Source organism: Macadamia integrifolia, chromosome 12, assembly GCF_013358625.1.
Source record: "Macadamia integrifolia cultivar HAES 741 chromosome 12, SCU_Mint_v3, whole genome shotgun sequence".
NCBI classification, from domain to species: Eukaryota; Viridiplantae; Streptophyta; class Magnoliopsida; order Proteales; family Proteaceae; genus Macadamia; species Macadamia integrifolia.
The window spans coordinates 28,418,623-28,489,062 of NC_056568.1; the positions used below are offsets into that span (position 1 = coordinate 28,418,623).

General features: G+C 38.3%; 7 protein-coding genes and 1 pseudogene across 11 annotated transcripts in view; 2 read left to right on the forward strand and 6 right to left on the reverse strand.

The window, feature by feature from the left end:
- Nucleotides 1-5,757: 5,757 nt before the first annotated feature.
- On the forward strand, nt 5,758-10,499 carry LOC122057792 (serine/threonine-protein phosphatase PP1-like). Of its 3 annotated transcripts, none has more exons than XM_042620061.1 (5): nt 5,758-6,285; nt 6,362-6,669; nt 8,711-9,270; nt 9,540-9,773; nt 9,877-10,499. In XM_042620061.1, exons 2-5 carry the CDS (start codon nt 6,477-6,479, stop codon nt 9,910-9,912), a joined length of 1,023 nt encoding a protein of 340 aa, XP_042475995.1. In that variant the 5' UTR covers nt 5,758-6,285; nt 6,362-6,476; the 3' UTR covers nt 9,913-10,499. The 3 variants fall into 3 exon arrangements, with proteins under 3 accessions (XP_042475995.1, XP_042475996.1, XP_042475998.1); XM_042620062.1 differs by having other exon boundaries at nt 6,433-6,669; XM_042620064.1 differs by having other exon boundaries at nt 6,436-6,669.
- Nucleotides 10,500-13,586: 3,087 nt separating this feature from the next.
- Nucleotides 13,587-25,966, forward strand: LOC122057793 (U1 small nuclear ribonucleoprotein A). The gene is made up of 5 exons (XM_042620065.1): nt 13,587-13,776; nt 14,001-14,173; nt 14,439-14,532; nt 23,849-23,943; nt 25,435-25,966. The coding sequence occupies exons 1-5, from the start codon at nt 13,692-13,694 to the stop codon at nt 25,726-25,728; spliced, it is 741 nt and encodes a 246-aa protein (XP_042475999.1). The 5' UTR covers nt 13,587-13,691; the 3' UTR covers nt 25,729-25,966.
- Nucleotides 25,967-27,761: 1,795 nt separating this feature from the next.
- Nucleotides 27,762-32,053, reverse strand: LOC122057392. The gene is made up of 4 exons (XM_042619470.1): nt 31,830-32,053; nt 30,378-30,736; nt 29,733-30,067; nt 27,762-28,158 (listed from the first exon to the last, which is right to left on the reverse strand). Exons 1-4 carry the CDS (start codon nt 31,885-31,887, stop codon nt 28,044-28,046), a joined length of 867 nt encoding a protein of 288 aa, XP_042475404.1. The 5' UTR covers nt 31,888-32,053; the 3' UTR covers nt 27,762-28,043.
- Nucleotides 32,054-36,395: 4,342 nt separating this feature from the next.
- Nucleotides 36,396-37,845, reverse strand: LOC122057282 (dormancy-associated protein homolog 3-like). The gene is made up of 3 exons (XM_042619335.1): nt 37,648-37,845; nt 37,342-37,497; nt 36,396-37,010 (listed from the first exon to the last, which is right to left on the reverse strand). Exons 1-3 carry the CDS (start codon nt 37,760-37,762, stop codon nt 36,901-36,903), a joined length of 381 nt encoding a protein of 126 aa, XP_042475269.1. The 5' UTR covers nt 37,763-37,845; the 3' UTR covers nt 36,396-36,900.
- A 5,584-nt stretch (nt 37,846-43,429) lies between these two features.
- LOC122056913 (allantoate deiminase 1-like) lies at nt 43,430-44,302 on the reverse strand. The gene is made up of 4 exons (XM_042618882.1): nt 44,123-44,302; nt 43,837-43,929; nt 43,681-43,761; nt 43,430-43,624 (listed from the first exon to the last, which is right to left on the reverse strand). Exons 1-4 carry the CDS (start codon nt 44,300-44,302, stop codon nt 43,430-43,432), a joined length of 549 nt encoding a protein of 182 aa, XP_042474816.1.
- A 2,724-nt stretch (nt 44,303-47,026) lies between these two features.
- Nucleotides 47,027-48,317, reverse strand: LOC122058338 (50S ribosomal protein L18-like). Of its 2 annotated transcripts, none has more exons than XM_042620983.1 (2): nt 48,093-48,317; nt 47,027-47,502 (listed from the first exon to the last, which is right to left on the reverse strand). In XM_042620983.1, exon 2 carries the CDS (start codon nt 47,498-47,500, stop codon nt 47,156-47,158), a length of 345 nt encoding a protein of 114 aa, XP_042476917.1. In that variant the 5' UTR covers nt 47,501-47,502; nt 48,093-48,317; the 3' UTR covers nt 47,027-47,155. The 2 variants fall into 2 exon arrangements, with proteins under 2 accessions (XP_042476917.1, XP_042476918.1); XM_042620984.1 differs by lacking the exon at nt 48,093-48,317 and adding an exon at nt 47,908-48,059.
- A 198-nt stretch (nt 48,318-48,515) lies between these two features.
- LOC122057697 lies at nt 48,516-50,766 on the reverse strand (annotated as a pseudogene).
- An 11,103-nt stretch (nt 50,767-61,869) lies between these two features.
- LOC122058223 (gamma-tubulin complex component 4) overlaps nt 61,870-70,440 on the reverse strand; it is a 25,005-nt gene continuing 16,434 nt past the window's right edge. The window contains exons 10-16 of one of the 2 annotated variants that reach the window (XM_042620802.1): nt 69,181-69,236; nt 68,891-69,091; nt 68,496-68,721; nt 67,667-67,755; nt 65,897-66,050; nt 62,510-62,632; nt 61,870-62,373 (exon numbers count right to left, since the gene is read on the reverse strand). In XM_042620802.1, the coding sequence (XP_042476736.1) occupies nt 62,308-62,373; nt 62,510-62,632; nt 65,897-66,050; nt 67,667-67,755; nt 68,496-68,721; nt 68,891-69,091; nt 69,181-69,236 (915 nt within the window). In that variant the 3' untranslated portion in view covers nt 61,870-62,307. The remainder of the gene's footprint in view (nt 62,374-62,509; nt 62,633-65,896; nt 66,051-67,666; nt 67,756-68,495; nt 68,722-68,890; nt 69,092-69,180; nt 69,237-70,440) is intronic. The other variant, XM_042620803.1, reaches the window with a different exon arrangement.

Genomic DNA, 70,440 nt, shown 5'->3' on the forward strand with positions numbered 1-70,440 from the left:
TCCCACATGCTTAGCTGCATAGTAAATTTGCACAAAACATTAAAGGGTGGGGTGGAATCCACTAACCTAGGATAGCAAAATTGATGACATTTATCCAAAGGTGATGTTACCTAAGTTAAAGAAAATGACAATAACCTTAGAGGTTTCTAAGCCCAAAGGTGAGGAGATCTCGAAAGTTATTATTCTTTTCACAGTAAATGTGGATTTACAAGAGGACCATTGTATTTTTAGCCCAAAGGATAGGAATGTAATTACGATTGTTACTTTTGTATGATTTTATGTCCTAGTAACACATTTAAATGTATGTTCCTATACACAGATATATCTTCAATTTGGAAAACATGATAGGATTAAGTGAAATCCACCAAAGTGGTACATTCAATTCGATTGTGTCTTTCTCAATAGTAAAGATGGCATTTCCCAAAGGTGATGTCATTAAAGTTTGTATATTTCTTGACAGTAAAGATGACATTTTTTTTAAAGGTGATGTCATCACATGTTAGAAAATGACACTGACTTAGGAGTTCTTTTTCCTAAAGGTGATTGAATTTTTAAAAGTTGGTGTATTTTCACAGTTAATACAAGAAAAAAGAGGACCAGTGAATCCCTGTCATTAAGGATAGGGATACAGATTCAATTACAACTCTTAGTCACTGACAGGATGTTAGCATGCTTCTTACAAAGGATTTTCCAGTGGGAGTGTTCGAAGATCATGTTTCTAACATGAGTATTATTAAGTTTTAGAAGTGTTTGGTTAGTGGAAGCTTTGCTTCTTATTGATTAATTGTGTATATTTTGAAACTTTAGCTCGTGTGTTTCGAGGCACAGTTTGATCGATTACAATTATATTTTATAATTTATATTATGACAGATTAAAGGTGATTTACCACAACAAAAGTGATTTACCACAACAAAGGTTAATATCACAGTTAAAGACCTACATGGAATGATAACAGTGTTATTTGAGAATATGTTAATATTTTCATGTTAATATCCCACATAAATTCATGTTGAGAAATTTACTTATGTTTGTAATGACAGAAAGTTGTATGTCGTATATTGAGGTGTATCTTCTGCTGTTATTTGATGTGAGTGATTTTTCAACTGAATCACAGTAAGAGTGGTTAGTGTAATGAGATTATATGGCCACATCAATTTAAGATATATCCTTATAATTAATGTAACCCAAGTGGGTGAGAGTCGAGTTACACGAACCGGTTCGATCCACTCTCAAGTTTAGGGATATGCTGGCTCAACTCATTGTGGTTTAAGGTTTTGGGTGCAGAACAGTATTATATATATTAGGTTTTGGGTCTTTACAGTCATTATTCACTCTTCCCCACTTTACCACTAAAGTGAGAGAATCTAAGAAGTCTAAGGAGCTGTAGAAGATCCATAGGCAGGCCAAGAGAGAGAAAGTGGGAGTGACCAACATCAATCGTCTTCAGCATACTAGGTGAAAGGTACAAATCATCCATGTTTTGATTCAAACATTTGTTTTAATTTAATATCTTGTTCTAATTGTTTGTATAAGAATCAATTAGGTTATGATGTGAAACCCTAACTAAGATCTAATAGATCCATCTTGTTACTAAATGGGATGGTTATGTGAGCTGCTTTCGAGGATGGGCTTTGTCAAGGTTTTTTCAAGGTTCAAGAACAGAAGATCAATAAGGAATCAATTGGAATTGGAAACACTAAAACTTGTTTAAGATGAATATTTACTTATAAAATTTTCTTGCGTGGCCATTCTATTAGTAGTTAAGTCAATGAGAAGTCTGTGCGCTTAGAGGCATCTAGGGGGGAGGGCGTCAAATGAAGTCATAAACATTATATTAGAAAAAAATTCTAATACAAACAACATACAAAAGCAACACAACTATAAGATGAAACAAAACGGTTTCATACATAGGAGGACATTAATGTTATTTCATGTGAAGAAATTAATAGATAAACAAAAAAGAGCTAGCGCATCTTGTCCAACAACTCAAAGAACTTTTATTTTTATTTTTTAATTGGAGAAAAAGAATCATATTCGTTCGTGTTCTCGACATCCAGACACATGAGGTGGATTGTGAAAAAAACACTTCTATCCCCGACAGCGTATCCCATGTGTCTAGGCTTAAGCTCGCAAAAGCGGGTAGGATTTTTCACCCATTTTTTTCAATTATTATGAATGATGAATGATCTAATGAAATCAGCTATAACAGGTGATGGTAAGGATAACGATAAGATAGAAATGCTAGAATTTCTATTTACTTTTTGCAAGTGAATCTTTTGTTTAACATTGGAATCTATGGCACTGTTTGATAACGTTTCTACTGTTTCTATGTCTAGAAATAGTAGAAATGGCTTTTCACGTTTTCGAAAACAAAATCGGATTTTTTGGTGTTTAATAAACCTATTTTTCGAAACATTTTTTGCAGACCTAATGCCACCAATAAACCCAATAGTATCATCGGACGCCCAAAAGGGAGAGAGGGTTCGGTTGCTTTTTTTTAGGTTTAAATAGTTGAGAGATTTATCGAACACAACAGCACATTTTTTTTTCTCTGAAATTCGGACTTGTTTCATCAAAGTCGTTTCTAGAATAGTAAATATGCATAAATTTTGATTTACAATTATAGAAACGGGTGAAACGGAACAACTTTATCAAACGCTTTTTAGGTTGTTTCTTCAATTCTGGTAACAAGAAAACGCAGAAACATCTCATAAAAGGCAAAATTCTTGTCTTCCCAGTCTTTAATAGATTAATCTTCATCGCAATTCATGCATGTTTTTAAAAATATTTTTTGAAAAATGATTCGATGCATAAAATTACATAAGTGTGATGGTCCCACTCTCCCAATGGATGCCCAGATACTGAGGTTTCAAGATAATTGAATTTGGCTTTGGTATTTAGCAAATTATCGATTAATCCAGATGATTCCCCTTTTATCAAAAGGTGGAATTTTCTTATCAACTTCCACATTGGATAATCTTGATAGTACCCTTGAACATATTCTTAATGATCTTTCCCTTAAAATATTGATATACATGAAACTAATTCATTAATAGGTGATTGACACGTGGTTGTAGATTATTCTAAGATAGAAGTCGAATATTATTGTCATATTACTTGGAGACGGGTTTTGCATTACACAATAAACTTTGGCCTCTCATTGTCAAGGTAATTCTCGATGAGAACAAAGACGAGTTTTCACACCACTAATTGGGATTAATGTTACATCACTCCCTTTCCTATAAATGAGAAAGGTGGGGCATAAGATACATGATCCAATTTTTTTAATTACTTTCTCACATCTACTAATCCTAACATTTCTTATTGTTGTTGCAAAGAATAGTGACTTAGACATCGGAGAGTCTCCATCATAGTCAGCTCCAACATCTCTTTTGCCTCACCTTTGTCTCCTTGTTCTCAGGCGAACTCACTATAGGGTAGTACAATTTTTACCTCGACAACAAATATCATCTTAGTATAGTTGCTTACATACAAGACTGAATAGCCTTTCAATTTGCCCGATAAATCAATTGATGCTTTTCTTTATTCTTTTGCATTTCTTTTGGCCTTTCAAAAACCTTCAAATGGCTAGCTCTTCCTATCACGGTTCAAAATATTAACATCTTATCGGCCATATTAATACAATGGAGGATAAAATAGTAAAAAATCAAGGTATCATTAATTTGAGGAGTAAAACAGTCCAATCTGGCGCTGTACAATCAATCCGTATGGAGACCGACATCAAAAGAAGATTTTGAGTTCTAAATACACCTTTAGATGCAATTCAGACAGTCCATTGATACATGAGAACTTATTCTAAGTTCCATCAAACTAGAACATAAAAAAATGGCAGATTCAAGTGTTCAAAATCATAGGCGGTGAAGTACTGAGGTGCAGTGAGCATCCAATGGCTAAGATGCATAGCCGAACCCTCTCAACCATTGGATATTCACCGCATGTCACCACTCACTGCAAATAATTTGGACTAGATTCAAGTTGATTTAGCTTCTTTTTTTTTTTTTCCCCAATCCAATGCAATTCAATAATTTGATTTACTGCTAGACAAGCTACCTCGATTTTGAATCTGAAAAGATTTCAGATATCTGATTAAAATATGATATGATCCGTTTACAAATTAGGAGGGAAGATCTTGGAAGTAAGTTCAAGTACAAAATTATAACCATGAATACTCCAAATCAAGAATCAACCGATTCAATTCAAAGTCCAAACCCACCGAAAGCACAACTGGTGGAACTCAAAAATCCAACTTGAAAACTGATGGGTTCAAATTCATAAAGTCCACACATACTCCCTTTTGTTGACAGATTCAAAGAAAGAAGCAGCCCAAATGCCCAGTAGTGCTCTTGAGGCTTAGTGTACCGGACAAGCCCAAGCCATAAAGCCCATCCTAAAAGAAGGTTCCCGGGTCTGGCTCAAATGATAAAAATTGGCCAGCCCTATAATTATGGTAGAGGTTTCCCACTCATAACAATGTGAAGAGAGAGATTATCAGTGTGCACCTCATACTTCATTTAATTAAACGTATGTATTCTAAATTTCTAATACATATAAGTTTTGTGTTGTAGAAAAGTGAAATCTAATTAATACCCTTTTTTTTTTTAAGGACGATGTTCACTGCAAAGGAAGAAAGGGGGTGAAACAGGGAGCCTTTCATTCAATTTTCTCTTAGGGTTTTAACCCCTGTTCGAGTAGGTCAAAAAATTAGACCCATGGATCACACGAAGTAGGTCGAATGAAGCAAAAAAGGAGAAAAATGAGTCTAATGACGATCTCACCATCCACCTGTCGAAAGATATGTGCCAAGTAGTAAGAAAGTCACTACCACTCTCCGCCAAATCTCTTCATTGCAGACGATTTTGATCCTCTTTTAGGAGTGGGTATGAGGGGAAGTATTCTATTTTTATTTTTCCCATTGACTAATCACTATTCACTTATAAACATATGTATTCTAAATTTCTAGTACATATACTTTTGGGTGATCAATCATTATAAGCACATTGACTAACCTCCTCCAAAATTTCTTTTATATTCCCTCTTTTGAGAGTTGAGTCATTGATTCCCTTCGACGTCACTAAAATAAAGACTAAGATGTTGAATGCGTACCAAACACAGTCTAAAACTCAAGATAAGCGAAAGGGAGGTGGCTGCTCATGCTAAGGTTATAGTCACGGTTATTTCCACAAGAATTAATTGTTGTTGATACTAACATGGATCAATTGTATCAAGTTGTATAAATCCATCTCCCCCAAATTCCTCATATATTATCACTTTTGAGAGTTGAGGCATTGATTCCTTTTGACTCCAAATAAATAATAAGTCATTGAATGCAATATCAAACACAGTCTAAAACTCTATATAAATGGAAAGAAGGTTTCCTCAGCCAAATAGATATCGCCACTAGAATTGAACGCCGATATCAATATGAACCCATTGTATCAAGTTGTATCAATCCGATTCAGGCTGTTAGAGCTACTTCCGGAAATTGGAATAATCAATAAATATCAATCGTATTTCGGAATAGTCGATACTTGAAACACTATGCTGATCGATACAATGACCGGTATGGTTGTAACTTGTAACAGCTGATCTTACCGACACCATTGATATACCGATACGTAAAATCCATGCCTCACGTGGCTACTGTAAATGGAATTTCTCTCGGGAAATTTTTTTTGGATAAAATAAAGGGATAAGAAAAGTAAAATAAAGGGAAAAAATCTCTGTAAAATCTTTTCAAAAAACGCGGCTTTGCAGATTTCATTCGCACACGTACCTTAAACCTGGTCATGAGACTCTCGAGTCCGCCTCCCCAGGATGATCAAGAACTAGAAAGCTTCAAGGCATGAATCTTGCCTGAAAATCTATTACTCTACAAGGCCGGCAAGAATCGAGAGAGAGAGAGAGAGAGAGAGAGAGAATTGAAGGTTTCAAGTTTCAAGTTTCAACCACCGCTGCTCAGTCTTTGGAGGCTTTAAAGGCAGAGGCAATGCCCAGGTTCCCACCTCTGAATTCTGATTGAGAGAGGATAAGTGAAAGATTAGATTAGATTCCATTTCCACCACCGCCACCGCCGCCACCGCCACCGCCACCGCCACCGCCACCGCGAGAAGAGCAGGAGAGACGTGAAGATTGGAAGCATAATTTTATAATATTATTCAAAGTCGCGCATTTCGGCGTCATGGAAAATGACAGAGAGAAGGATGGATTAGCTCGTCTAGGTCTACAGGAGACCCGCGATCGTACGTAACATTGATTGAACAACGGTAGGAATTAATTCCCGAACAAACATCCATTTTTTCTGGAATTTGTTCCTTCATTTATCATTGACCTTTTTTGAAGCCCTCTCTCTGTACTTCTTCCTCATCAATCATCTCTATCTGTTGACGATAATTAACACAATCACTTCTAAGAAGAGGAAATCTGGTGGTTTCGTTTTCGACCTCCTTGATTTGTAATGATGATGACGATTGAGGGTGTGATGGACACGACGATTTTGGACGATATCATTCGGAGGCTTCTTGAGGGTAAAGGGGGAAAACAGGTTCAATTATCTGAGAGTGAGATCCGGCAGATCTGCGTCAACGCCAGACATGTCTTTCTTTCCCAGCCCACTCTCCTTCATCTCCACGCTCCCATCAAAATTTGTGGTTCGTCTTCCTTCTTCTTTTTATTATTGTTATCTCTGATAATTGATTTCTGCTATTTGATTTTGGATTCATGAATAATTTTCTTTAGAAGAAGACCAAGTGAAGAGAAGTAACACCCCCCCCCCTTCTATTTTTAGTGGTTCCTTAGTCTGTGATATTTTAATGAACGGAGAAATTGTCTTAGGCAGCGATGAGTATGTTCTCTCTGAACGAAGAAATGAACTGGATTGTCACCCATTACTCGGCTGTCCAGTATGTACATATGATATGTATTGTAGACCTAAGGTATTATGCCCTAGTAGGGGAGGGGGATGTTATTGGCGAATTTTCGAGGTGCACTGTTGCCATTTGTTCTTTGGAGAACTTTAACTTCATCTAGTAGAGATCTTGAATTTTTCAGAAAAAAAAAAAGAAAAAGAGATCTTGAATCACTACCGGCACACATTTCATTCTTCTAGTTCTGCATTTTTATATGTAGGGACAACAGCAGTTGAATGGCTAGCACTAAATTTGGATGTCGGTCTAATGACCTAGTTTTTGGGTTATTGAATCAGATGGATTTTGTCAAACAAAGAAGAATGTGTTTGTCTTAACATATGATGGCTGGGTTGGTTCTAAATTGATGATCAGGGCATTGATTATGAACTGAAGATGGGGTATTTCTTTGACACCTCATTCAATGTTGTGGGCCAAATGGGATGGGTTTTAACTTGATCTAATGCCTTAAATGGTTCTCCACCATGTAAACTTTTCATAGAAATCGTTTACATTGTTCAATCATTCTGTGATGAATGTTTTTCGAAATTTTCATTGTTACATGGGAGATGCCTGGAGTGGATTCTCTTCATTTGATATTGCCCTGTTTTCTGCTAATTAAGTTTCATTATGGTATCTCTTGCAGTTTCCTATTTTAGTTTTCTCCTCCACTCTCACTCTCTCTATCCTAATGAATCTGAAGATTACTTTCTACATTTAATCTTCCCCTCATCGTTTCTTCTTGCGATCCATCCTTGTCTAAAGGATAAAGAATCAATTCCAAGACTTGAGCTTTGTTCAGCATGGTGGAGGGGGCAAAAATTCAAGTCCTAATCAAATATAGTTATGAATTTCAGGAATGGAAAAGAGGGTTCAGGTGGTGGACAGGGGGAAATGTGGAAGTTTTGGACTTCAAATGTCTTTCATTTGATGGTTCCGACTGGAGTACTGAAAAGATTCCAAATTTCAGGCGTTATTGGCAAGACTTAAAAACATTCCATCAGGTCCATTGTTTATAAAATGAAGCCCCTTGAAGTCTTGAAAGAAGATATTTTCTCATCCCCGTCAGTACCGGAAATTCGGCTTGTCTAATTAGCTGACTAGCTAATCGTTTGAATATCTCTGCCTGTGTTTTGTCGTGTTGCCGATGTTTGTGAAGACAACTAGTGATTGTAGTGGGGTTCGTTCATTTTATTGTGCTTTTCTTGTTTTTTCTTGATAAAGACTGAAGATGTGCATCATGCCTCTACATGATGTGAGAAGATACTAGAAGACTGAAAAGTACTGCATAACTGGAAAAAAATCATAGAGGAATGGGGCATTGCTGTTTCATCCCCCTCCACGGCCCAAAAAAATGTCATTTTCTCCTTTTAGGTTCAAAAATCTGGGATAGAAATAAATCTCCCGAGGCTGAAGCCAAATTTCTTAACTGAAAAATTATGTATCAACCTAAAATACTACACAAAACTGTTGTGCCATTATTCCTTGGATAGTTTGATATGTTTTTTAATATTGTATTGAATTGCTCATGACAAACCTACATTATTTGACATGCATGGCTAACAGCAACCAGGAATCTACAACAACCAATCAATTGTGTACCTCCCCCACCCCCACACCCCCCAAAAAAAAGTTAAATCATGATTTTTGGCAGAGCAGATGCAAACATGGAGATGTAGAGGATATGCCTAACAGCAGCCACAATAGTTAATGCTCGTAGAATGCTAGATATGCACAAAGATGAGTGGTGTTCTTGATCTCTCTAATATTTTGGACTTCTTTACAGGTGATGTACATGGGCAGTACCAAGATCTTTTGAGATTGTTTGATTATGGTGGTTTCCCTCCCACTGCAAATTACCTTTTTCTTGGGGATTATGTTGATCGTGGCAAACAAAGCTTAGAGACTATATGCTTGCTTCTAGCCTACAAAGTGAGGTATCCTAACAATATCTTCCTTCTGAGGGGGAACCATGAAGATGCAAAAATTAATAGAATCTATGGTTTCTATGACGAGTGTAAAAGAAGGTTTAATGTCCGGCTGTGGAAGATTTTCATCGACTGCTTTAATTGTTTGCCTTTGGCCGCACTCGTTGATGAAAAGATACTTTGCATGCATGGTGGACTCTCTCCAGATTTGGATAATGTGAATCAAATAAATGACCTTGCAAGGCCTACTGAAATTCCAGATAACGGTCTACTTTGCGATTTGCTATGGTCTGATCCTGATTCCCAAATTGAGGGGTGGGCTGAGAGTGATCGAGGTGTGTCATGTACGTTTGGAGCTGATAGGGTTACTGAATTTTTGGAGAGGAATGATCTTGATCTCATATGTCGGGGCCACCAGGTTAGCGCACATCAACTCATCTTTTTAAATGGATGTGATAATATTATCTTGTAGTCATGCTTATTTTTTCATGGATCTTCTAGAAATTATAAACTTAATTCTGAGTCCCATTGCCCATCAGGAAACATATAGGGCACATATGGGGTTGTGGGCATCATTTTTAAAAAGGGACTGACTCCCCTTTTCATTTGGTTAATATTAACAATTTTAAAATTAATCTGCAGCCTTTTCAATTGGTTCATATAAACATTTTTAAAATTAATCTGCAGGTAGTGGAGGATGGGTACGAGTTTTTTGCGAAACGTAGATTAGTCACAATATTTTCAGCTCCAAACTATGGTGGGGAATTCGATAACGCAGGTGCTCTATTAAGTGTTGATGAAGCTCTTATGTGTTCTTTTGAAATTTTGAAACCTGTGGAAAACAAACCAGTTGAAACCAAACAAGTTGAACACAAACCAACTGAAGGCAGTTCTAATACATCAGGGTTGACTCTTAAGAAGGTATAATTTGATATCTTCCCTATGTGATTGATCAACATTTCCTATGTTGTGAGCTAAAGTGAAAGGGCTTTGTTCTCTTATATTGATTTGCATATTTTGACAGGTTCTCCTATCCACGGGCTCTTCTGGCTTTCGTTGAGCAGCTCATCAAAATCATAAAGGTTTGATATGTGACATATCTAGTGGCGTCCACTGATTTGGTTGTATTCAACAGATGCGTCTCGGGAGCTTGGTTTTGCTGTAGTTTGAAGTCTTTGGTTTTTTGATGGTTGGTATTAGTTTGGACAAACCTTGCTACCCAATCAGCATTAATCAAAAGCTCTCATGAAATCAAAGCTTGTTGATAATTCAAGCTTGCGTGAGAGTAATATCCGATCTGTAGATTAACTGGGCAAAATATCCTCTGTACAGGAACAGAGAGGGGTGTCACATTTGTGAAAATTTTGTTTCACAAGGTCTTTCTTCAATCAATGATCCGACATTGTATGTTGATAGCAGCTTGTACCGATGTGGAGAGAGAGTTGACTAAAGTTTGTTCATAAATTCATAATCCATGATGTGTGTTTCGTGTAAGGTGCCAGAAAATTTAATAGATGGATTGGTGGGTGTGGTTAAAAAGTAATACTTTCATCCTAAATATTTTGTGGTAAAGATGCTCTGGATATCATGGTGGATGGGTCCCTTTTGTTGCAAATTTTAAGCCATGGTATATGAACTATTGTTTTATTTTTTGGTGTGAATATTTTTGTGGAGAACTAAGGAGGCAGAAACTGCCCATTCCCACTTTTAGAGCAAGGGCCGCCTCTCTGTGTTAAGGGGAAATGTTTGTCCCAGGAACGTTTACAGCCTATTTGGCGACCTAGCATCTACGGTCTGGCACTGGTCTAAAGGTTTGGTGATGTTGCTTCTCTTGGACAGCTTCAGGAATTGATGAGTGGCATGGATGGATTACGCAAAGTGGGTCTATGTTAATAAGAATGGCTTTGAATGGAGTTGATTGGAGATAAAGATCCATGTAGCCGATCAAAACCTTGAATCGGGATCTGGATTGGTCGACTGGAATGCGTGAGATAACAAGTATAGTTATCAATAGAGTTGATTGGAACCATTTTCACCGAAAAAGATTGGAACCATTCATGGTAAGCAATTAGTAAAACAGAAATGTACAGCATCTTGGAAGGATTAAACTTGGTCTCAAAAACATGATGAAATATCAGCGAAGTATGGTTCATGGAAAAAGAGCCACTTCAACTTATTTCGTACCCATCTGGCGTCCCGTGGCTGTAGTGATATTTTTGGAGATTTATGCAAATTACAAAAATATTTTTTTTTCTCCACGGATTGGTCAGTCAAAGGCTAAACATTTCAAGCGCACCCGTGCTTTGATTGCTCTGTACACAAAAACATTGCTTCAACTTCTGATGTAAATAATTATATGGGAAAATTACAAGATCACCCACTTTTAGGTTTCATTTTGCAAAATTAATCAACTTGTGTTTCAGTTAACAAAAATACACAATATTAGGTTTGATTTTACAAAATTAACCAAAACATTGTTCCTCCTTCATTTATGCACTTTTTTGACCTTTTTACCCCTCCACCTTCCTTTTTTCGATCACCATGTCCACCGTTGCAATCCTCCTGCCCCACCAGCCCCCATCTCCACTGATCATCTCTGCAATCATCGCCGATCTGAACTACAAATCTCATGACTTGAAGCCCCTCAAAAACCTCCCCCAGCAACCTCTCTACCGCACTCTTCCTCCATCAAAAACCCTTTTGGCAATAAAAACCAGCAATGAAGAATGCACTTAGAGGGCTACAAATACACCGAATCCTGGCACCGTTGAGGCTAGCATTGCTACAACCAATAACAGAAGGGCTCGTGGCCGTTGCCTCCAACCCCCTCTTTCTTCCTCCACTTGGACAAGAACAAAAAAAAAAGAACTGAAAAAAAATAAATAAATAACGAGTTTGAGGGCCTGAAAGAGACAAAAGAGAATGGATTTGAAGGCTCTCATAAACCAACGTGTGATCTAGGGTTTTTGAGGTACCTAATTTTAATGTCTTCTCCGTTTTAACCATGGGTAGTTTTAGTAGATCAATCTATAGATGATTGTTTTTCTTCCTTCGCCATTATTGATCTCTTGAGATGCACAATGAGGACAAATATATAATTTTCTTCATGTTTGTTTCTCTCCTAAATAAGATACGAGATCATGAACTTGCAGCCCAAAAATTGTAAAGGAGATGGAGATGAGGCATACTTCTTGCGGAGGCTGATATTTTGAAGCAAAGGAAAATGGCTTGACATATTTTCTTCCTCATCATAGGACTCGTCCTTGAACTACTGAAAATTAGCCTCGAACTCGTCGTCTACTTCGGCAATCTCCAATTGCAAGGATGTGCTAGCCACGGGTTCTCATAGGTGTGGCAACACAGAGGAGGGTTGTTACAGTAAGCGGTGTGGGGGAGTTGGGAGCAGGGGAGCATGTGGGCCAAGGTTATAGGGGAAGGGAGAGAGAGGGTTGGTGATGAAGATGGTGGTGGTGGTGGTGATGTTAGTGGCGGTGCGGTAGCGGCAATAGTAGTGATATGTGGAAGACGAGGGGTAGGGTATACAAGGCTGGTAGAGGGAATTAAGGGCAAAATTGTCTAAGTATGTAAGAAAATGAAGGGAAATCACTATTTTGGCTAGTTTTGTAAACCTAAACTTGATTTTGTATATTTTTGTTATGTGAAACATAAGTTGGGTAATTTTGTAAAACGAAACCTAAAAGTGGGTAATGATGTAATTTTCCCTAATTATATTCCCTTTTAAGAAAATATTTTTCTTTTTCCATTAAAAAAAAAAAAAAAGAATTGATTAGAGACTAAGATTTGGTAACGGGATCTAGATCAAATCAGTCCCAACCAATTCTAATCTGATCCAGATTGAAATATCTTGGCCAGGAATGAGTCAGTATCAGCCCAAAGTTAACCTAACCCTAGATTTTGGAGTGGGATGAGGCTGAGTTGAATTAAATCTATTCATAATAACCAGTTTTGAGGGATCAACATGAGGGATCCATGGTTGTGCATGGCCTCCATTGTTGACGTGGTCTTATAATAGGGTCTTCTCTCACCATGGCCAAACACCATGAATCGAGATTTGGGTCAGGATCAGCTAGAGTTGGTGGAGATTTAATCCTAGAAAAATACCCCTTAAACCATAGTGTTCGTCGGCTCGACTAATCTTGACATGGATTGCTTGGATCATCCAATCGGTTGGATTTTTCAAACACTCCTCTACTAATAGTGACGATTAGAGATGTAAATGGACTGAATACGAATTAGATGTGATTATATACCTCTGAACGAATATGTATGTGAATCGAATTTGAATTTTCAACAATTCATTTACATCCCTGACTTGTGTAAACCATACATTTTCTCCTCCCAATGCATAATTACTCTTAACCCATTTCTCAATTGTCTTAGCTCTTTCCCTCATTCATTAGAACCTATCAAAACTAATTTTTTTTAATTATAATTGATTATCTATTTAAATCAAATAAATAATTATTTTTTAGATTATCAGAGTTAGGATCTATATACCCCGAATATAGATCAAAGGTTTCTCATTAATAAGGGGTCTTAAAGAAATTTTGTAATCCAACTTTGTCTCGCCATTTCATTAGGATTCCAATCCAACCCCAAAATAGAATAAAACAATAGGATTCCAATCCAACGTTGAAAACCTAAAAGCCGGTCGAGTCCAGTAATTCCTATGATCTCCCCCTGCGCAGCGCAGGGCTACTGTACTGTGCTTTCTTCTTTCTTTCTAATTACTCTCTCTCTCTCTCTCTCTCTCTCTCTCTCTTACTCACCCGTTTTGTGCCGTTGGGCGCAAAAAGTAGTGTGTTTGTGTGCAAGTATATGCTTGCAGAGATGAGCACAGCCGAGGTTCCTCCGAATATGACCATATACATCAACAATCTCAACGAGAAAATCAAACTTGAAGGTATAAAACCCATCATTTCTCTCTCTATCTCTCTTCCTGTTTCTATAAATTCATCTTCAGTTTCTCTTATCCCTGCTAGGTTTTGTTAGTTTTCTGTTTCTGAAGCTTTATTACGTTTGGGCAAGCAATAATAGGACTTTCTCCTTAAACCCATTGATTTCTGCGTTTGACTGGTTTGGGATTTTATTGTGTTTATCTGATTCTAACGAATTGTTCTAATCCAGAGCTGAAGAAGTCTCTATTCGCGGTTTTCTCACAGTTCGGCAAGATCTTGGAGGTTTTAGCATTCAAGACTTTGAAACATAAAGGCCAAGCTTGGGTTGTCTTTGAAGAGGTTTCCTCGGCCACCAATGCTCTCCGGCAAATGCAGGGTTTTCCGTTCTATGACAAGCCAATGGTACGCCGTTACTTCACTTCTTTTGCTAGTTTGTTGGTTAGGTGCTTCTTTGATAGTGGGAATATCTGGTGTCTATAGAAGCTTTGGTATTTGTTTCACCTGATGAACTGTAGCCATTTTAAGCTAATAGGAATAGATTTTGTAAGTTTACAAATTTGACTCCTAATTATCTATACATGGAGATTTATTGTGCTTGTCTAGCAGAGATGTTGTGTATAGCTCCTAACCACTATATTATGTGATGAATTATATTTTGTAAATCTAGAGGATACAATATGCAAAGACAAAATCAGATGTGATATCAAAGGCTGATGGTACTTTTGTTCCAAGGGAAAGGCGAAAGAGGCATGATGATAGAGGTATGGTATTTCCCTTTTGGTTGTTATTTTCCCTTTTGATTCGTTATACTTTCTTCTTTCTAATGCTGATTTTTGTATGCTAAAATAGATTTTTTGTTGTTTTTATTAACTTTGTTAGACCATAGTTAGAAGTGGTGGTGGTCTTGTTGTTTAATCCTCTTTTCGGGGTTTGGATAAATAAGGAAACTTGGGGTCTGGCAGAAAAGTTCAAAGTAATAAAAGGGAGTAGGATGAGAGGAGAGAAGAATAAGAAGAAGGCAAGAGAGTGCCTGGAATGCTGGGGGGAGAGAATCGATTTCTCTCCTCTATGTATATTTGCTTGCTTATAACATATGAAATTACATAAATATCCCCACACTAAGAGAATCTAGGGAGGTAAAAGGAAAAAAATACAAGATAATAGCAAAGTATCTTGAATACCCTCATTGCATGAACTCTTACACTTCCTCTCAAGCTGGAGAATAAAGGTAATATATGCCCAGCTTACTCAATAGGGTATTGAACTAGTGAAAGATGATCTCTTTGGTGAATATATCAGCTAATTAGTCGCATGTCTTCACAAAAGGAGTGTAGATGTAGCCAGAGCCAATTTTCTTCCACATACTTAATGGGTCATAGCTCTAAATTTTTCCTTTGTACTTGACATAGCCACAACATAATGTTTTTTGATTCTCTATATAACCAGATTACCACCACCAAATGTGCACTATCCTGATGCAGACCTTCTGTCGAAAACAAATCCTCTTCAATCAGCATTAGTGTAGCCTTCAATCCTCAAATGTTTGTGTCTAGTGTATAATAGCCCTTTTCCTAGGGTAGACTTAAAGTACTTGAGGATGTGATGCACAACATCCAAATGCCCACTCTTTGGAGCGTGCATAAATTGACTCATTACCCCAGCAACATAAGTGAATTCCGGGTGAGTCAAAGAGAGATAAATCAACTTCCCCACTAATCTCTACTACTTCTTTGCATCAATTAGGATGGTTCACAGTCTTCACTTAACTTATGATTTTGGTCAATGGGTGAGTTTTCTGGTTTACAACCCAAGGTTCCTGTTTCTTTCAATGAATCCAACACAAACTTTATTTGGCAGATATTTATTCCCTTCTATGACCTTGACACTTCAATTCCCAAGAAATATCTCAAGGGTCCTAGGTCCTTGATCTCAAAATGTTGAGCTAGTAAGACTTCAGTCTTTTTATCTCTTCCCAACCATTTTCAGTCACCACAATGTTATTGACATAGAAAATTAGAGTGGTGATGGTACCATTACCTTGCCAGGTAAATAGAGTATGAACAGTTTGACTATAGTGTATCCATTATTCATAATAACTTGTCTAAACCACTCAAACCAAGCCCTTGGGGACTGTTTGAGGCCATATACAACTTTCTTAAGAAGACACAGTTTCCCTTCAATTGAAGGAAACTTGAAGCCTAATGGGGTTTGCATATATGCTTCCTCTTCCAATTCATCATGGAAGAATGCATTCTTCACATCTAGTTGATACAATGGTCAATCTCTATTGGCTACCAATGAGAAGAGGACTTTTGTCAAACTGTGTTTAGCCATAGGGGCAAATGTCCTTTGATAGTCAATTCCGTACATCTGACGATATCCTTTAGCTATCTATCTAGCCTTATATCTTTTAATAGTGCTATCTGATCTGTACTTAATTGAATAGACCTATCTATATCCAACCGGAACTCTCCCCTTTGGAAGATCAACAAGCTTCCAAGTACAGTTCTTCTCAAGGGCCAACATTTCGTCACTTATAGCTTCCTTCTGCTATAGGTCAACCATGGCCTTAGTGACATTCTTGGGAATAGGAATTGAGGAAAGAGCAACTGAGAAAACATCACACGTAGAAAAGATAGCATCATAAGAAACAAAATTGTCTATGGGATTAGTACAAGCTGTCATTCCCCTTCAAACAACAATGGGAAGATCAAACTCAGAAGGGAGGGAAGGAGTATTACCTAGCTCAGAAAGGTGAAGCTTAGGATGAAGATCCAAAGAGGATTCTTGGCAGGTTTTCATTTCCTTTATTTTCTGAACAAGTAATGCCTCCTTGACAATCTTCCCATGTAGTTTCCTTTTTATTACCACCTCCCCCCATCTCCCACCCCTCTGAATGGTTTTATGCATCAACAACATCCCCTTTGTGTTTCCCCACATCAAGCAAAAATAAAGGAATAGGCAAAGGTTGAAGGGGGGAATGACAACACTCTCTTCACTTCCACTACTCTCCTCCTGAAGAGGTTATAGATGAGGAATAAAGGCACAGATTCAAAGGAGGTGACATCTTTGGAGAGAAGCTACTCCCTAGAGAATGGATGGTAGCACTTATAGCCTTTCGTAGAAGGGGCATTAATGCATGAGTAGATTACAGGTAACTAACTCTGTAGTTTATAACCCCAAACAATACAAATAGGAGCAAGAAACAAAGAAATAATACCGTCAAATAAACCCCCAAGGATACAATACCCATATAGGAGCAAAACCAGTTCAAAACCCAACCCGATAGGAGAGAGAAAGACCTTCTATAGAGTTGGAGAGAGAAAGGTGCGGCCAAGTCTGTGGGAGTCCGATTGAGCTGCACTTTTGGGTGTAGATAGTCTCTAGGGAGGGTACAAAAACCCTCAAATATGAAGGGCTTTTGACGGCTGGTTATGGAGTTATGCGCTTTCTTGATTTTCAGACCTAGGAGAGAGAATTTGAAGAATTCTGTAGGAACAACAACTTGTCTTCTTCAGATAACCTTTAAGAGGGGATCGATTGATCTTCTTAGAATATAGAACCAGTCCTCCAAAGGATCTGCAGATCAGATCTCAAACTTGGGCAACAATGAGGGTCGATTGGCTTCAAGAACAACTCTTTGACTGGCTGATTCTGATTTTGTATGCTTTAACAGGTCTGAACTTCTAATAACAATAAACAGAAAATAAAAATAGAAAAAGAAGAATCGATGGAGGGTTGAGAATGGTGAAAGAGAATAAAGGAATTGTTATCTCACCCCTCAGGTTTTGGGTATCGCATTCCTCAAAGGTTTAGGCATCTCACCTCTCAATAACAGCTTTTAGCTAAAGCGTAATCACTCCATAGTTCATTCATTCCAATCTGAAATTATAAGTACATAGGCTCCTCTATTTATAGAGGGCAGAATAGCAATCAAACTACTACTAGGAGCTAGTTTCCCAATAGGACTAGACACTCCTTCTACAACTAGGAGCTAGTTTCCCAATAGGACTAGATACTCCTACTACAACTAGGAATTCAAAATAGGACTAGGACTTGACTTTATGACTTCAACATGGAGTAGGACTAACTAACTAAAAGGACTTTACAACCGAGCAATGGCCTAATGGGCCTTTATTGAATTAAATAGCAACTAACTAAACTAATGAATTAAATCCCGTTTTTCTACCTTCTCGTATTTTAGGCCTATTAAAGTGACTCATTTCAAAGAAAACCCATGGGATCAAAGGCCCAATACATATATAACACAACCCAAGGCTTTTTGCAATAAAATAAGCCCAAGTGACTTATGTACATCAGGCATAACCAAGGAAAATGCATTTAAAGGCCTTAGGGATCAAGTTTAGTCCGATTAGACTTATTAACATGCACATAGCATACACCCAAATACTTTAGGAGGAATAGAGAAGATGTAAATACGGGGAGACAATTTTTAAAGGAGATTTGAATCCAAGGATACTAGAAAGCATATGATTCATCAAGAAGACAACATTAAGGAGTGAATTAGACCAAATTGTCTTAGGGACATCCATACCAAACAATAGACTCCTAGTGACTTCCAATAAATTACGATTTTTCACTTAGTTACCATATTTTGTAGGGGTGTGTCAACACAAGCATGCTGATAGATAATGCCATTATTGGTAGAAAAGTTTTGGAGCTCACCATACATACTCTCCCCCTTTATAAATGTGAATGATTTTGAGTCTAGTATCAAATTGAGTGCAAATCATCTTTTAAATTTTTTTTTAAAAGCATCTTAAACATCATTTTTGTGTTTCAACAAAAAATCCACGTGATGTGGGAGCAATCATCAACAAATGAGACGAAATAGCGATTACCAAATAAAGAAGTGGTGGGAGCAGGTCCCTAAATATCAGAGTGCACAATATGAAAGGGAACAATAGACTGATAATCATGGTAAGGATAAGAAGAACGACAGTGTTTAGCAAACAAACATGATTAAGATTGAAATTCATGGGAAATGGAAATAGAAGAAAACAAGTGTGGCGATTGTTTTTTCATTACGCCAAAAGAGGGTTGGCCTAAACGTTTTTGCCAAAGCATCACAAAATCAGCAGTGTTGTCACTACACCCACACACATATGACTGAGCTTTCATAAAAATGTAGGTCTTCTTTTTCCTTCTTTTGTAAAAAAGTAACACCTCCTTGTCAACCTTCTCAATGCTAGGTTCCTTTTCATTACCAGCTCCCCCCAAATGGTTTAATATGCCAGCAACATCCACCCCCTTGTGTTCCACCACGTCAATTAGAAATGGAGGAATAGGCAAAGGTTGGAAGGGAGGACAACAGCAGCCTCTTCACTTCCACTACTCTCCCACTTTGGAGAGAAGTTGCCTCTTGGAGGATGGATGGAGGCACTTATAACCTTTCGTAGAAGGGGCATAACCAAGGAAAATGCATTTTAGGGCCTAAGGATCAAGTTTATTCCGCGTAAACTTCTTAATATGCACATAATACACACACATCCAAATACTTTGGGAGGAAGAAAGAAGACAGAAACACAAGTGGGCAGAATTTCTAAAGGATATCTGAAACCAAGGATACTAGAAGACATGCGATTCATCAAGAAGAGTAGTAAGGAGAGCATCAGACCAAAAAGTCTTAGGGACATACATACCAAACAGTAAAATCCTAGTGACTTCCAACAAACGTGGTCCCACCCATCCTGAGGAGAGAAAGAGAGCTAGCATTCCAGGGCTGGCAGTATCCCTGTTTTGGCTTCCTTGCTCATAAATCACACTCTATAGCTTCACATCTTCAAATCTTCATCAATATACCTTCTAGTCGATAGGAGAACAACTCAAAGATGCCTTTTTACATGTTGCAGCCTCTATTTCAGCCCTCTACTTTTCTAGGGTTCAGAAAAAAAAAGAGGCACAATGGAGATACAAGCTGCTGGTTGACTCTCAAACCAGCTTTGATACCAAGTTCAAAGTAATAAAAGAGAGTAGGATAAGAGAAAAAGAAGAAGAGAGAAAAGAGTGTGAGTGGAAAGCTTGGGGGAGAGAAATCGATTCTCCCCTATAGTGACTTACATGCTGATAACATATGGAATTACATCAATACCCCCATACTAATAGAAGAGAACCTATGGAGGTTAAAGTTAAAAATACAAGATAATAGCGAAGTAATACCCTGAATACCCTTATTACATGAACTCTAACAAGAAATTGGTGGATTCCTTCTATAATTCCTCAATGTGCTTGAATTTATTGATATATCGAATGATACTATGCTAGCTTCCTTTCCATTTGATTACCTGACCATTTGTTGATTTTTCTAGTATGATTTCAATGTGTGTTACTTGCAATGATTAGTGAAAGGAAGAGAGGATCTTGTGGAAGATTTTCCTCATGGAATCGGAACTCGGTGATAAGTGTAGACGTCTCTTCAGTGAATTGGGGACTAATCTGTACCAGTGAAATTTAGAAGAAAAATTTAGAGGGTGGGTATGAAACCTGCTATGTATGAAATCAAGGAAAATTTAGGGGATGGGAACAACATCAGCTATGTGGAGCAATTTTGTAAGAATGCCCATTGGGTTATGAGACCAACGATGTGGAACTAAGTCTTGATCAGTCATGAAACACCAAGAATAGATGTATCTGAGATGTGAGATGTGAGATGTGTATATTTCGTAGAAAAAACTTGTATTGGCAGGGATCAGCAGTGGGGACCGGATTGCATTAGTAAGTCCAATGTATGTGACCAATGTGTAGTGCTTGAAAGACTGGAGAAAATTTAGGCTATGCTTAGTTGGCGAGAAAAGAGAAAAGAAAAAATTTGAAAAAGAAGAGACAGAAACAGACTCATTGGTGTCATCATTACTTTTTCTTATTGTGTTTCTATTCTTTTCTATCCAGTTATTGCCAACCAAACATACCCTTCTTTAAATTGGCAATTGGGTTTTTATTTTGGAGGTATTGAAAATCTTTGCTGAAGTGGCAACAGGCTATTGAAAGGTTGACTTTAAGTTCTCTATCTGGCGTGAAATTCAACTTTTGTTTAATGCTCTAGTCTAGTTTTTGGTTGAACTTGGCTTAGGCTTCTCTTTGTTTTGTTTCTATCTTGTTTCCTGTAAAGTTTGAATAAGAATATGTGATGTAGGGAGGGTGCCTAGGCAACTAGGTTTCCTACGGGGGTCAATCCACTAGAGTAAGGAATACTCAATAGGTCTTGAATTGGGTTGGGTTCAAAGTTGCTCAGTAAAGTACAGATTTAACATGCAAGATAATAGACTAATTAACAGGGCAGCTTTGGTCAATAATAATCTAAGCATGAAAAACACTTAAACTACCCAAGCGTCAAATGGGGGTATGGGGAAGGGAACATGGCAGCAAATATGTGTTAGGTTTAGCACACATCAATCAAGACACTAAGCATAATAAGCAACCCGCGCAGTTCTCTGAAATCAGTCAACTAATAAGGTAAAACAGCAGGGATTAATTTCAGGTTTAAGCAGAAAATAGATGGTTTGAAAACATAGATTAATTTCAGATTTCAGTGGGGGAGATAATGGGGATAATAGGCAGTCAATGGATGTGGAACAGGGGGGGTTTTACTTACCTTCTTGCTGTCCCGATCTGAGAAGAAATAGAGAAGCCGAAGTCCTCCAAAACAGAGGTGCAGTCCACCTTATTTGACGAGGAAAAAGGTCCAGCTTGATGATGTAGTGCTCAGCAGCAGCCCAGCTTGATGATGAGGAACTCAGCAGCAGCCCACTGTAGACAATGGCTGCAATAGTGCAGCAACAACAGAGGAAACAGAAACAACAAAAGAGAGAGATGAAAGTCGAGATAAGAGAGAGGACGAGAGTGAGAAAAGAGAGAGAGACCGAGAATGAGAGGAGATCGTGAGAGGGAGAGAGGGACGCTGGCTTTGCCTTTTTTTTTTTCAACAACTTTCATTAATCTCATTGTGGCCAATGGCCTTACATATGGCCAATGGCCTTACATAAATAATAGGATAATTACTAAAAAGAAAAGGCTAATCTAGGAACATAATCTCAGAAATAAAGAAGTTTTATAAAAAAAACAAATAGGAGTGTTATTTAGTTTACTACTTAACTCAATGACCTAAATAAACCAAATTGTAGGAAATAAAACTACTAACATATCAGATTTGGTGGGGGCCACACAATCTTGGCAAAGAAAGGAAGGAGAGGACTCGATCCAGCGCTGGGAAGGCTGGATCAAGCCTTCCTTTTTTTTCTTTTCTTTTTTTCTTCTTTCTTCTTCTTCTAATCCTCCAACCACAAAGAAGGTTAGGTCTTCATCTTCTTTCGGCTGTACGTCTTGATGTCCCCATCAATATGAGAGTGAAAAGTCCTGGAATTGTTAAGAAACATATTTGTTGGCTTCCTTTGTGGAGGGTTGAACCTTGCTTTTATAGTTTTAGTTTGGAAAAAAGGGTGGGGCCATTGATCTTGGGAAAATTGACCAGTTAGCCTTTTGTCTGCATGCACAAAAACATTCGAGGATGCTTTCCAATAGCTTAAACACAGTTATATTGTTTGAACAAGGAGGCTTTGTGATGTAAAAATCTTTGATTGAGTTTTCACTGCTAATGAGAATTTTGACCTCTGATCGAAGGCACTCTGGTTTTAGTTCCCTAAATTGATATTAAAGGTGTAAAATCAAATTTATGGACCCTTCCTCCTGTTTGATGGGGGAGGATGGGTGCAGAATCTGGTGTTATAAGTGAAATCTTATGGGATTCCCATCAAGCCATTTGGCCTATGGTTTGCCTGCTGCTCTGTTTAGTAATTTGAGGGGCCTCATTGGTGTGATCCCTCTTGCCTTTTTTTCTTCATCATCATGATAGATGCTAACAGACTGACACTTAAATCTTTTCTTGGGGGCTGAACAGACTGACACTATATTTATAATACTAACTTTTGATTCAAACCTGATTGTTTCAAGAATAAATATAAGAAACAAATAAAAAATAGAAAGAAAACCTCCTCCTACCGAAGAGAAGTCCCAATTAACTCAAACAACTTAAACAGCTTAGGAAACCCCTTCCAGCCGCATGCTGCTTATGGAAGAATCCCTAACTGACCAAACTCTTAAAGACAGAAACCAAACAGAGAGAAAAAAACTCCTCCAGTCTTTATTTGACTTGGAGTGTCCTAATGTATCTTAACAAGTTAATTAATACAACAGAAAACTAACCCAAAAGGCTGGACTTATAATGTCGTAACCAGCCCCACCATTACATTACAATAAATAAATAGAGAAATAAACTCCTGGACTCGAACTGAGGATAAGGTTCCTGAAAATCAGGAAACCTGGAACCACAAGCTGTAAAACTTTTCCAAACTGGTCCCCATGAGTCCTGGTTTCCAGGATTAACCTTCCTTGAACCGCGGGGTTGATTGTAGACCTGAAACTGAACCAGAAATTTGTTCAATGGTTAACAAGACCAACTGCAGGAGCTTTTCTGCATTACATAGTCTTCCATATTCTCAAAACCCAAGATCCTAAATGTTAATGGCCTTTTTTTTTTCTTTGTATGGGTTAACAGAATTGAAATTCCTCGAATTGGCTAAACTGTAGAGTAGTGAGATATGCAAGAGAAACACAAATAAGATTTCCCCTATAGAATCACAACCCTGTATGATAGAAAAACAAAATAAAAATGAATGCTAGTGGCCTTGTTATTTCTTGGATTGTTACAAATTGTAACTTTGAACTTATTTTTTATTATATATTTATTGCTACAAACTGCAATGATAATTTCCTCATACTTAGATTTATGCATCCAAACCTAAATCTTCATCCAAATCATCTCCAAATTCAATTGATTCACTTTCTGTACCACCTTTAGCATGATTTTCTAGGAACATACTTACGTTTTGCTAAGTTACCAGTAGGATTCCTGTCTAAAGATATCTAGAAGTTTTGTTATCTTTGAGTCTGAAATCTTTTTTCATGTTAGCATTGTAATATTTTGTGCTTATAACAATGCATCCTTTTAGCAATTACATTTTTCATTTTTTTTTCCCTGAAGATTTGTGTCCTTTAATGCAGCTGAGAGAAAGAAAAAAGAACAGCATCATGATGCTAATCAAGCAGGGATGGGTTTAAATTCTGCTTATGCCGGTGCCTTTGGTGCAACACCTCCTGTAAGCATGCTCTATCTTTTAGATACAGGATCTACCTATGCATACACCTACATTTTATTACTTGTTACATGATTGACCCATTCGATCATTCCATCAAAGGTAAAGGTAAATTTATTATGTATCCATATTGGGCAATATTGAGACAAAATATTCTTCAATTGAGTTATAGCTGAGATGAGGAAGTTGGGATGGATGCATGGTTATAGTGGAAGGATAGAATAAAGAATGAGTGGATTCAAGGGGGAACTTAGGATTAACTCCTTAGAGTGAAAGTTGATTAGTGGATCTAGCCTTGTGCCATGAAAAAAAATGAATGCATCACATTATGAGTGTCATGGTGAAAGTAGAAGGGCAAGGGGAAGCCGGGAAATGAAGCATTGAATTGGTTAGGAAAGATGTGACTGCCTAGGCAATGAAATTTATGGACCAAAATACCGTGACATGGTGGAACAGGATTTGTGTCGCGGACCCAACATGTTCAGATAGGCTTGGTTGAGAGAAGTGGAACTGTCAATTACTGCTTGTGTATACTTATTCAAAATTGTTAATTGTTTCTCGGACAAAAAAGCTCCATTGAACATTCCAACAACTGCTTCAGTATGACAGGAGGATGGTTTTGGGAAATATTTGTTGGAGGACAGTTAATCCTTCACAGTATATATTAATCTGGAGCTGGGTAGTTCTCCCAACCTTCTCCATTTTTGACATGAAATGCAGTAGGCATGTTATCTATAGGACCTCCTCCATGATTGTGACTTTGATTCTTGACATGGATGTCAATGGGATCCTTGACCTTTTATCACTTTTTGTATCCTCCGAAGATCCAGTGGTCTCTGGAATTAGGTAACAAATAGCTCTAGCTTCCCTAGCCCCTAACTACAACAACTTCCCATATTTCAAGTGTATAAAGTGGTGATATTTTCAGTGCTTCACATTTTTCATTTTGGTCGCAGGCCTTTATCTTTTTACTTGTTTTTCTTTTCTTTCTTCATATTCTCAATTCTCTGATTCAAAATTGGAAAATATGGCTGCACCAAATGAGGGCGGCTAGGAGGGGTCCTAAGAGAATCTCCTGCCAGATCTTGCTGTGGTCAAGCATCTTGCCCTCCTATGTTAACCCCCCCCCCTCCCTATAACTGTTGAGTGACCCTAAGTGATCCTAAGGATGTTTGTTTAATGATACATATATGCCTTAAAGGAGCCAACTACACTCGGGGGCTGTGAACATCTCTAGATACAATAAAATTTTCTTGTATTATTTTTTATGTTGATAATTTCAATCCTTAGTACACTTGAAACACTCCAGATTATATAGGTTGCACTTTATCAAAACAAAAAGAAGTATTGAGATGAAAATGTACTGTTCCTTTTAGTAATTTAAGCTTATGAACCCCCTCTTATTTGCCTGTAAGTTAATTATACAAGTTGTGGATAATCTATTCCATTAAAATGGTGCTGTGACATTCATTCTTTTCTTATTGAATGGTGCAGCTTTCACAATTACCATACATGGGAGGGGCAAAGTCTGTTCTTCCAGAGGCACCTGCTCCACCGAATAACATTTTGTTTGTTCAAAATCTCCCTGCTGATACGACTCCCATGATGCTGCAAATGCTGTTCTGCCAGTACCCCGGGTTTAAGGAGGTTAGAATGGTAGAAGCAAAGCCAGGAATTGCTTTTGTTGAGTATGGAGATGAGATGCAATCAACAGTTGCAATGCAAGGTCTACAGGGTTTTAAGATAACCCAACAGAATCCAATGCTCATTACCTACGCAAAGAAATAGACACAGGGCTTGCCTTGGGAGATGTCTGGCCTTTTGCTAGTCCTATTTGAGAACAAGGCTGCATTCAGAGTTTCACCAACCAGGATACAGACTGCTCTAAACTATTAGTCTTAAGGGAGATTATATATGTTTCCTTTTTTAGAATTTTATTTTTGGTTACTTTTTTAAATGAAACTTGATTGGAAAATGTCCATGTAGCATGTATTATTGTTAGTCACTCTTGATCTCTTTTTCCTCATGCCTCACCTGTGATGAGCACAGCTTACCTGACCATCTTAATGATCAGAATAGGTATCTAAGGGTATTTTCTATGGTCTTTTTGTTTTTTGGTAACAATGCTTGCGTACCCAATATACTAGCATAAATACCCTTGGATGCTTTCTTCAACCGTCTGATACACAGCCGGTTAGCTGATGACCACTACATCTATACTAGGGGTTTTGCTAGAGGGGTTCCTCTATGGCATGTGACTTCCTATTAGCACAGAAGCTCACTTGAGAAATTAGAAAATGGAAGAAAAACAGAAAATTGCATAGGTGTGATCTTTAAAATTCCAGTAAGAGTTGTTTCATTTATGGAAATTACATTACGTTTCGTTGTGGTACATGATATCATTTTCTTTATATTTTTAAGGAGAGGGATCTCCGCTTATATTGATATCTTAAGAACTTGTATATTTAATTGGGGGGGGGGGGGCTCCTCTATTACGCAATAAAGGCTGCAGTTCATATAAGCACCTCGAGGCGCATGTTTAGGTGTTGGGTTTCGTGCTGAGGCGCTCCTCTCCGAGGCGTTGGATCTGAGCAGCCACCTCTATCGCGTAATAGAGCTGAATGAAGGGTGGGGGGAAGAGAGATTGTGAGAGAAGTATAAAATGATAACCCTTACTTCTTCTTACCATATACATGGGAAAATCTTGAAACCGAAGTTGGTGGAAATGTGGTATTGTTTCTCTCTTTGGGTGTCTTTTCAGTTATTAAGCTCGCTTGACCATTTGCCAGATCATTTCTTTTTCATTAAAACAAAATATGTTATTTATATTTCACAATCATCTTCGCTCTTTTGACAACTTTACTAAAACTTTAAATCAGAGTTTGATCAACTTTCTTTGCTTATTTTGGACTAAACTTTGGCCCTTAAGATGCATATTGGTTCTCTATAACATGGACAAACCCATGTATTGACCAATAGCAAATAGTGAAGTGTCATACTTCACTATACATAGTAACACTTAGAAGGAATTTTTTTTTTTTTTTTAAATGAAAATATTATAACTTTATTTTTTTTACCTTTTTTTCTTTTTAGAACTCATTTTTTCATAATATCATTTCACATGTATAATTGAAAAAAATTGAAAAACATACAAAACAAAGAGTCAAAGACAACCCTTTAGTTACTTTCAAATTGTCTTGAAAACCTTATTCTTGTCCTCTTGAATATGTAGAATTTGACATCTTACCGATTTTGTACATTTCCTCATCCAATATACAAAACAAACATCCCTTGTTTTGTCTAAATCTTTCTGCTGTATATACTAGAAAATTTGTATAAACCAACTCATTTTTGTCTCACAACGGTTCTATATTATATCTCTTATTATACCATTACTCGTTATTTATTATACCATTACTCGTTATCCACCTGGCCTGCGTCACCAAATCCACTGCCTTAATATTTTGGTCCTTGGATGACTTTTATTTTGGGAGAAGAAAGCAACTACAGTATTTTCTAAGCCCCAAAACAATCACTTAAATCAGGCCAAATAGGGATGCCAAAGCTGAGATTCAATTAGCACAGCCCACTTCATGTCTTTCAATAAAAAGACTCTGTGCATGCGTATATACAAGTATTCAACCAGACCTCTATGGTAAAACTTAATTTGTCAATCTAGACCTGTAAATTGTATTTAATTTTTTGACCTTGTACCAGTAAAATATACTCCTTAAGAAAAAGTACATCACCTAGTAATAGACTTCCATAATTATTCTACCAAATAATTTTGGCACTAATTGTCAAGGAATGACAAAAGTATCTGAGAAAATCTGATTCAATTTTTTTTTTTGATAAAAAACAACTCCATACTTGTCATAAATCACATAGTTGAAAGGGAACATAAATGTGTATAAGAACGTTGCCTTACGACGTAATTTGTGTCACAGACATCTTCCTGAGCCAACACTGAAAAATTAAGCTAAGACACTGTAAACAAACAACCACCTAGCAAATAATGAAAGATTCTACAATTAACCAATAAATATAAAAAGGAAAATGAGTTAGAAAACACTAAGACACAAAAAAGATATTTAGCATCTGCTTCACTTCCTCTTCCCTCGACTAGTCGGAGACTGCTGGCTCATCTTAGCTTCAAGTTTCTTCGCAGTGCGCAGAATGGCTTCTTGCTTTTGGCGTTTGATGTGGCTTTTCCTTTTGCTGCGCAGACAAGCATAGGGATATAAGGAAAAATAAACCAGATCTAAATTAAACATGGTACAGATTAAGCTTCATCCTTAGGTTCTTTGAAGAAATAATGGAACTTTTCTGCTCAGATTTGGTAAGAATCCAATGATTTTAAGTTACAGATATAGATGTATACACACACAGAGAAAAATTATGCAAGCATCATCTCTATGACTCGAACAAAATGTGAAGACAAAGGCAGTAGTATTTTGACAAAACAAACTTCAAACCCTCTAGACATACATTATCATCTCTTATTAGTCAGTTAATGTAACAAATTTACCCCCCCCCCAAAAAAAAATGTAACAAACTATTATATAAAGTGAAACTTTCCAGGTGGCAAATAAAGCATCTGATTTAGGAAAATGTTATATAATGAACAACTTAAACAATTTGTAACTAGGCAACAACTTTATGACTCCAACAAGTGAGAAACCAGGTGTAGAACCGTGTCGTCATGGGATTTGCTCAGATAACTATGATTCTGATGATTCTCGTCAACTCAAAAAACATTTAGTATCACTCTTAAGACAATTTATGGCTTTGCCAGCATCTTTCAAATCATATTTATCTATAACTCAAACATCCATTCAGTTACGTCACAATGAAAATATCAGCAAAAATTTAAAGAGCTAGACTCCATGGCTAATCTTTATGGTTTACTTTTGATTATCCATTGAATTAGCTCTGCATCGCCTCCAAACTTTTATAATTGAAAACTATTTATCCATCACTTGTTGATCGAAGTGAAAATTTAGTAATAGGCTAAAAAAATCGGTTGGTTGGATGTGCCATCTATAGATTCTTGCTAGGAAGCACACCTAGCTGTGCCACATGGCAGGTAGGATAGGCTTGAAATTTGGATGGACAGGTAGACCCCAAGGTTCCTTGCTACACGCCAAATTTCAGCAGGACCAAAGTTAAATCCAGGACTATGGAGAGGGTGCATGGACCACCAAGAGGGAGAACACATGGTATGCCCACATATGGGAAAGAACATAATTAAATTATAATCTTGAAATTTGACTTGTGCCTAACACAGACGATTTCCTAGATATCCAATTGTCGGAATTGCCACATCATCCTTCCACATGGCACAATGAGGAGTGGACGGGCCTCTGTCCAGGAATCAAGCAGTTGTTTGATTCATAATTCGTAATTGCAGAAGTTTAGGCCTCTCAATCAAAAAGGATCATGACAACAACGAAAAGATTAAGAAGTATATAAATAGCATAAGTCATGGAATGTAGTCATGATTAGAGTGAAACTATCTCTCTCCCAGGGGGTTCAGATCAAAGATCAGATGATGTAAGAAGATTTAATTTAATCAAAGGATTCCAATATAAATCCTAATGTTATAATGTCAGCCCAAGACAATCATATGACCGCCATACATTAGTAAGAGTCTGAAGGTGACAGTTGTGATATTTAGTGAGAAAACTTAGGGGAACCACATAAAAAGAAAGAAAAAAGAAAAGAAAGAGCTATGCAAACTATACAATTCCAAATAACTCACTGGCGTATACAGGGGTGAACAAGAGACTCACCTCACAAACAAAAGTCCTGCTGTGAGCACCATCCCTCCAACTGCCCATGATACCCTTTCACTAAATGGCATTTCCCTCACCCACTGCTGAAAATCTTCAAAAACACCTGCATTCTCAGCTTTGTGATATACCCCAGATTGCGAAGACTTCAATGAATCTGCAATGGAATCTAAACTGGCTTTCCCACCATAGCAGGATGGTTCTTCAGCACCCTGGTACCCTTCCTCAGACAATTTAACAGCAAAACCTGCAAGTTGGCAGAGCTCCGTACTGTTAGAGGCCCACTCAGAAGCTCTACCACAAACAAAGTCACTTAATCCGCACGGGGACAGAACCTGACAACACAATAAAATCATGAAATCAGAATAATAAATGTGCCAAGCATCTAAGAAATATAGAAATACAGAACTACATTGACGAGTGGTAAGATCCCATGACACCCTAATTGATAATGGTACTTGTTAGGCAAACCAAGGACTTGGAATCCATCACTTGATGGGTCCTGTGTCAGATATCTCCATGACATGAATCAACTCGTCCAGATAACTGGAATAATCCATCCTAGGACTTCATTCTCCAACCTATTCACAGTTAAAAAAAATTCTCATGGAGCCTCCTACTAACTTGTGGCATGAGCCCACTTACTTGGGTCATTGGATCCATAGAGAAGTAAGCATTTGAGCAAGCCTGGAAGACCCTATCACAAAAAGAAGCACACACAAGAGGAGGTCCAGGCTGAACACCAACATGTGGATCACAGATGGAGCATTCCAAAAGTTCCCATAATTGTAAGCACTCTTGGCTGGCTTCCCCTGCGGAAGCCAACCTTCTTATGGTTACCAGAGCTGGATGCGTCTGGGATACATCACAGCACGTGTTTCTTCGGAACACCCTGCAAAGAGTCAAATCTTTGGGACCTCTATTTACTTTTCTAGGAGGTTTCCCTTCAGATGAGAATGGAGGAAAGCGGCCACCAGGGGAAATGCACACTCCATTAGGTTTACCTGCATTTCAGAAAATTCAAAGAAATGTTTTATGTTAAAGCTGACACAACAAAATTTGGCAAAATGTTAATAGAGAATACTTAAAGAATGGTAATAGAGGATCCATCCAAGCATCAAATTGTAATAAAAATCAAGACTTGCAATTTCAAACAGGTATTCCAACTCAATTTATCAAGTGCAACAGCCAGAAAGTTTCTTGATGTCTAGGTCCACTACATGCACATATCAACAAATGCATTATCAGGCTTCATTAACTTGAAGAGTTCCCAAATTAGGGCAATAGTGTTCCCACATTTCTAATAGAAGTTCCCTGAGAGTTTGACAATTTATAAGCAGAGCCAGAAGCATTTTTGGAATGTGGAATGCCAATAATATTTGCAGTATCATGTGGGGGCATTAAAACCACTCCTCCTAAGGAAAGAGCGATAGTGATCTTCAATAGTTAGAGTAACAAAATAACCTTGAATAACCTATCAAGTTGAGAAAGTGGATGATGATAGTAAAATCAACTGCAGTGCCACTGACAAACTTTTATGTTTTTTCTAAGAGAGTTAGGTTAGACCAACGCTACAGAAGAGCTTATGCTGCACCCCCCCTAAAAACGCTTTTTCTGGGAAAAGGTTTCAGGATCACTGGTTGTAATTTACCCAATCCAACGCAACAAAGCCTAATACCAACGACGAACAACCAGGGTGTTTGGTACATGGATCCTGATCATCCATCCAACTCTTACCACCCCACAAAAAAATTCAAATCTAATAATCTTAATTGCCCATGAAGTGCTAAACGGTTAATTTAGAATGGAACAATTTCTGTTTTATTCTTCTAGAGCTCAAGGTTAGATTTTTGAGCTTACAAAAATCCAATAACTCTAAAACCCAATACACCCACAAATATTTCATTAAGAAATCATTGAATCCGAATAAAACAAAAACATGGTTTTTGCAAGTGATTAACAAAATAAAAAACAGAAGCTTCAACAGTAAGATTCACAGTACAGATACTCTTTTGCTGTATGTAAGAGCCCTAAACCAGACACTCAGAGAGAGAGAGAGAGAGAGAGAGAGAGAGAGAGAGAGAGAGAGGTTCCTACCTGAAGAAGAAGAAATTAGGAAGACGAAGAGAAGCAGAGACAGAACTGCAGAATCCATTGTATCATTATCGCGCGCGCGACGCCATCTAAAACAATGGAAGTTCTCTTTGAGATTTACAAATTGACGAGACAGTTTTGCGAACTGCACAGGACTCTTCAACGGTTTGAACGTTCACTTCTTCCAGCCAGTCCTGCGGTCCTGGCCTATTCTGATCCGGGTCGGATCAAATCAGAATTGGCTTGGATTGGTCTAGAATCTGTGTTGGCTTCGGAGTTGGTATATTTCAGGCTTCTACGGTTTTAATAGTATACAATCAGTTCCAGTTAAAAAAAAAATAAATAAATAAAAATTGATCCAAATATTTAATAGGCCTTTCGTTATAAGCTTGTGGTTGATTTACAGTGGTATATCAAGTTAACAGTTGGCACTTATTTTAATTAATTATGTCTCATCAATCTTTTTTCTGTATGGATTCTTTTAAATAGTCCTTAGCTTGGAATCTTCATGTAACCAACCTTATTAAATTGGGATAAAGTTTTGGATTGTTGTTTGTACAGAATCACTATTAATTATAATTTTTTGGTCCCAGCTTATAACTTATATTTAGAATTTCAATCTTGGAAGAAAACTTAGATCTATCATCAAATTGACATTGGAATATGATTTATTTTAGTGAAAATGTCAAAACGTTGTTATGAAAAAAGTTTTCCTACATTGTGGGTAAAGGAAAAATCTCGATCGGAGAGAGAATGAGGAAATTCTATATGATCCAGTATGTTTGATAAGTCGCATTATACATGAGACCAAACTGCATCTTCCTCTTCAGACTACGAACAGAGACTTTTTTGGAACACCAATAGACATTAAACGAAAGAAAAGGATTACACTCATCTAAGATCATAAGTGTATGAAAATCATCTATAGTCACTGCATTGGTGCAATGAACATCAGATGATTGAGAGCCACTTGGGGTTCGTGTCCAGATTTTTTCAGCCGTTCGATGCTCACTGTATCTCACTGCTCGGTGTAAAAGATATGAACTTGTCATAAGCACTTTATCCCTTACCATTCGAAATCAATAATGTCTTTCTATTGTTCCCCGACCACACCATTAGAACCTCTTAATCAAAGAGTTCACCCTTTAACTTGGGAGAAGGAAAATTATCTCCAGTTGCAATGGTCAATTTGTGATATGCCATTTTCAACGAAGTCCTAGAAAGTCACCCTATATTAGAAGTCATCTTGGGCTTGTGACTTTGAAAAGTAAGATCATGGGCCGTGCCAATTCAGGACTTTTATATGTTATATAGGATAGATTTTCTCTTCCCCCACCCCCCAAACACACACAAAAAAAAAAAAGAGATAAATTTTCAATGTCAATATTTAATGATTAGGTGAAATACGTTTTCTAAACCATTGACTTGACAAAAGTTAACAATTTTGACATATTACAAACAGGTGATAAGAAGAATAGTTTCATTTTAATTATATCCCAATAAAAGGTAGAAAGGTCATTTCATATGAGAGAGAGAGATAAAGAAGGGGTGCTAATGTAAATTCTGAGCGGTTAAAAGTTATTTTTAAATTGAGAAGAACACACCCTATTCGCTTGGTCCCTGCACCAGACATAGAAGGCGGTAAAATAACACCCCCTCCACTATGAAACTCAAAACAATTCAACCTTGTCAATGCCCGTGTGCCGATGTGCATCCTTTCATTGATCTTCACATTAGTGCTACGGTACACAACCAAGGAATATTAATATCCCCTTCTATTAATAAATATTAGTAGATTCTTACGTTTTAGTTGGGCAAAGTTTCCAACGGTGCTAGGGGGAGCCACACCAATGAGAGGGTAGGGAGGGAGGATTCGTTCAATGGGGTTCACAATTTGTAGAGACTGGCAGTGTGAAGTTCTGTGAACCACACGACTCATTCTGTGAGACGATGTGGGAAGGAATCCCTACTCTGATGCCATGGGGATATTTTTATTCCATTAATAGGAATCTAGTCCATCCTTTGACATCACTTTTTCAAGAATCGGAAATTAGATCGGTGAAATCGATGGAATCGGCTGGGACTGATCTGATTCCGGCCTATTCACGCAATCACGCCCAGAATCCCTAGAATTGGAGAGTTCTGTTTTTATCAATTGGCTGTTCTAGATTTAGAGGAACCAAGTCCCACTTCAAAGAGAGAGTGGCCTTATATAGACCAACCAGGTCCCAATGAACAGAGGATGATTGAATAGATGGGAGGTGATGGCAAAATCTAAATTCTAAACAATCACAATCCCGTGGATTTATATTGACCTTATAATCGTATAGATCGGGTCTTTTCAAGGCAAAAGTTCCTTGTCAACTTGGCTACTCCTTGGAGTTTAGTTCTTGTATAAATTGTAATTTTCTGTTTGTATTAATTTGGGGGAAAGGTTCTCTCAGCTTATCGTCTCCCCAGCTTTGGCAACCTGAATTGGAATCGGATCAGCCTTTTCCTAGTCATTTTCTTTGTATTTCAATTTGAATTTGAATCGGACCAATTCCCTGAGCCAATTCTGGTTTCAACCCCAGAAAGCTTAGATTTAATTTGAGCGGATTGAATCCGATCCGATTTGGATGATTCTGGTTATTAAAACCTTGCACATGGCCCAAAGTTGGGGAAATTGCCATGACAAAAATGGGAGAGGTTTAAATCCCACATTGATCCTTTTTGACAATAAAACTCTTTGATTTGTTAAGTTTATTTTTGTAAGCTCTAGCAGACTATCAGGATACACCAGCACATTTTCTGTGCCAGTCTCTCTTCACATAAATATGCCGTTTGCTTAGAGAACTCTCTCTCATTCATTTAATTGACATACAACAGACAAAAATAACTAAACAGTAAGAATGAGTTTCCCACTCCTTCAACGTGGTGGTGTGAAACCTCTCATGTCACACTTTTTTTTTTCTTCTTGCGGGAGCTCTCATGTCACACCAATCACCACGAGAAATAGTATTATCGTCTATATGGATCTATATGATTAAAGAAGAGTGAAAAAAAAAAGTATAAAGAAAAAAAATCATTACGAGAAGACCAAGTTGCACCCACGGGCCACAGTGAAATAGAATAAAACTTTAATCTCTGCTTTAATCATTTTTTCTCCAATGCATTCTCATGTATTATCATGCTCTTTCATAGTAGTTCTAGATTTTTCCCGACTTTATTCATTAGATTAAAATTTAACATGTGAACAATAAACCTTAGACTCTTAACATTATGCTCCACTACGTGATGGGTTTAGATGTAAATTCATTCATTACTAAAAAACAAATGCCCACCTACCGGTTAGACCGTGCCTTTTAGGGCTCAGTCCTTGCTAAGGTTCAGTTTGGAAGCAAGAGATGTGGGGAAAAGAAAATGAAGAAAAATGTTTGCATTTCACTCGCAACAAAAATAGAATTTTTTTTTTTTAAATTTTACTGTTATTTATAGTATATACCACTTCCTAGATAATTATTTACGCTTCCCTAGCAACCTTATAGAGCTTAAATAATCATATCAATATTGATTGTGATTGATACTAATATCTAACAGATAGTATATGGATGTGGTATTTTTTTTTTAAAATGCTGTTTTAATCTAAAATAAATACCGATATGGTCAATATCAATATTGACCACCCCTGACACCATAGGGATCTATGATTGAGTGACACTGAAGACGCACAATCATACGAGGAAGTTCCTTTGCATGTAAGTTCAGATGAACATACATGCCGTGTTCTTCTCGAAGAAGAAATAAACATACATGTTATGTGTCAATACCCATACCTTTTTGGAAGAATAAAAATTGCTACCACCCAGGCTCATATCCAGATAAACGAAGTAGTTCACTTTCCCTACCCTCTTAGATTTTACTATGACTTTAGTATTTTTTAAAAGGGAAAATGTTGGGTATGCCGCCGATATCAAGTATGCTAGTACTCATTGTGTCTATCTTTCTCTTTCCTTTTTTTGAAATGACCCTCATATCCTTTCTGAATGATACTCCATCATGTGTCCCTATTGGTGCTATCCACTAGTATACTTGATATCGGTGGCATACCTATCCCTCTCCCTTTTTAAAAACACCCTTTTTGAGATTTCATTTCTTTGGCTATAAACCTATACACCATCAACATTTCGTCATTTTCAAAGGGTGCAAAGGAATTACATAAGAAAACAAAAGAGATAAAGGGTTGGCACCTGGCAGGTTCTTGCAGATGAACTTAAGAAGAGAGGATCACCTCATTGTCCGGATGAACATCCAATACCTATCCTTTTTGTTTCTAAATATACCCCTTTTCATCCATATAATGACAAGAAAATGAAATAGATATCAGATGCTCAAGCGTAGGACCAAGTGACCATTTGAGCCATGAATCCATTCTCATTCTCATCTCTCTCCCCCTTCAACAATGGGTGTAAAGAACAGACAAAGATGGATGAGGGATGCCAGATGGTACTCCCTAGGTTTCCAAGTCTTCCAGTTCCAAGACCCAACCAAGCCAATTCTATCCCTGAACACAGAGAAGGCGCCATAGACTAGAGAGTAGAAAGATCTTTTACGGTTTCCTGAATATTACAAAGCCTTCATCAGAACACAAACCAACCCATACATTAATATATAAACACATCACACACAAAACACCACCACACACACCCCACTTCTTCAATCCTTCTTCCTCCCCCCCACAGTTATGTCCTAACAAGCTAGCTTACAACCACTGGCCCCTCTTCTTTAATCCTTCTTTCTTCCCCCACATCTAAGTATAAGCCTTTACCCTATTTACCACAGCTATGTCCTAACAAGCTAGCTAACAACAACTGGCCATGTTCTTCCTCTATACATTTATTGCAGATACACACGATATCTGATATCTGCACACCCACTTTAGACTAGTAGTACAAACTTGAAAATTTCACATGATACTACAAAACAGAGGAGGGAGACGCATCGGCCAGTAAGGAAGTTGCAGAAAGAGCCCTCCCCCTCCTCCTCCTCTTCCTCCTCATCATCAGCATCGTCATCGTCAAGTCTCTCTCGTATTTTACACATCAAAAGAAGAACGAGGGCTCCTGGCTCCATCCTCCTTATTTGCCGCTCTCTCGTACGCATCCGACGCCGATTTCCGTCGGAACCTGTTCGATCCCTTACCTCCTGCTCATCACCACCACCACCACTACCACCATTAGTAAATCAATTTCTTCATCAAAAAAATCAAATCACATAAGGGCATGGTTGTCCTTTTAGGAATTAGAGGTATCTCAAATCTGAACTCTGAAGTCATCCACTGACGAACCCCAGTAAAATGCCAATATTACCCATGACATTAAAGCACAAGCTCCAAGCTCAGAGTGAGAACTTTCTAGATAAAGAGCATTTACCCCTTTAATTCCCAATTTTAACCTTTTTCTTTTGTACAGTGTTTTCCATCCATGACCCTGATCGATGTCCAAACAAAACCACAGAGAAGAAATAGCAGGCTCACCGGAAAATGGAGATACCGGAGGAGTAGATCCGGCAGGAGAAACCGGCGGTGATCCATAATTTCCAGGAGGCTTCACTATCATGATGCTACGCGTAACCCTCGTCGCCTCCTCCGTCATCTCATCCATGTATGATCTTCCATTCTCGACCTCCGCTTCTGGAACAAAACAAACAAACCTAAACAAGTCAGAAAAATGGGGATCTGAGCTAAAACAATAATTATCATAATCGCCTCAATTTCTAAGACAGATCAATCATCAGATACTCTCAATTCAGCAAGAACGGAATAATTTAGATTGTTGCATACCCTTGACGGAATTTGATCGGAAACTGAAGCTGGAGTGTTTACGGAGCTTGCCAAGGCCGTTTTCCGGTTGTGGTCCGGCGAAAGTGTCGTCCCAGAGCTTGTCGAGGAGACCCATGGTGGTTAGGTGAAGGAAGTTATAACTGTTAAGCCTTAAACGACCTTTCCAGTAAACAAAACCTCCAAGAATAGAGGATTCCAAAGCCTGCAGGTCGCAGAGGTGTTTAATAGGAGACCGGCGTTAAATGTCGAACAAGTCTAAAGAGATAGGATATATTTTGGACCGTTGATTGGTATCTAAGGTGGGCCAGTGGGTGGAAGAAAAAAGACAGGTCCTGGGATAAGAACGCGTGGACACGTAGACAAGGGTCCCGGACTCTTTGAATACAGGAGACAACTTGGCATTTGAGTAGTAGATGACTAGCGAGGAGGTCACGTGATTACTTCCTTTCCTAATTAAAAAAAGTGTATTACCAAAAAATATTGCCTTACCAAAATTGCCCCTTTGTTCGTCCAAAAATCACCTAATGATATCATCCTCCGTCAAATTGACCATTACACTGTACTTCTCACAGTTGACGGTGTTAAGTCAGAAGCTTGAAAAGACAATAATACCCTTCCCACTAACTCAAAAAGACAATTATACCCTTTACAATAAAACACATCCCGCCATCCGGTAATAAAAAATCAAAAAATGGCTGTGAATTTCCTATTATACCCTTGAACCCCAAACCCAAACATTACTTCTTTTCCATCTATCGAAAAACCCTAACTACCTGCAACTAGTTGCCGTGAACTTTTGGCCGGAAAGGAGCCCTTTTGAAGCGAGGACCCATTTTGGTCCGCCGGCGAGACTCGTCTGAGGTAGGGTTATTTTGGAGAGAAGACACAGGAGCCCTTCTAAAGAGAGCATGACCCGTTCTGGTCTGATCCAGTAACGAAATCACTTTCTTGAACTTGGTTACATCAACATCTACAATTAAATTTCTAAAAGTAGAACCCGCCCCCCTAGTATCTTTGTTATGCTTCCTTTCTCTCTCTTCTACTCTTGAGTATTGTCTAATGGTTTTTCTAGTTGTTCCATCTTAAAAAGAACAACTCTCGTTGAATCAAAAAGTCAGATTCTAGGTTTTGTTTTATTCTTCTTTGAATAGAGAAATTTTTGTTTCTTATTTTCTTCAACGATCTGACTCTGAGCTTTTTTGGGTATTCTCATATGTGTTCTGGGGAGCTTTCATTTTGTTTCTCTGGTTGATGCTTCAAAGTTTAAGGGAGATAAAGACAGACTTTACCTTGTTCTTGAGATCGGATTCCATGGCGACGGTGTGGGATGGAACTACCTTAAAGTCAAAGGAAGAGCGAGGGAGATGATTTGAAATGAGATTTGTCACAGATCACCATTATGTCACCAAGTGGGTCAAGTGACTCAAGTCTGAGATGGTCACCTTCGATGCAATTGGTTGTGGATAATAAGAGGGTATAATAGGAAATTCACATCCCTGTAAAGGTATTTTGATCTATAATAAATTATCTAACAAGCCACGTCATAATATAACAGTTTCCCACGTTATTTTACCGGTTTTAAAATCTCACGATAAATTGAGAGTTGGGGTTGCGGTGATACTGTGATGGTCAACAGTGACTAGTCCAGTCTCTTTCTCCTTTCTGTATTATTACTAATTCATTATTATTGTTGATGGCCTCCTCCCACTCTCGTCTCTTTCAGAAGAAAAGCCCAGGCGGCTCTGGAAGATTATTTAGCGAGAACCATGAGATGGGGTGGCTAATTAAGCTTAAGGGTTCCCCCAACACCCCAAAAAAGCTTAAGGGGATCACGGTTGTAATCATCGTATCGGTTGATTCAGCCCGATACAGACCAAAACGGATATGAACCCTAGGTTTGAAGTTGAAATGGAATTTTGATCTATATCAACCCGACATGGATCGATTCTGGCAATATGTTCTAGTATTGTTATCGGTATCAATGGTGAACGATATCGTATAGTGAAATTGAGAAGAGGATCATATTATCTTCTATATTTTGGGTGGGAGAATATTGCTGTCTGATTGCTTGCCCCTACACCAAGACACATGGTTGCATAAAAAGACTGCCCTACCCCCTGTATGGTTGCTAATGTATGCTCTCGCATTGGCCCAGGTGTTGGCACAGAGGTCACACGACTCCATCCTTCTTTAAAAAAAGAAGTCAAGTTTTTATTCTTTCAATCAACTTCACTAATGGTGATGTGATAATATGGTTACGATTGGACTCTCGGTTCATTATCAATTCTCTCTTTATCATGCATAGTCTTAAAACATCCTTTTCAAGTCCAATTAGAGGGTCCTTCCCATAGGATGGATGAAAAATTATCTCTTCATCATGGATGGAAAGAAAATTTGAGACCCTTTTTTTCTTTACTTAGAAGCAATTTTTTTGATAGGTGACAAGTTTCCACTGCAGTAAAGGAGGGATGGAGAATAATGATGATATTTACTATGTTAGGAGTTCAATCATTATGTGAAATCAGCATCAGTGAAGAGAGCCCAAAGTTATCGATTTCGATTCCAATTCAGTAAGAATCGGTCAGGAATGAATTGGAATCAATCAAAATTCCCACATGGATTAATAACTCCGAATCAGGTGAAATCAGGATCACTTCAATGAAATTTGAATTCGAATCCACCGATTCAATTGATTCGATTCCAATTTTTGAAACCCTGATTTGGTCCTATTGAAAAACTTATTCCTTTGGTTAACAGAAAGGAAAATGATGTCAACTATCGATATCATGACCATCAATCTAGAGTTGAGGATTTTTACATAAAAAAGGAAAAGAAAAAAAAAATCTAGAATTGAAGACTTTAGGGGCCTCTCCGTCCCCACCCATTCCCCCATTTAATGGGGAAATTGAGGCTTTGATGGTTGTGTTGTCCCATCTCAAGATCAACTTGACAAGAGTCTGTTCTTGCTCTTGACTCTCGCTCCATTCTAGCTGATGACTTGGTCTAGAGGAGGGATTCTAATTAATCAGATCGATGATAGGAGCAATTGAGTGTGGAAACGCCATCAGCTTTGCTCGAGATTATTTCCCTTTAGTTGAGTGTGGATCTCGACATTCTACTATAAGGTTGGTCAAGTGGGAAGCTCCAAACCTTTCCTTTGTTAAATTCAATGTTGATGGAGCAAGCCAAGGAAACCCCGGGAAATTGGGGGGTGAGTACCGATCTTCCATGTGTCAATTTTTTGTTAGCCTTTTCTAGCAGGATCGGTTGGAATTTTGCTCTTGTCGCAAAAGCTCTTGCAATCAGAACAGCTTTGATAGCTGCCCTTCAACGTGGAATCCAGTATCTGATCATTGAGAGTGATAATTTGCTAGTAGTGAACATTCTTAACAAGACCTCTTCTATGTCCTTTGGAGGATTCGATCCATCATCCAGGACTGTTTCTCTTTATGTGGCAATTTCAATCGTATTGTTTCTTCTCATTGTCAGAGAAGCAAATAGTGTCGCTGATGCTTTAACTATTGCTGGTGCAAAGTTTCAACAATCTTGTTTTTGGGTTGACATTCCACCTCCCTCTATCATTCTCAACTTGTATGGTGACTTTTCTGGAACTTTGTTCCTAAGATAATAAATTTTCGTTATAAAAAAATAAAAAGCCAATAGAAGCCGTCACTGCCAATTAGGGGTGAAACAGAGTTGGGTTGGGCAAGGTTTCTTAAAACCCTAATTTAACCTTAGGTCCTCAAAAGTCAATTCAAGTTCAATCCAATCTTATTGAGTTCATGTTCAGGCCAACCCTGCCCTAATTGACCCTGTGAGGGCCAGGTTGGGTCGACCCTGGCTTCTGCCATGGTTGGATTAACCTTGATTAATTTATTTTTGTCATTAATATCCTATACATTAAAAAATTATAAAAAGACGAAATTGCAATTGGAACCCTAAATTCTAATATAAAAATTTAGGGTTAAATTTCGGGCTAGGTTGGGTCGGGTTGGGCCAGGTTGAGGCCTCAATCTGAACCCAACCCAACCCAGACCCAGGGTGGGGGTCTTTCAACCCTAACCTGCCCTCAGGGTTAGAAAACTTGGCCCAAGCCCTGTTCGGGTTCAGGGCGGGCTAGGGCGGGTTCGAGTTATCAAGGCCAAGCTTTCACCCTAGTGCTAATAGCTCAAACCAGTCCAAAAAAACTTTATTAGGAAAATATTTCAAAAATTATAGTGGTTTTATCTAGGAATAAGTTGTATCAATTCATTAGAAATTGGGATCGGTGACCGCCGATTCTGATAAGAATCAGGTTGGTACCGGGGAAGGTTGTAAGGGTTAGTGAGTGATATAGCATAAGGCTATCTATAGTAAAGGTTAGTGAGTGATCTAGCATAAGCAAGCTATCTATCTTTTATTTTCCTTCCAAAGTGGACATCAATTAAGAACTACTCTCTTAACAAAACAAAGTTGAGTCCATATTCTCTGCAGTGAGCAGTGAGCAGTGAGGTGCAGTAAGCATCATAAAACTAAGAACATCTAAACACGCATCCCAAGGGGTTCTCAATCACCTGATGTTCACTGTGCCAATGTTGTACTTGCTTTAATATATTAAGAGAAAATTGCATTGCCACCCCCTGAACTTTGGTCCTTATTCAACGCCACCCCCTGGACTTTTCGAAAAGTCAAAGCCACCCCCTAAAAATTCAAAAAATTTCAAATTGGTCCCTGCCGTTAGTCAACCGTGTTAAATGAATGAAAACCGGTTAGTTTTTTTATAATATACCCAAAATACCCCCACCTATTGTGAGAGGACAATATTGCCCTCTCTTTTATTTGCATCTTCTAAACCCATCTCCCATCTCTCATCTCACTCCTCTCACTCACTCAGTCGGACAAGAAGAAGAAGACAACGACAGTACGGTAACCTGCAACTCGATCCATCCCTCCGGCGTCCGATTCTCCCCCCTCCGGCGTGCAAAGCTCTTCTTGTCCTGCACCACAGAGCACAACATTTTAAATTCCAAAAAAGAGAAAGGAGGCAGGGGACAAGTATTTCCATGATTGAAGACAAAACAGATAATTCATATGCGCTTTGACTTACTCGGTAATCGTTGTGATGCTTCTGAATGACAGCAATGGAAGTGAGTGGAGGTGGTGGAACGAATCTTGTTATCTGGTTTAGGAAAAGCAGCCACCACTGCCAAGAAATCCATGCAGACACCGCCGCAACCCAACTGAAAACCAAAAGTAGAGAGTTAGAGAAAATAAGCTTACAGTCCGGGAAGGAAGAAGGAAGGGAATACATACAACGATGCGCTTCTCAGGGAGTGGAGGAAGCGAAGGTGAAACTGAAGCCGCTTCTGGTGATAGCAGCTGGTACGAGGGAGATGACGACGACATGTTCCACCACTTCTTCCTGTAGTACTGCAACTCCTCGTGTTGTCAACTGAGAGCAAGAAGAAGGAGGAGGAGGAGGAGGAAGAAGAGTCAAGCTGTGAAACGCGAGGTGGTGTCACTAGGAATCTTAGGCGTCAACGGTAGTGTCGGGCATCACATTATAATATATTATCATCTTCTTTTGGGCTTCTCAGTGTTGGAGTACGAGTTGTGAGTTAGAAAATTGGAGTTGGTTAGGGTGGCGGCTGGTTAAATTATCGGTGGAAGACGAATCAATCTCTCTCTCTCCTTCCTGCAACCATGGAGGGCCCACGCTAGTGAACCTCAAGAACCACAAATAAATGGCTTTTTTATTAAAAAAGAAATTTGTAAAATCTTTGTTTTTTACTTCTTTGGTCTCTCAGATGTAAACCACTCGTACAAACAAAAAGCAGAAGAATGGAAAAACCTCGGTTAATTGAGATATGGCCATTGCATCATGCCCTGCTCCACTCATCAGAACAGGTACTTCATCTTGAACCTCACCTACCATCTTTTTCAGGGCAGAGTAAGCAGAAGACTTCATTTTTGAACCCAGGATCACATACAACTGCTCCTGCATCATGCTGAAATGGAAAAACCAGGTAAGTCTTCATCTTGAACCTCACCTACCATCTTTTTCAGGGCAGAGTAAGCAGGAGACTTCATTTTTGAACTTAGACCAGGATCACATACAACTGCTCCTGCATCATGCTGAAATGGAAAAACCAGGTAAGTTGATCAACCAAGACAACACCAAACGTTCTAAAGGGGATGGAACTCTCATGCCTTACGTTCAATGTTGCAAGCTACAGAACGTTCAATGATAATGGCTTCACGTGCCATGTCTTCCATTGCATGTAAATCTATGGTGAAGATTACCTGTAAAAAGAAATTTCAAATTCCATTCTAATATGGTCATAATGGCACAAGAAGGGGGAAATGATGGAGAAGAAGAAAATGAAGATGCATAACAAGAAATTAAAGACAAAGAAGTTCCACACTTGATCTAGTAGGGGAAATGTAACTAAAAAATATGGGACAAAGAGAAGAATAACAAGGATCATGCCATTACCTGGCCTGGAATGACATTACTTGCACTTGGCCAGCTAGGTATCTCTCCAACTGTACAGATGAGTGATCCTGCAAGAGAATCTGCTGCGAAGCCATTACAATGGCCATCATAAGACAAGTAGCTCTCAGGATCTTTACAAAGACTTTCCAACAATCCAATTAGTTCAGCAGCGGCAGCCATTGGATCTCAGCGCATAGACATTGGGACTGTTCCAGCATGCCCCTGCACTCCACTCACTGTTACCTGTAAAATGATCGTTGAAACAACAATCCAAATCGAGACTATATGAAACTGATATCAAAAGAATCAAGAAAGAATGAGAAAAAATCAAGAAAGAATGAGAAAGTGAGAAACGAATAAGAGATTTGCGAACCTGTATTGACTATAATAATGTTGTGCTCTGTGGTCTGGAGAGCTTTGCACGCCGGAGGGGGGAGAATCGCACGCCGGAGGGAAGAGAATCGGATGCCGGAGGGATGGATCGAGTTGCAGGTTACCGTACTATCGTCGTCTTCTTCTTCTTGTCCGACCGAGTGAGTGAGAGGAGTGAGATGAGAGATGGGAGATGGGTTTAGAAGATGCAAATAAAAGAGAGGGCAATATTGTCCTCTCACAATAGGTGGGGGTATTTTGGGTATATTATAAAAAAACTAACCGGTTTTCATTCATTTAACACGGTCGACTAACGGTAGGGACCGATTTAGAATTTTTTGAATTTTTAGGGGGTGGCTTTGATGTTTCGAAAAGTCCAGGGGGTGGCGTTGAATAAGGACCAAAGTTCAAGGGGTGGCAATGCAATTTTCTCATATATTAAACACGTGGCAGACATCAGTAGAGCATTGATTGGAGTTGGTATAACCGGACTGAGCATGTGCAAGCATCAATAGTGCTATACAATGGAATTCCATTCACATGGCACAAGTAGTGAGTCACCCATAGATATTCCACGGAAGGAATCAAAATCATTTATAAAAACCTACACTAATGGCTGGGCTGTTTTGTTGAATTCATAATTTTGTTATGTTATCGTTTACCTCTGGATTTGCAAAAATCAATTGGCGCAGAGGCTAGAGTCATCTTCTAGGATTACGCCAAGCAATTAAAAAGAAAAAAAAAGGTAGGTGCGGATGGACAGTACTGTACTTGTTTAATGGTTGAATCAGAGTAATCAAAATGGTTGGCCTTAAGATTTGTTTCAGCTTTTACTTACTATTTCATCTTTTCTTCTTTATGATGGATGTTAATGTATGCTTTAAGACTTCATATGTTGTTTCTGTTTTTTTTGGTAAGGAGACTTTATTTGTTGTTTCATTGGCTACTACAGCATCAGGAAAGGCCGAGAGCTCTAAATCATCATCTGAACTACAAGATGAAATAGGAAGATTTAGATCCTCTCCAGCGTTCCAATGTGTACAACATAAATCGGACGTCTAGTAGAACCTAATCATGTCGCCTCAATCATCGGATACATACTGGGTATGCTGGAAAAGATCTGATTTCATAGGAGAACCAATCCCATAACATTTGTTATCTACTGATATGGTTACCACCAATTGTGCTAGCTATGTCTTCAGTTTTATTTCTGTTTTGCACATTATTTTTTTTTTTTTTTGGTACAGCACATAAATATTCAAAGAGCCCTTAATCGGAATTTTCTTTTCCTAAATAAGTACACCCAAAGGAGATAATCGGGCATTGAATATCTTTCCTTCCACTCTCCAAGAGTTTCATTGTCATTGTATAACACTAGTTTATTAAATATTAATAAAGTTTCTAGTGGTCGGTCCACCCTAGAAAGCCTACATGCACAGGTCACCTAGCATATCACATGGCAAGATGATTTGACAAATCCAACCATTAATTAGGAAGACTATAGTTTAGATTAGCTACGTCAATTTTTACAATATAAACTCAATCATTTATCCCCATATAGTAGCATTTTCTCTCCCATTTTTTAGCTTGATTACCAATGAATCTCCTTTTGGGTTTTACGAGTGTCAGAATAATTTATATCTCAAGGGTTGGGGTAAAGTGGGCGATGTCTCCCCTTTTGTTTCTTCATTATTTTGTTTCTAATTGAGTTCAAATTTAAGGTTGGGTCATTTTTATGCAAACTTTAGGTCTTACAAATCTATCACACGGTAGATATTAGATTCAACCACATGCATCCAATTATCGGATAAACTAGTAGACCGATAGATATTAGATCCAACCACATGCATCCAATTATCGGATAAACTAGTAGACCGACTCCCAAATTTATATACTTTATTAAAATGTGTCCTTGGACCTCGTACATAATAATGCACCATGACTGTAGTCTTGTCGTCTTGAGTTGAAAAATGGAAAATCATTAGATTACGGGTGTAGCCTTGGGCCACTTGAAGTCACTGCCTAGTGTACTGGTTTGCAGCTTCCGCTTGAAGAGTAAGCACAGGATAGTGGATCGACTCCTATCATATAGATGTATGAGTTTATATTTAATGTGTCCCCCCTCCCCCTCCCCCTCCCCCTCATTCCCTTTTCCCATCTAGTGTGGGTGAGTAAAGTCACATTGCTTTGGAAAATAAAATAATAGAAAAGATATGACTTCATAGTGTAGGGATTCTTTTCCATGCCCTCCACATAACTCCCTTCTCCTTGACCGAGGCGGCCTAAGAGCGGCCTTTATTGATGATACTGATTCTCACATGCTGATTGGTGTGACATGGAAGATTTCTCCCACCGCATGCGAGCCCTTGCCCATAAAATAAATACAAATATACATATATATATATATATATATATTTGCAGAGTCAGCATCTCTTTTCTGATGGGGGCATATGAAAGAAATTCTTTCTTCACCATGGGTGGAGTGAAAGAAACTGTATTTTTTTTTCTTTTATTTATTCTTGCTAGCAAACAGAAACAGAAAATCTAGATTCATCAAGAAAAGGTTCCCAAGAGAGCAATCCAAAGAAATACATGGAGAAAATAAAGCCTCTCAAAATCAGAACTTGGAGGGTGCTCTTATGAGTGGAGAGTCAATTGAGTTTAAAGCAGCTTTATACCTGTTTCCCTTAAAGAATCAATCACAGCCTTTACCTTGCCATGGTACTTTTGTTCCCTCTTCAACAAAACAGAGACAGCAGGAATGTCCTTGAGAAGCAAGCGCTCCCCCAGTATCTTCCCAATCTCTCCCGCAGCCGCAACATCCCGGGTGCATTCCATGCCCAACCTTAGCAACTTCTCCTGTGAGTTTGCAGAGGCGGCTACTGTAGCTGTTGGTGAGTGGGTCACTTGAGCATTAACATACTTGTTTGTGAAGTGCATCTTCAGCACATATGGCTTAAGAAATTTTGTAACTCTTGGTGGTCTAACAGCTGGAGGGATGACCATCTCTACATCTCAAGCGGAAGAATCATAAGAAACAGAAGCACAGAACATAACGACATTGCAACCATGGAAGGAAAGAAAGCAAAAAAATTTAAAGTGTAATAAGATCAAATGTATTCAATTGAGCTCATGAATCAACTGTTCAAGCAAATTTGCCGACTTCTTCATCTGGGTTAGACATCATTAGTTAGTTTTTCAGTTCTTTATTCAGATCCCAATTAACTGGGGCTAGCAACTTGACTCCTGTTCCCCCAAGGCAATAACAGATTTTCAGGATAAAAAAAGGGAACTTGGCTAGCACAAACGTTTTATCAAACAGGTGGTATGATATATACTAAGGATGTTACAATTGGGGTTTGCCATCAGCAGGTGGGAGAAAATGAAAACCCAATCAAATTGGAGATTCTTACTTGGTAGATTATTGAACAGAACAAAACAGACCCTTTCCACTTTTCAGTAACGAGAAAACAAAACGCCCTCGTCTAAAAATTCTTGTGCAGAAATCCAAAGGAAAGATCCAAAAATATAAAGTTCGTGAAAAAGAAGGGGAAGATCATAAAACGCCAAGAATAAATAAAATGAAATTGAGATGAACCTTAAGAGACTTCTCCTCTGTTGTTATGCTCTGAGCGATCCTTAGAATGGCAATTAAATTTACTGTTGAGCAGGAATGAGAAATGGTTAACAGATTGCACCAAACAAAAGGAAGGCGCTTGGCGTTGGAAGGAAACAAACCTCCAAGGGATAGTCGAATTGGCAATGGATTTTCCCCCCGGTTCTAGTTCCATTTCTTTTATTTTCTTGGGCCACTCACATAGGATGTTTAGTGCTCTATTTTCGGTGAAAGTTGAATGGTTTTCATTCAACCTAAGGGGCCGTTTGATTTTGTTTCAATCGTTTCTGTGTCTAGAAACAGCAGAAACGGGTTCTCCCGTTTCTGTTCCAAGAAACAATTTTTTTACCTCAAAAAAGTGTTTGATTTTTCTGTTTCAAGAAACGGTTTCTTATGCATGTATCATTAATTACAGTTATGCCATTAGAATTTTGACAAAAGGGAAGACATCATACATGATTAAAATGAAAAAACCCAATGTGACAGATATTCAATGGGGAATATCTTTTTAAATGTCACATAAGTAAATAGAACATAGAGTTTTCTATTACATAACATATACTCTAACAACTAACATAAAATCCACCGATGCCATAATGTCCCGGGGATTAAAGAGTTTATAATCAAGTAAGGAGTGGAAGAAAGTGTATTGCCAATAACGAATGCACCGACGCCATAATGTCCATTTAATCTCCCCCTTTGAAAGATCTGAGTTGAACAGAAAGACAAGATCATCATTAGAAGGTTGTAACAGTACTTAATGCAATCACATATTGAGATTTTATAGATTTATGCTCACCTTCATGTCCTCAACAAAAGAAGGAAGTCCACCAATTGCCATGAAGGTTAAAAAGGCAGCAACAAACATGAGCATCGAACCTCTAGCCTGAAATTAGAGTTACCAAAATGTTAAGGTGTAATGATTTATACTGCTTCATGTTCTGCTCTATTAAATAACTTTAATATCTTACCTGAATTGATCCATAGCTGTGACCAATGTTATGGTAGATAGTGCCTACACACAAGCACAGAGCCACATAGATTGCAAATTGCAACCAGTAATAGCCTAGATCACGAAACATATTCACGAAGGATCTCTATGTAAGAACGATGGACTAAGTGAGGAATCCAGCTTGACCTCCCTTTTTCACCATGGGTGCTCCTTCCTACAAAATGAAACAAGTATATTATTGGTGTAAGCATCATATACCATACAATAACCACTGAGAAAGATGAAACTAAACTGATGTGTTGTTTGCATATATACCCTTTTACATATCTCAGCTACCCTTCTATGAACTTGCTGGCATGTTGTTGACGATTTGTATGACTCCACAAGGATATTGATAGCTGCTTCTGTAGTCATGGCCTGAGTTCCAGGGCCTTGTTCGATGTCCTATACAAACAATAACCAAGAAATTTAAAATCTGAAAGAAAGCCCAGCTAAGAGATGATAATGGATTGTTTTATCTTACCTGTTCAAAGTCTTTGTTGATTGTCCTCAGGAAGTGATCAGATGGGTTCCTCAGTGTTGGGCATGGGAAACCATTCAATGCAAAGAACTACATAAATTGGAAGAAATAAAAACCATTATTCATAAGAACAAATTGAAAGGATTAATGATTAGTTTCACACTTTGATCATTTAATTACCTCATTAGCTCCAGAAGCAGGACCAAAGTAAACTGTTCTTCCACTTGATAGAAGACAAAGATTTTGGAAGAGCTCAAAGACTTCACTACTGGGTTGATGGATGGATGCAATTACAGTCCTTCCATCTTGTTGAGCAAGGCCTGCAATTCTGTTCATAACATGGAAGGATGCTGCACTGTCGAGTCCACTTGTGGGTTCATCCAGAAAGAGAAGCTTAGGGCGTGTTAAGATCTCAATGCAGATGCTGACTCTCCTCTTTTGACCACCACTCAGTCCTTTGACACTCCATCCTCCAATTCTTGTGTTCATGGCATCAACAACATAAGGAAAGCATACCATGATGGACGATGCATCAGCTGGTAAATTCTTGATTTGGGATGGCTTTTACTTTTGGGGCTAGTTTGAACATAAGGCATCATAAGAAATGATCAATTAGGATGCAATGAGTCTAATGACACATAAGATAATCATGAGATCTTCACTCATCTCTCCAATCTTTCAAAGTATAATGAAGTGCCCCCCATCCTCGTTTGATATCATATTGTTCCTTTCATTGCTTCTTTTGCAAGATCGATAGTGAACCTTGGTTTGATTATTGAAGTTCTGTGGTTTGTTCTCTATCACATTACAAGAATGAGTCGGGAGCATGTGCATTTTATGATTCACTCTCTCAAGAGCAGCCAAACAGGGTCATAATGCATACGCCGGAAACATAACCTACTCACTTTACTTTTCAAGATTAGTGTTATTTTAAAAAAAGCAGTTAGTATCCCTAGTTGAAAGATGCATTGCAGAATGTATTAGGCCAATTCAAAGGGGCTGCATCAAACACTGGAAAAGAACATTGTAATACCATGAGGCAATTGCATCCAAATTTAAGATGCAACAGTAATAACTGTAAATAGAAGAATCCGACTTGCATAAGGAAAGCATACCATGAAGGTAATCTTGATAAAGAATGTGTTTCTAGGAGGAAGCTGTAATGGACTCAATTGAAAAGCCCAAAATTTAGTGGGGGTGGGGGTGGGGGGGGGGGGGGGGGCATGAATTTAAGTCTTTTTCTTAGTAGCATTTGGAGTTGAGAGTCCTTTGCTCTGTTTCCAAGCTCAGGCTTCGAATTCTCAAACCCAGAGCTGTAACTCCAAGGACTTGAAAGCATTGGAGGGTTTCATGAAGGGCTTGGAATCAGGGATTTCTGGGTGGGGAAGTAATCAGTTTTTGCACTTTCATGACTCCACCCCTCCTGTCTACGCCGGGTGTGGCAATGGCACCAGACAGACAGTCCATCTTAATTAGATCATAATATATAAAATAAAAATGACAGCCTCTCTCTCTCTCTCTCATGATCGTTGTGGACTCATGGGCACCACTAATATATACAAGGAGAGTGTAAAACGAGCTGAAAAAAGAAAGAGAAGCAAAGCAGGGAAAAAAGGTTGAGAGACCATCATCAGACAAACCAATGGGCAATCAGTAAAGCCATCTTTATTGAGTTTTGACAGACTGTTATGTGCTAACTTGCCCTGTAAGTCAGTCATAGAATTAGAGTATAATATCCCCATCCCTTAACATATGGAGATTAAGACCACTTCAGATTTCAAACTAGAGAGAGAGGATCTTTGATATTTCTCAACTAATACCCACTTTAAATTTTCTAATCCTAAGTAATCCTTCTTAATTGGTTACAGAGGATTTGTTTAATGTTATCAAAGCCTTCATTTGTCTATACTTATCAGTAACTACTTAATTAGCTATCTCAGAATATCTCATCTCTCATGTGATAGTAAGAAGCAGAGATGAATAGTTAATGAATAATTACAGAACAAACTAAACTAATATAAATACAGTAATACATTAAGTAATGTTCCTTCTTTTTATAGCTACCCCTCTCAATTAGGAACAAGGGAACACCCGATTGAATTTCAAAATAGGAGGCCACTGGTGGTTCAAAGAGATTCTCAAAGGTAAACCAAGACAAAATTCAGAAACCAGAGCTACAAAGTACAAACACCTACAAATGTAAAGAAAATAAAATTGATTGCTTCTCATGAATAAAAACAACAGATATAGATCAGATTAGAAATGCTGTTCAACACTTCAACCCTAACTGAATTTCAGGAAACTGAAACAGAGTTTCTCTAGAAGCATTTGTAAATATTTCTGATGTGAAACCTCAAAGATAATCATCAAATGGTGAATATGAAATTGTTCTTAATCCCCAAATTATATATAGACAGAAGTTAATACATATGAACACAACAGCAATTCTCACAACTCCAAGATTCAAACTCAAAAGAATTGAAATAATTTGTATTAAAAAAAAAAATCTGAAGAAGGAAACAGAAGAAACAGAGTGAGATCAAAGGAGTAAAAATCAGCAGCACAATGGGCATATGATCAATCCATTCTCAGTGTGAACAGCAAGAGAGACCGAGAGCGCGCTAGTCACTGATTTTCTCCTTCGTGAGATTGACGAGACCGAGCGACGATACAAAACGTGAGCAGCGAGAGGTGTGTGAGAGAGAGAGAGAGAGAGAGAGAGAGAGAGAGAGGTGAGAGGTGTGAGTGGTAATTAAACTGCAATGCAAATCCCTAACCGCATCCAATCCAGGTTCCATTCCATTATAGAGATGAAATCAGATCTCTGAATTAGTGCTCGAAATGATACCTGAGAGACGCCGAGCTTTGCGAGAGAAAAGAACTTCGAGCTTCGCAAGAGAGCAGAGAACGTTGAGCTTCCACTAGAGTAGAGAACGTCGAGCTTCGCGAGAGAGCAGAGACGGTCGTCGAGCTTCACAAGAGAGTTGCAGCTTGTGGAGAGGCAGGAAAGCTACAAGGAGATAGAGAGGGTAGGGCGTCGGGAGTCGGGAGTCGGGAGTCGGGACTGGATTTCGCGATTTTTCTCAGTGACTTTTGTTTTAAGAAACAGAAAAACAGCTAATAGATATTTCTTCATTCTTGTTTCTAGGAACAAAAATAGATATAAATTTCAATTTTTATTTTATAAATAGGTGGAACAGAACCAAAAAATCAAACAGAAAATATGATGTTTTTCTGTTTCTGAGTACAGAAAAACGAAAAAACTGTTTCTGAAAACAAAATCATACGGGCCCTAAGTATTGACCTGATCCATACAATTGTTGGGTCAGTATGGGCCTGTGGGACTAGTTGTATATCTCTCGTTAATAAAAAAATAAAAAAATAGATAAATAAAAAAGAAAGTGGATCTAGAGCAAGGGTGTCAATCCATTGAATCCATTGGGTGGAGCCTAATCGGGCTTCTTCACTTAAAGACCTTACATCATGTTCGGTTTGTTTAAGTAATCGATCCTCATATGCTAGGTATAATCCCATTTATAAACGGTTGGTTAGATACAGGTCTTTAGTCGGGCTTTGAACAGCCATAAAATCATGCTTTAAACTGGTTTTAAACATTTTGGGCTTAGTAAATGGGCTTTAAACATGTCGCGTTATTAATTGTTAATATAGTTGCACCATGAACAAGGCCGATTTTGGCTTTAAAAGGTCATGCTCTGTCGGGCCTACCAGGCCGGGCTATAATTAATGAGAGCGGATCACGTTCACGTACGAGAACGACCATGGTCCGTGGATTTAGAATTAATTTTCTCTCTATTCATTTAATAGATTCTAATTCCACAGACCTGGGATGTATGAGAATATTCTTGTACGTGAACCTCATCCGTTCACTGATTAACACCCCTAGATCAGGTTACCCCACCACTCTTCCTTCCGTGGGCTTGGGTTTCTTTTGAGCCCTGTTTTGAAATCTGTTGGGCTTGGTTCTGAAGTGAAAAATTAGGCTTAGTTCGAATCTGGACTTGTAATAACAAATAACTACAAGCTATTAAGGGTGTCAATCGGTCCGGAACCAGGTATTTGGTCCGGTTTCGATTTTGGTTCCAATGAGTGTTATTGTGATCCAGAACCGGACCAAGTCCCATCTCGGTTCTGAAAATTGGTAGTCGTACCAGACCTATCCGGTTTCGGTCCAGTTTTGGTTCCTATTTGGATTTTGTATTCGGTTCTTATTTGGTTCCAGTATCCAGTTTTAAATTCAATTTTGTTATACAACTTCTACTCAGAAGACAAAATATAATTGTTTATTCACTAAGTTATTGGTCTTCCTCAACAAAAGAATGAAAAAATAAATAAAAATCATAAGCAATCGATCATCTATTGAACTTCTAATATTGTTAATTTCACTACTTTAAAACACGATATTCAGAGAAGAAGAAGAACATAATACTTCAAACTTGAAGAGTTACAATTAAGTAGATTGTTTAACTAACGATTCATGAGTCCCAATACAAAAAAAAAAAAAAAAAAAAAAAGGAGAGGAGGGTTTTAGAGTTGGACTATTAATAAAACTCTATAAGATGATTTATCATTTAGGTGATTGAATATATCGGGTTTTCATATAAATAATGTCAAGTTTTTAGTTAAAGAAGAAAAGGTGGACATTAAGTTATCCAGTCAGATTTCGGTTAGAACCACCGGTTCTTGGCATAAATTCAGATCCGGACCGAACCAAATTATAAATACTTATTTCAGATCCAGGATTTAACCATATTATAATCGATTTGATTTGGTTCAGGGTATTCGATCCGGATCTAAATTCGGTTTTCAGTTTCGATTCCAATTTGACACCCTTACAAGCAATTAAGAACATTTTGAGTTTTTGGTGGAAATGCCATCCCTTCACCTCAAGTTAATATTTATCTTAGTAATTTCGGCTTGATCAACCATTAAACCTTGTAGTGAGCATATTTTTATCATCCCCCAGATCTTGTACATGCGAGAGCTTTGTGCACTGAATACATCCTTTTAATGAGCATACCTTTATCATATAATTTTTCTCCATTCAAATTTATCAAAAATAGCAATATTTGATTAATTGATGATAACTTGAGGAATCGATAGCTCTGAATTGGCCGGGACCAATCCTAATTCTGGGCAATGATTTCCAATTGAATTAGAATAAAAAAAAATATATCTTCAAACTGGGCTAGCCTAGAAAGATACAATGTGATGCAATGCAATTGGGGAGAGGTGTGCTAGATAGTTGACTCTAGTGTCATGGACTCAAAACTCCCTCCCCATTCTGACAAGTCAATTTTGGGGAGGGTCTTGTGCTTATAAGCAATAATGATTACTTTCCTAAGGTGTCAATCAATTGGTTTTAGTCGGTTTCAGTTTGATTGGTTTTAATGTAAGAACGAATGAAATCAAAGTATGAATAGATAAGGATACATCAATTTCGATTTGGTCCTGTTTTTTTATTAGTTTCTCTCGGTTTGGTCTTAGTTTGATTTTAGTTTACCATACAAATGTATTCAAAAGTATGAGAACATATGTGCTTTTTTCTTTTTTTTTTCTTAATGAAATTTGAGTTGATATCAACCTCTTATCAGTTCATATTGATCTAGGTTTGATACGATGTTCTATTGGTTTTAATGTAATCCGATTTGATTTTTATCTCACAAAACCTCAACCTGAAACATGATCCAATAAACTCATCAGTTTTGATTCAATCAGCTTTAATTGATTTCATCCGTTCAGATTAAGTTTTGAAAACCCCTACTTCCCCAATAGTTGCATCTTTTGGTTTCTTGGATCAGACCATGACATGTGATTTCAGAACAGACCCAGAGACATTGGAGATGTGGAGACGAGAACACTGCATTGTGGGATCCCTATGGCGAGGGCCTCAAGGATTTAGCAAGGCACTTCAGTGAGTCGCACACTAGGTTTTTTTTTTTTTGGTAAAGCCCACACTAGGTATGAGTCTCCATGGCAAGAGTGCCAGGAATTGAGTACACTAACCCTCTCTCTCTCTCTCTCTCTCTCTCACAGCATTGCCTTTTTTTTTTGTTTTTTTGGTCAAAAAATGTTGATGCATACACTGGAGAGAGAAGACCCAACAACCGATTAATGCTTCTGTTATTTATTGCGGCTAATGCTTCTCCCATTTTGGGTAATAAAATGATGTAATTTTACTGAAATAAGGGATTTTTCTACAAGAGAGAAGAAGTGGATTTCCTCTAAGCAACAGATTAAGCAAAGCTTTGCTTCTATAGAGGAGAATGATGAGAGAAAGTAGGGAAGTTTAGAGAGACTGTCATGCATTGCTAAAGCAAAAGCTACTACATAACACTTCAATCAAATAATTTTATACATCTAAGATCAAAATTTTTACTCTTTACAAGGGTCCAGGCCAAAAAAAGTGTTAAGAGGCTTTGGTATAATTTATCCGGATGTTATTCTACACGGAGAGATAGTGAATGACAATGAGGAGCTAGTGGTTAGGGTGCATGTTATAGCCTCCGTGCCGTTAAATCCTCACTGTCACTAACTGCTTACCATCGAGGATTTGAGTCTAAATTCATCCTCAATAGTGTCTAAGTACTTGTTAATCTTCACATCGAATTATTCACTTCCAATAGAATTATTCACAGCTTACTACCGAAAATTTGAGTCCAAATTCATCCTCAATAATGTCTAAGTACCTGTTAATCATTCACTTTCAATATAGAATTATTAATTATGCCTTCTACGTGAAACCCAACGGAAAGGTATCTCTCTCTCCCCCAGTGTTCACTGGTCAGTGGTCACTCATCCCCCATCATCTTACTCCACACTCCAGTGGCAATCAAAGTTGATTGCAAACCCCTAAAACACCCAGAATTTAATTGGAGTAATATATATATTCAGGCTTTAAGTCCTCCTCGACAAGCGTTGCATTGCGTGTTGGGGTTGGCTTGGACAACAGCCCCCCCCCCCCCACCCCCCGGCGCCTCTCTCTCTCTCTCTCTACAATCTAACCTATCTCTGTGGTATTTTGTGATTTCTGAGACTGAAATCTGAATTTCAGGTAAAACCCATGTCCTGCTGCTGCCAGGGACAAGGATAGGCCCATTGCTTTACCCTTTTAAGCTGTCCTTGGAGCTTGGGGACCTTTGCTTCTACGGTATCTCACTCTCTCCCCCGTAATCCCCGTTTCAATTCCCAATACCAACCCTAAAATAAACCTCTTGCAGTGCAGTGCAGTCCAGAGTACCTAGGAGACAACCAAATCCTCCATTCCTCTCCTTCCTAGCTACTCTACCCTACTAACTCCCAACTCACCTGTGACCACCTGTGACCTTGGTGAAAGTGCAAGTGCAAGTGCAAGGACACCAAGGAAAGTACAATTTCCCTCCTCTCTTACACCATCTGAAAACCTAAATTCCTATGCTCCAGCCTCCAACCAATCACCTTTTGGAGTTTACAGAAAAAAAAAAAAAATCTCCATTTGGAATTGCAGAGCTCAGCAGACACCACAGCTTCACAGTCTCCATTGACCTTCACCATTTGGAAATATGAACACCCATGTTATGAGAAGTGGACCAGAGACAAAACTAATATAGTAGTTGATCTTACCATGAGCTTCACAACATTACCACAATTGTGTAGGACCTCAGTCGAGCTAATTTGGTAAGTTTTTCTTAAAGCAATGATTTCTTATACAAAAAACCTGCAAGGTAGCCTTGGAAGAGACAGTAAGTAGTGGAAAAGCCTGCAACAGAACAGAGCAAATGTGAGCTGAAAACCACAGGGAAACCCAGAGTACTGTTTATCTTACTACAGAGACTTACATATCATCTCTCAAAAAGAAAAAAAGAGACTTACATATCCACCTGGTTTGGAGAGCGAGAGGTGAGGAACCCATGTTGGAGAAGGGGAGCACGTGCAATGTTTGAGAGGTTCATGGCACTTTGCACGTGCCCTGCTTCTCCAACAAGGAGCTGCTCACCAAGTTACTGAACTAAAACCCAGGAGGCCTTCGGTATCCATAACCATAATTCTGATAGAGATATGGAAGAAGGAGAGGTGGGTAATGGGTTGGGGAAGATTGGTTTTCTGTATTTATATCAGTAGAGAAACTAAATAAGGGAGTGATAACTGATAACTGAGCACTGAGAACAGAAAGGTTTGTGGAGAAGACTAGAGTGAAGACTGAAGAGATGGGGAAGAAATTAAAAGCGATGGATGGATGGATGGATGGATGGAGTCCTGAAGTGGGCTATCTTTAATTCAAAAGGTGGTAACACGATGGAAGCAATCAAGTAGTGTGTTGTAAGAGTTGAGAAAAACCTCCACTCCTCACCTTTAGCCTCTGCTATTTGCTTCAGAAAATTCATTTATGTAGTAGATTATAAAGCAATTAAGACATGGTAGTCAAATCTTAAGCAATGGAAGATGAGAGATTACTGAGCTCACTTTGGCCTAGCAAATCCGAAGGAGGAATGACATTGTAGGACAGTAAACCAAAGCCTTTAAACAAAGTGGTAAGGACAGACAAGCCACTTATGAGGCCATGACCAATAAAATTGCAGCAGCAACTACCAAGAATCCTGGTGTGATCATTGAGAATTTGAGATCGTGGACCACAAACATGAAACCATTTGACTTTTTTGTATACTTTGTGGGTAGATTGAGGAGAAAAAGAGAGTTAGTGTTGTTGATTCTTGAAATTTGTGCTGTGGGGTCTCTCTGTTTTTGATGATCAGATCAGTTGATGAGCTATGTTTTTTTTTTTTTTTTTTTTTGGGTCAGCAGATCATGCTCATTAACTGTACTTAAGGTGGTGTATCAGTCCTACCTGGAGTCAGGTGGTCGGTCACAAGGACACAAGTGGGACTCTTTTGGATGGGCTACAGATATTAGCTTAGCCCAAATACATCTCAAGCTTGCAATCAAGATTGGGTGGTGGAGAAGTTGGGAAGATTATACTTTATATGAATTATGTAGTTTGGAAGATTTGATTGGATTCATTCAAAGAGAAATTATGTGGGTGTTGGGCGTTTGGGGTGGATGTAGGGTGAGGGTAGAGGTTGCGTGTTGGGCGCAAGTTTTTGATGAAAGTTGCTCTGTGGGACTCTGCTCTGTGGGTGTATTGTTTTGGACTTTTCGGGAAGCCCTCTGTGTCTCTTCCCATGTTGATATGATTCTCTCTCTCTCTCTCTCTCTCTCTCACTCTCTCTCTCTCAAAATATATGTTAGTCTCCAATTCTTCAAAGACACCAATTTAAGTGGATGTCCATCAATCTTGATCGTTTTAAGATGAGACCCCATCTAACATCTGTGCATTAATAAGAAACAGAGACCTGCAGATTGAAGGATTGGTGGGCCATGGAGGAGTGTGAAAGGGGGAGAGGTAGTGGGAGAGATCAAGCAGTCGTCACCCATGTCTTGTTGAGGGAGAACATCGATTCTGGATGAGGTCAAATCCAATCCAATCAATAGATTTTTTTCCCCCTCTTTTCTCTCTATCTGTGAAAGCAAGGAATTTGGTGGAGGGGTGAGGAGGGATGATGACGATGATGATGTAGTGATTCCAGAGTTGGCGTGTGCACCTCTTGCCGTGGTCACCATTCTCTATTGCCATCAATATGGGGCCTTTAATATGGCTCTATGTATGTAATTGTGATTCTAATTTCTTAGAACTTTATGGGAAGTGATGGGAATAGGATGGACATAGTGGGTACAGTCCAGGCTTTAGCCCCCTCACTGATTTCTTCAGCTTTTTTTTTCTTTTTTCTTGGGAGGGCAACGAGGCCCTGGCCTACCCTTATTTTATGTGTAAATGAAGTAAACCATGGGCCCATGTATAACCTCGCAACCCACTTGAATCAGGAAAGACAGAGACCCATGAAGCCATTTTTCATGCAGGAGGCCCTGAGGGTTGTAAGAGAGTCAAAAGCAGAACCTCTCTTTCCTTTTTTTTTTTTTTTTTTTCTTTCTTCTATGAAATAAAAAGATAAAATTTTATCAACTTAGGCATTGTCACTTGCCAACTGATCTAACCCTTGGGGTTCATATTGTGAAATTTCCTGTAATAGAAACCAGGACAGATGATCTCTAGCATTGACATAAAAGCTTTGAAAATTCCTTATATAAAATATTCTAATTTGACGGTTGGTGGTTTCTCTCCAGGCTATGTCCATCCAAATCTCCATCCACCACACTACTTGTTCACCCTTGTCTGTGTATTCGAAAGGGAGACAGTTTCCCTTCAACCACAACAAAAGAGTTATTCCTTCATCACGAGTCCTGATCAGCTCTCAATGTGGGGACAGGGATGGGGAACAGATTTGGACCCTTCATGGGGGTGTGGGAGGGTCCAGATCTATGCCCACCCATCCCATGTAGGGAGCAGATTTAAACTCCATTTGCATGGGCATTAATGGGGTGACATGAGGATCATAATAAGGGTGAGGGCATTATTTGAACTTTCGTCCTACAGAGGGAGTATGAATGACCATTTCAGATAGAAAACTTCTCCTATTAGAAATGTGAAAAGCTCTAAAGAATTTGATTTTCCAAAACCCAAATTCCACACCACTTGATGTATGAAATTGACTTTTAAGTTTACTAGACAGACCACGATGAGACTTAAGTGGAATGTTATGACCTTTGGAAGTTTGAACCTATAATAGCCCATTTCATTTACTAAAGCCTTCCCTTAATCAAAAACCCTGATGAAATTTCAAAGCTGAGTTGAAGAACAAGAAAGAAAGCACTGACTTATTTGACTCCAGTCATATCATTTTTGGTGAAATGTTGGCCACTTACTAGCATGAGGAAAACAAGATACAATAACTTTATTCAAACCAAACGTATGAAAGGTGCATCAAGAATAAAATAAGCTACTGGGAGGGTACCGAAAAGAAAAAAAGTACTGGGAGGGTTCCCCTGTTGCTGGTGTAGAGGAATCTCCCTCATTCCTCCAATGGCATCAACAGGACCCACAATGGTAAAAAAGGAGAGAATAAAAAACATAAAATAAAAACCCTTGTTAGAGGGTACATCAAGGGCACAATGTTCTGTGCTTTTCCATGGACCCAAACGTAGTCCACTCCAACAGACATCTCCCATCATTTGAGCAGGACGTGAAGACCATGACTACTAAGGCTCATTTGGTTTTGTTTTTAGAAATGGCTTTCCCGTTTTTCTGTGCTCATAAATGGAAAAACATCCTAAAAATTGTTTGATTTTTCTATTTTATTTCACTTGTTTTTCGAAATAGAAATAGAAATTTATGCATATTTCTGTGTCTAGAAACAAGAATGGAGAAACAAATCAAACTTATTTTTCTATTTTGAGAAACAAGGGGAGGGGCAAAAATTATGAAAAACCCGATAATACTTCATTCAACCTACCCCAACCTCAATCCATTGTTGAAACTTCTCGCTATCCAGAAGCGGTGACTCCAACCTGGTTGTGCGAATCACACAGTTCCGAACTGCCCTCATCTTTCTGAAACTCATCTCCACAAAGCATGCCTACAACTCTAACATCGTGCCTTCACTTGTGAATTGCATACCTGCAACATTGTGCCTTCACTCATGTCTTGAACCCGACTACATTGTTGAAAATGTTTCGGAAAATAGAAAAATCAAACACGTTTTGCAATTCCAAAAATAGTTAATTCGCATAGAAACGAAAAAACCATTTTTGTTGTTTCTAGATACAAAAAATAACAGAAACAAAATCAAACGGGCCCCAAGACCTACTTCCATTCTGAGACACACATTTCAAATGAAAGGTTGTAGTCATGTGTTTGTAATTTATTCTACCAAATTCCCAATTAATCTACCAATATTTGTGGTTTTTTTTTTTTTTTGAGGGGGTGAAAAAATATAGCCAAAAGACAGAATACAAGCCAAATTACTGAGAAACTAAAAGACACTACACTATCATTAGAAAAGACAAAGAAAAAGAAAATACAAAGACCATAAGGTCAAACCACCAATTAAGATTTCCGTTCCTTGGAGCAAAATAATAGGGGACAAATCTAATAAGATGATTCCGTCCAGTATAGACGTTGTGGCCTTCGAAAACAGCACTTTTTCATGACGTTTCAAAGATGCCTCAAGAGTCATGTTGCAAGCAAGACTATTTATGTGGTTATTCTGTATTTACCAATACATTTCCATTTTAATCTTCTTTAGGTCTTGGTTTCTTTCAAGAAGCAATTTTTCAGGGCTTCGGCATCAGTAATTCCGGGCTAAAGTATCCCAACTTTCCTATGGTGGCTTAAGATGTAGTACTCAATAAGATGATCTCAAGCTTGACTAATTCCCAATAAGATGACCTAGCAGAACTCGATTTACAGACTTCCACCCAAATTTCTCTTCTTTTTTTTTTTCCCCCTGCCACTTTCCATTGGCAAGTCTTTTTGGAAGCCAAATTGCATTACAAACTCACTATACAACTGACATGGCCAAAAAAAATGGACAGCATAACTCTTACAACCTCCATGTCACCTGGTAAAAAATAAAACTTACAGACACAAATACACACCTGCTCCATGTCAGAACTCAACGCACTGCAAGTCTACTATATCATCCCCATTGTGAAAGAAATGGAAGAATCTTTGTTCATCCTCTGATAAGCTTGCTACAAATAAACAGCCATGAATTGCCACCAACTGCCAACCTATTGATGCATCATCCCAGCTCTTAACAATGCAAGTATTCATATTACTGTTGCATGAGGGGAAGGGTCGGACGGGATCTAACAACATTCAGAACTCCTCTCGCAGTAGTCTGTTGATTAAGAAGAGCAATTTAGTGGTGCTGGAATGGAATGAAGGCTAAAGTTTGTTTTACACCCCACCCCCCCCAAAAAAAAAAAAATGAAGGCTGAAGTTACAAGCATCTGCAGTCAAAAGTAAATAATTACCTCAAAGAAGGAATTGAAGTTCAGGCGCAAGAGGAAACGTCTCAGAAATGGGGCCCGCTGACTCCCAGCAAGTCTGCTACTGCGAAGTATGGTGTACAAGGAATTGGATTTCTTGTTGAACTCCTGAAAAGGGCACACAAAACATTACAATCTGAAGGCAACAAAATTAATCTACTAGAGCCATATTTATTGTCCTCTTGTAATGTAAAGACCAAAAGAACCAGACGCTTAGGATCTAAGATCCATCTGCAGAACATGAAAGGGGTCTAGTTGAGTGGTTTGGTATTTATGGTTACCAGAATAAAACCTGCTTTAGTAAATCCTAGTATTACAAACATTGTTTAAAACATCACAAAACTAAAATAAAAAAAAGGAAGGGAAAACACAACTCCCAGAAAAGGTATTTATCCTTATTTTTTTACATAAGAAAACATGGGAGATTCATAATTCTATATATAACATATAATATAATATGGGTGAGTAAGTGGAAATCAGCCAACCCATTCCTCCCATCTGGCAGGTCAGGTGGGGCCCAAATTGTGGCAAAAGTTGGATCCCACGCTCTCCTACTTGGGTGTCAAGTTTGAGTCTAACCAAACTCTTCCAAATATTAAAATAAAGCAAACAAAAATGATAACAAAAAAATGGAAAATTCTAGATCTTTGAAAATACAAGAGAAAATGTGCAACAAAAAGAGGTTAATAGCATTGAATTAGAGCCCTAAATTTGACACCTGCCCAATACATGGTCTCCCCTTCCCTTTCAACAGTTCAAATTTATCCAGGGCACGCCATATGGGAGAAATAGAGGTAAGGAATTGCGCTCCCATCCACCCTGCTGGGCTTGCATTCATGTTGCCTCAAGATTATGTGATTACTAATACAAATTAATATTTTCATATTCAAACACACACACACACACACACACACACACACATATATATATATATATACATATTTTTGGTGCCCCCCAAAAGTTTATGTATATATATTTAAAGAAGAAAGAACGCTACCCGCTTGCGTGTTTCTACACCTAGACACAGCGGGTGTGGAAAGACCGTGCTGGTCCCACGCTGAAGATGCTCCCACAAGCCCTCCCATTGGCCCGCATGTTGGCATGTACCTGCACCAGCAGGGTAGCGTTCTCTTGCCCAATATTTAAATACAAAAAATGTGTTTGATGTGTATTACAGAACTTTCTACCAAAAAAAAAAGTGTATTACAGAACTACATATAAAGAGGTTTTTATTTTAATTATCTTCATAAGCTAATAAAAGTTTTCCAGATTGTAGACACACGCACACACAAAGAGGTATTATACACTATTTATGCATTAATACAATCCTCTATTACCTCTCCTATTGTGGTACTTGCATTTCTAGTGGCAGCAGGAGGAGGGTCAAGAGAGGTCTTCTTACTCTGTTCTCTTTTCCTTCCAAGAACACTGCACAGTCTCCAATTGTACATTTTGAGCTGAAAGCGCATTGAGACGTGATATTTTGTCCAAATGAGGACTTTTGGTGGGTATTTTTTATTTTCAGGTGTTGATCTGTTGACAAAAGTTCCTCATAGTACATTCATCCCCATGAATATGTGCGTAATACATATGACTTTCTTCTATATTTAAATTTTTAGAAATCATGTACACATAGCTTCTCCCCTCCCCCTTCCCCTGGTACTAGTCACTCTATGTACTCTTAATATCCTGTGTAGTTTCCTAAATTTGAGCCAAAAACAGATTAATCCCCCCATAGTTTATTTTTATGGTAATGCATTTTGCCAACAGAGGTTCAGATGCATATGTTAATTGTCTACTCTGCAGACTCTGGACAGTCTGTTCAGATTTCAGGATGATGAACCTCCAGTACGGATGTAATCTTTCACAACTAATGACTGATCCACCAAAGCAACACATGCGTAATTCATGCAACACTCAAGATAGCAATAATACCCCACATATTTAATTTTCTCAATGTCAAAAAAATCATCTAAAACTTGGGCAAATTAGATCTCCATGGTGATTTAAGGGCCTCAAAAATTGGACAAAACCAGTTCAAACTGCAAGCATAGCTGTCACAGGCCCTAGGCGAACCAAGGCAGTTGAGGGGGGGAAAATTTAAGGCGACACCAACAAGGCACCTTGGAGCCACCTAGCTGACCAAGGCAGAAGTCCAAGCAAAGCCGCCTGGACGCCTAGGCAACACCTTGACAACTATGACTGCAAGTTCACTCATGGGTATTGTTACAAATTGCAGCTTGGATTAGAGTTCTCAATAGAGAAATGAAACAGGTGATGTGCAAAATCAGAAGGGCCACAGAGTTACCAATCATATGAAAAATTGACCTCGTGGTTTGAACTTCATCGGAAAAAAAAATTCCAGTTACTAATACAAAGGATACGAACGGGTGAAACATCCAAATTTGTCATCGTCTGGCCCACTACTAGAAGACTAGAATACAATCACACAACAATCATGCATGGCCATCACACAACAATCATGCATGGCCATAGGATAATGATTAATACTACTCAAATAACTCTCAATCAATTACCATTGCCTGTAGTACCATAATTTCAGATCCTCTCCACTACAGCATATAAGGATCATTTCCACAAGGCAGAGTCAACGATGGACAGTATATCAGTCGATATAGCCTATAGACTGTATTCAGCACTAAGCACAATGTGGATTGCCCAAAATATAATATAAGATTGAATCACAAGTGGTCCAATCCCAAGGAGGATCTTTAGATAATTCAATAAAATCAGATTTAAGGACAGATAGTATGAACAAAACAGAAATAAGAGAATGAAGGGAAGAATGGGGTAGGGGAATAGGTTGGGTCCAGCATCTCACTCTTCCCTAGGGCATCTCACTCAAGTTGTCTCTCACAGTTCTCCAGCACAAAGCTTTCTTTTTTTTTCATTCAATCAAATTTGTGTTCAATGTTGTAGCCCCTTCAAACTTATATACAAGACTCAAAACTGACTCAAACACTAAAATAGAAAGGCCTAACCCAATCCTTAACTAATTGGGAAACCTAAACTGACTAGAAAACTAAAATAACAAAGAAGATAGACTCAAAACAGGACTCTAACTAAACTAATGAATGAAATCTCGTTTTCCTACTTTTGACCCATATTTTAGGCCTATTAAAGTGGTCCATTACAAAGAAAACCCATAGGATCAAAGGCCCAACACATACATAACCCAACCCAAGGCTTATTTCTAGTAAAATAAGCACATTAACTGACTTATCTGCATCAAAATACTGTCAGGTGTTTCCGGTTTCATGATTGAACCCATACTGGTAATCCTATATAATCATCACCGACGACTGGACTACACAGATGAACCATGTATGACAAAATACAGTCTTAGCATACCTCAGTTATGTGGTCCAGTTCAAATGCAGTTGGACTGCTTTCACAATTTTCAAGATTCCAGCAGAACTGCAAGCAAAGTTTCATTATACTGTCTAGTATTCTCGAGACAGATCCAATGTCCAAGAAAGATTGTGAAATCAAAGCTGATAAGTATCTGCATATAATACCCAAAAAGTTGTAAGCATTCACAATCAACACCAGACCTGTAGATTGCTTGTATCTGATAAACATCACATGAGTATTGCAGTAGATTGTTTATTGGAAACATTCACAAGAGTCAAAGAAAAAAGTAATTTACCAATGCTTCGTTGATTGAACTGAAACAGAAGTTCAGTTATTTGAAACCTATACCAGAGTACCAGACCAGAATGTGGGACCGTCAACTGGCCACGCTTTCAGGTCAGTCTGCCAACAAATGTGATGTACTCCAAAAAAATGACCAAAACTAATAACCCTTTCAGTTTTTGTAACAAATTTCTTGACCCAGACAGATGAAACATTTCAAATGGTTTGCTATTCATTTATATTTATATGATAAACTGGAATTTCTTTTTATAGGAAATGAAAGTTGTTTACACTTTACAATTCATCATCTAGTGGGTCTATGGGAGGACTAATTAGCCCATTGATTGACAGGCTTATTTGTTAGCCTCTTGTCATAGGCAATCACATATTCAAGGTCTTTGAAACTTGACTTTCCTTGAATTATTATTATTATTTGATAACTTCAAAACCATGAAAACTTCACACACTTTATTAGGAAATCAAATCTACAGTTAATAAGAGACATTAAGCGAGAAAAAGAGATTACTTTAGGTATAAAGTTTACTTTAGTAATTGGGGGAAATCTCTTTTACACGACACCATTTAGGGAGGGCTTCCTAAATGGTCCACAATGTTTAAGCTACAAGATGGCTGACCTCAATTACTCAAACCATTGGTTATAGAAAACACCAATTGGGTAGTCTACATGTCAGCTTTCATGGCCTATCTCAACTCTTGGGCCCACCTAGCTGATTTTCTTTCATGCATTTAAAGTCATCGAATCAAGATCAGATCAGGGGATGTGGCAATTTTACTTTAGATAGATATGAAACTATGTGGATTGGCTATCTGTAAAGTTTCAAGGCCAATATCAATCATATGACCCCTCATGTATTGGAACTTTTCCCTAACCTTCCAAAATCTTGACCAAGATCAACCCATTGATTGTGGCATGCGGAGTAATGCTTTTGGGCTGAAACTTACTTGTCAAGGGTGATGTAGACAACAATGGTCACAAAATTTGGGATTCAAATAACATGCCAGGTGGCAGATTTTTAGGGCTGTTTAGAGAAGGCTTCCTAAAGGAACTGTACCAAAAATGTCCCCAATTTTTCATGTCACTGGGTTGAATTGGATCTTCAGGTCAGATTTTAAAATTATACATAAGGAACTGCAAGGCAACAAATACCAAACATTTAAGGAACTGCAAGGCAACTACTTTGTCATGACCCATAAAGGACAAAATCTAAGAGAATGAACAAGCAAAACAGACATACTTTGATAGAGAAAGGGGGGAAAATAAAATATTTCATCTTCCCTAAAAGATCTTCGTTGTTTAGTTATCATCTTAATCACTACCTCCCCAACAAGGAAACTGCTAGAAGCTTCCTTCCTATTTTAATTGATCAGTTTTGGAGAAAAGCTGGAGAAAATTTAGACAATGAATGGACAAAAATAAAGCTATGGAGCTGAATGTATCAGTCAGGAGCAAATCATTTTTCTTACTCTTGATGGAAGCCCACAAGTTCAGTGAAATCACGAGAATCGTTGATATGCGCTTGCAAAACATTCCATTGAGACTCTATAACATCAACCTGAAGAAAATATTGAACTCCAGTGAGAAAAGGAAACTTCATCCCTGTCAGCAACTAACTAATTGCAAAAAAACAAATAAATAAATTGATATACACAGTTTGGACTCAGAAGAAAAATCCAGGTGATGTAACAGTGTTGTTGGCTTTTTTAATTGCATGTTAAGTCCAAATCAATGCCCAATATAGAAAAGAAGAAAAAGAGAGGCAGGGGAACTGGGTATCTCCATGCTTTTTTTTCTTTTTCTTTTTTTTTTAACTAAAGTGAAATCAACTTTTAGAGAGTAACGAGCATATCTAGAATTGACCACAAAAGGCAACTTTGAAAAACATCCAAGTGCAATTTAAATTTAATAGGCACCTTTCTATAGTCCTCTATGATCAGTAATTGCTCTTCTACTAAACAAACAAATATATGGATCCACCATTTACACCCTTCTTCATATCTTCCACAACTCATTTAGCTTTTTCCATTTGCATGGGATGAAATTACCAAACCACATTGGAAAAAGAAGATACTTACTATAAAGAGGATTTGTAAATTCTTTCGAATACTATATCCAAAAGAGGTTTTTTTTTTTTTTTTTTTGGGGGGGGTTGGGGGGGGGAGAGAGTAAGGAAGAAAAAAGAAAGGTATAGTAAATAGCAACCCCCAAGATTGTAGGTATCAGCTCTCTCTTTTAAAGGTCAAATTTTAAAGTATGCAGGCTAACAAAGGAGAGTTAATGTCATGAGATCATGACCTGGATATAAAACTGCAGGTTTCTAATCAAGAAGGCCATATGCTCTCTAACTCGCCACATTGGTCTACAGCGTTGCCGTCGCTGCTGAGATGCCGAGCAGTTCATCTGATTATTCCGACGTTTAGCAAAATCTGTATGATCCTGATGCATCACAGAAGCCCATGATTTTTCCAATTCCATCTGTGTTCGTTTGAGCCGGAGCAAATACTGAAAAACCCTGCGATACCTGAAGCAGATTCACCCATTACATATGTTGGAAAATTGAGGACAACAGTTTCAAGCTTACAAATATCACTCAACCACTGCTTTGGTTCCTTAGCAAAAGAGTAATCTTGACACTAAGATTACGACGCACAATAATGCAATGTACAATCAACAATGCTACAGGACCTTACTTAGAGAGCACCTCTTGTGTAAAGAATAACTGTAAGGGCCAATCAACAGAATATTCAAGAGCAATTCCATCCCACCCATCAAGGGACAACTCTGAAGAAGCACTTCCTTGTGAAACAACACCCACACTTGCATCAGCACCGACTTTCATCTTTGGTAGATCAACTTGGGGTCGAGTAACAGTGATTCCAAATGAAGGCATTCTGATAGCATAGAGATGCGTAATATATGTCCTACATGTATTTTGAACAACTATGCAAAGTTTAGGGGAAAGAAAGGGGGTGGTTCTAACCTTAATGACACTCTTGAGAAGTATTTGTCTTCATCAGCTATAGTCTTTATGGCAGCCTGTAGTGAGAATGCAACCAATGATTTTGACTTTGCACAGCTTTGAATACCATTGCAAGGTAAAACAATTAAAAAAAGGTACAACGAGAACCCAAGAGGATGAGATAAGGTCTAGTGAGTTGAGTTGTAGAGAATGTAGTAACATTAACACATATGACTTAGTAGTACATACGGATTTGGCACAAACAAATTCATGTTGCAAACAAAACCCTAGTTGATTCAAATGAATCAGCCTTTTCACAGAGGTGAACATTTGATTGCTAGAAAAAAATGTGGCAAGTCCTTGTTCCAGTCCATCCTACTGAAATATCTTGTTTGCTTGCTTTCTTTTCATATGATTCATACAGCTCTAGCTTCTAGTTGGACTAGTTCGATGGCTCTACATGAGTCAGCAGTTATATAAAGCACACAAAGAGAGAGACCTGCAGCTTTCCTCTTGCATCGCCAATGCACTGTCCCCTGAACTACACTCCATTTTTCATTATTTTTTCTCCTTCCATAAGCTGCCAGCAACCTCATCAAAACTCAAAAGACCTTCCAGAACCAGTTGGACATTCTATCCCATATGAAAATTGAGACTTTACATAGGGTTGACGAGCAGTGATAAATTTCCTTAGAGGCTTCTTGGAAATAGAAAGCTCCTCCAGAAGTCAAGACCTGTATTACAGAGGTTGCTCAATAAAATATCACCTCAGGATATGATCTAGAGGATAAAGAAACAGTTCTAGTTTCACATGTCTATTTGATGTCTAAGATAGACATTTGCAGCTTCGTCCCTCACAAAATAGTTGTTGGGAGAAAGTTCTTTTGCAAGGGAGGCAAGTTTCTGCGAAGATCAATTACCAGGCATAAAATATGGAGAATTTGGAGAGGAATTAAGTATAATTAGGACTGGAACAATGTAGAATTTGGAAAACCAATCCCTACATAGTTAGAGAGAAAGAGGGGGGGAAGAGAAAACCCTAGGCTAACGGTAGGATTCATAATGATCCTACCATGACCTAAATCCACATATAACATAACACGTCAGCCCCCCAAGCTATACTGTTTAATGCCCCCCTCAAGCTGGAGTATTATATCTCTCATACCCATCCTGGAACAACCACTACTTGGCCTCTACACTCAACTGAGCCACTGTAGTCTACTTCTTACACATCCAAGTAACAAGATTACACCAACGAACTACAGTACCCAATGGTAGATC

Excerpts from the sequence above, each read along its gene's own strand:
- LOC122057392 (XM_042619470.1), bottom strand. The coding sequence starts at position 31,887 with ATGGATTCTGCAGTTCTGTCTCTGCTTCTCTTCGTCTTCCTAATTTCT. Across the intron at positions 30,737-31,829 it reads CCTAATTTCTTCTTCTTCAG|GTAAACCTAATGGAGTGTGC; the intron begins GTAGGAACCTCT and ends TCTGAAATGCAG. Across the intron at positions 28,159-29,732 it reads GCAGGACTTTTGTTTGTGAG|CAAAAGGAAAAGCCACATCA; the intron begins GTGAGTCTCTTG and ends TTGTCTGCGCAG.
- LOC122056913 (XM_042618882.1), bottom strand. The coding sequence starts at position 44,302 with ATGGCTGCCGCTGCTGAACTAATTGGATTGTTGGAAAGTCTTTGTAAA. Across the intron at positions 43,930-44,122 it reads GTAATGTCATTCCAGGCCAG|GTAATCTTCACCATAGATTT; the intron begins GTAATGGCATGA and ends TTCTTTTTACAG. Across the intron at positions 43,625-43,680 it reads ACTCTGCCCTGAAAAAGATG|GAGCAGTTGTATGTGATCCT; the intron begins GTAGGTGAGGTT and ends AGCATGATGCAG.
- LOC122057793 (XM_042620065.1), top strand. The coding sequence starts at position 13,692 with ATGCTTGCAGAGATGAGCACAGCCGAGGTTCCTCCGAATATGACCATA. Across the intron at positions 13,777-14,000 it reads CGAGAAAATCAAACTTGAAG|AGCTGAAGAAGTCTCTATTC; the intron begins GTATAAAACCCA and ends GTTCTAATCCAG. Across the intron at positions 14,174-14,438 it reads CGTTCTATGACAAGCCAATG|AGGATACAATATGCAAAGAC; the intron begins GTACGCCGTTAC and ends TTGTAAATCTAG.
- LOC122057282 (XM_042619335.1), bottom strand. The coding sequence starts at position 37,762 with ATGGGTCTCCTCGACAAGCTCTGGGACGACACTTTCGCCGGACCACAA. Across the intron at positions 37,498-37,647 it reads CCGATCAAATTCCGTCAAGG|AAGCGGAGGTCGAGAATGGA; the intron begins GTATGCAACAAT and ends GTTTTGTTCCAG. Across the intron at positions 37,011-37,341 it reads TCCGGTATCTCCATTTTCCG|GAGGTAAGGGATCGAACAGG; the intron begins GTGAGCCTGCTA and ends GGTGATGAGCAG.
- LOC122057792 (XM_042620061.1), top strand. The coding sequence starts at position 6,477 with ATGATGATGACGATTGAGGGTGTGATGGACACGACGATTTTGGACGAT. Across the intron at positions 6,670-8,710 it reads CGCTCCCATCAAAATTTGTG|GTGATGTACATGGGCAGTAC; the intron begins GTTCGTCTTCCT and ends ACTTCTTTACAG. Across the intron at positions 9,271-9,539 it reads TCATATGTCGGGGCCACCAG|GTAGTGGAGGATGGGTACGA; the intron begins GTTAGCGCACAT and ends ATTAATCTGCAG.
- LOC122058338 (XM_042620983.1), bottom strand. The coding sequence starts at position 47,500 with ATGGTCATCCCTCCAGCTGTTAGACCACCAAGAGTTACAAAATTTCTT.